The sequence below is a fragment of the Aedes albopictus genome, chromosome 1, assembly GCF_035046485.1.
Source record: "Aedes albopictus strain Foshan chromosome 1, AalbF5, whole genome shotgun sequence".
NCBI lineage: Eukaryota > Metazoa > Arthropoda > Insecta > Diptera > Culicidae > Aedes > Aedes albopictus.
The window spans coordinates 214,313,521-214,385,609 of record NC_085136.1 but is presented as its reverse complement, the minus strand read 5'-3'; positions in this window follow the sequence as shown (position 1 = coordinate 214,385,609).

Here is a 72,089-nt window from a genome sequence, read left to right as displayed (position 1 = left end):
TATGCCTGCTGTATAAGAATGCAAGATCTAGTCGTAATCTATCATCTATGTAAAAAAATTTAGAGGATGAGCAACAGTTTTATGCATAATAACCAAAAAATGGGTCAAAACTATCAATGTCGCTTACGTCACTTTGCAGAATTACGGCAGTGCAGCTCTCCATCCTCGGTCACGCCCAACACTCGCCAGATCACGCTCCACCTGGTCCGCCCATCGTGCTCTCTGCGCTCCACGCCTTCTTGTACCAACCGGATGGTTAGCAAACACCAACTTTGCAGGGTTGTTGTCCGGCATTCTTGCAACATGCCCTTCCCACCGTATCCTTCCGGCTTTGGCCACCTTCTGGATGCTGGGTTCGCCGTAAAGTGCAGCGAGCTCGTGGTTCATCCTTCTCCGCCAAACACCGTTCTCCTGCACACCGCCGAAGATCGTCCTTAGCACCCGTCGCTCGAAAACTCCGAGTGCTTGCAGGTCCTCCTCGAGCATCGTCCATGTCTCGTGTCCGTAGAGAACCACCGGTCTTATTAACGTCTTGTACATGGTACATTTGGTGCGGGGGTGAATCTTTTTTGACCGCAGTTTCTTCTGGAGCCCATAGTAGGCACGACTTCCACTGATGATGCGCCTTCGTATTTCACGGCTCACGTTATTGTCAGCCGTTAGCAAGGAACCGAGGTAGACGAATTCTTCTACCACCTCGAAAGTATCCCCGTCTATCGTAACATTGCTGCCAAGGCTTGTCCTGCCTCGCTCAGTCCCACCTACCAGCATGTACTTTATCTTAGCCGCATTCACCACCAGTCCGACCTTTGCTGCTTCACGTTTCAGGCGGGTGTTCAGTTCTGCCACCGTTCCAAATGTTCTAGCAATAATATCCATGTCATCCGCAAAACAGACAAATTGACCGGATTTCGTGAAGATCGTACCCCGGCTGTTGAGCCCGGCTCGTCGCATAACACCTTCCAGGGCGATGTTGAATAGTAGGCAGGAAAGTCCATCACCTTGTCGTAGTCCCCGTCGGGATTCAAATGAACTGGAAAGTTCACCCGAAATCCTTACGCTGTTCTGCACACCGTCCATCGTTGCTCTTATCAGTCTAGTCAGCTTCCCGGGGAAGCTGTTCTCGTCCATAATTTTCCATAGCTCTGTGCGGTCGATACTGTCGTATGCCGCTTTGAAGTCGATGAACAGGTGATGCGTTGGGACCTGGTATTCACGGCATTTCTGGAGGATTTGCCGTACGGTGAAGATCTGGTTCGTTGTCGACCGGCCGTCGATGAAACCGGCTTGGTAACTTCCCACGAACTCATTTACTTTAGGTGAAAGACGACGGAAGATGATCTGGGATAGCACTTTGTAGGCGGCATTCAAAACTGTGATCGCTCGGAAGTTCTCACACATTAACTTGTCGCCTTTCTTGTGGATGGGACAGATTATCCCTTCCTTCCACTCCTCCGGTAGCTGTTCGGTTTCCCAGATCTTGACTACTAACTGGTGCAGACAGGTGGCCAACTTTTCCGGGCCCATCTTGATGAGTTCTGCTGCGATACCGTCCTTACCAGCCGCTTTGTTGTTTTTCAGCTGGTGGATGGCATCCTTAACTTCCCTCAGCGTGGGAGTTGGTTCGTTCCCGTCCTCTGCTGCACCAACATAGTCATTTCCTCCGCTGCCTTGGTCCTCCGTGCCTACATTCTCTTCGCCATTCAGGTGCTCGTCGAAGTGCTGCTTCCACCTTTCGATCACCTCACTGTGGTATCCTCGGCAACAATCAAACCAAACTCCCGATCGTTTCGCATCACATAACAAAAACATCCTTCTGTCACAAACTTCGTCAACAAACTCCTTGTCCTATTCATTTTCGGCCACCACCGTCCCGACCGACGAATCCCACACCAACGCATTTTCATCTACTTATCTCACTCTCGCACACATTTCATTCTTATTCTTTTCATTCACGCGTTCGCCATATGATCAACGAGCCGACGGTGGACTCGAACCAGCTTTCTTTCCAAGAGCATCAAGCAGGCTATGCGATGTTTTTTTTATCGCATGTAGTACACTGGAACAAAATCGCGCACCAAACTTATCATAGTAAATCAACATAAAGTTTTTTTTTTATTTTCTTCACATAATAATTTAAATTACTTTTATCATACCAGGTATTCACACAAATAAAATATGTCTCAAATTTGGTTAATATACATCTTGTTAATATACAATCTTTACTTACTACATTCGCCCCCTTCTCTATCCTGAAAATTTATTAAAATTTTATTTTACAAACAGTTTAAAACATTTACGTTAACCAGTTATATTTTGTTTATTTTACTCATGCTTTCCTATCTGATCTACAATTAAGGCTTTCAAGCATTTTTGAATAAATCAAAACGTATCCGCGAAATTTGTACTTTGAACACAATTATTGATTTTATCTAACTCCTTTGAGTGGAGTACACTAAATTATATAAAGATTATATGAATACCAATTTAGAGTCGAACCAGTCAAAGGCTGAGGCTTTAATAAAGCTAAATCAATCAATCAATCAATGAGTACGAATTTCTTTTTCAATGCTTGATGTCTTTACCCTACTTCTAATTAGGCTGAAAATCTCACTTGAAAGTGCTCTTTAGAACTTGATACCTGGCTCTTAAGTCGAACATTGAATTAAATCAAGAATTAAATCGTAGACTGAGAAAGCCCAGTCGTTAACCTCCTTCAAAGTTAGTTAAATCTTGACAAAGCTTACTAAGTCGTTTCCAGCTCAATAAAATTTGATCTCAAACACGCTCTCTTGGATTGAGTTTTCCAGACTCGAGCACCACAACCATAGCACATTCAAACGCTTTCTACGACATTCCTCAATCATAGTTACTCCTTCCAGCTATTCATAAAATTTGATCTCAAACACGCGCTCTTGTATTGAGTTTTCCAGACTCAATATATTCAATCGAGCATCACAACTAGAACCATTCAAACGCTTCCTTCGACATTCCTCAATCATAGTTTCTCATTTCCAGCTATTCATAAAATCTTATCTCAAACACGCTCTCTTGGATTAAGTTTTCCAGACTCAATGTGTTCAATCAAGTATCACAACCAGAATATATTCAAATGCATCCTTCGATATTCCTTATCATATTACAATCATCATTCCAACTATTCATAAACGTTGTACTCAATCGTGCTCTTTGTTTGTTTTTTTTTTTCGTAGCTAGAGACCTACTCGCTCTGCAACTTTGGTTTTCAGCAGGAGACCTACCCGCTCTGCTGTTTTTTTTTTTTTGTTTCAGCTGGAGACCTACTCGCTCCATTGTCTTGGTTTGTAGCTAGAGACCTACTCGCTCTGCTACTTTTTTTCCAGCAGGAGACCTACTCGCTCTGCTGTTTCCGATACAATCGAACATAACAACCAGAACACATTCAAACGCTTCCTTCGACATTCCTCATAGTTTCTCATTTCCAGCTATACATACAATTTGACCTCAAACACGCTCTCTTGTATTGAGTTTTCTAGACTCAATGTGTTCAATCGAGCATCACAACCAGAACACATTCAAACGCTTCCTTCGACAATCCTCAATCATAGTTGCTCATTTTCAGCTATTCATAAAAAGCTAATCTCAAACACGCTCTCTTGGATTGAGTTTTCCAGACTCAATGTGTTCAATCGAGCATCACAACTAGAACCATTCAAACGCTTCCTTCGACATTCCTCAATCATAGTTTCTCATTTCCAACTATTCATAAAATTTGACCTCAAACATGCTCTCTTGTATTGAGTTTTCTAGACTCAATGTGTTCAATCGAGCATCACAACCATAGCATATTCAAACGCTTCCTTCGACATTCCTCACTCATAGTTACTCATTTCCAGCTATTCATAAAATTTGATCTCAAACACGCTCTCTTGTATTGAGTTTTCCAGACTCAATATGTTCAATCGAGCATCACAACTAGAACAATTCAAACGCTTTCTTCGGCATTCCTCAATCGTAGTTTCTCATTTCCAGATATTCATAAAATCTAATCTCAAACACGCTCTCTTGGATTGAGTTTTCCAGACTTAATGTGTCCAATCGAGCATCAAAACCAGAATATTGTCAAATGCTTCCTTCGATATTCCTTATCTAATTCCATTCGTCATTCCAACTATTCATACATATCTGATCTCAAACGCGCTCTTTGTTTTTTTTTTCAAGTATCACAACCAGAATATATTCAAATGCATCCTTCGATATTCCTTATCATATTCCAATCATCATTCCAACTATTCATAAACTTTGTATTCAATCGTGCTCTATGTTTTTTTTTTCGTAGCTAGAGACCTACTCGCTCTGCAACTTAGGTTTTCAGCAGGACACCTAATCGCTCCGCTGTGTTCGATTATTCCAGAGACCTACTCGCTCTGCTGTTTTTTTTTGTTTCAGCTGGAGACCTACTCGCTCCATTGTCTTGGTTTGTAGCTAGAGACCTACTCGCTCTGCTACTTTTTTCCAGCAGGAGACCTACTCGCTCTGCTGTTTCCGATACAATCGAACATAACAACCAGAACACATTCAAACGCTTTCTTCGACATTCCTCATAGTTTCTCATTTCCAGCTATTCATACAATTTGACCTCAAACACGCTCTCTTGTATTGAGTTTTCTAGACTCAATGTGTTCAATCGAGCATCACGACCAGAACACATTCAAACGCTTCCTTCGACATTCCTCAATCATAATTGCTCATTTTCAGCTATTCATAAAAATCTAATCTCAAACACGCTCTCTTGGATTGAGTTTTCCAGACTCAATGTGTTCAATCGAGCATCACATCTAGAACCATTTAAACGCTTCCTTCCACATTCCTCAATCATAGTTTCTCATTTCCAACCATTTATAAAATTTGACCTCAAACATGCTCTCTTGTATTGAGTTTTCTAGACTCAATGTGTTCAATCGAGCATCAAAACCAAAATATTGTCAAATGCTTCCTTCGATATTCCTTATCTAATTCCATTCGTCATTCCAACTATTCATATCTGATCTCCAAACGCGCTCTTTGTTTTTTTTTTCAAGTATCACAACCAGAATATATTCAAATGCATCCTTCGATATTCCTTATCATATTCCAATCATCATTCCAACTATTCATAAACTTTGTACTCAATCGTGCTCTTTGTTTGTTTTTTTCGTAGCTAGAGACCTACTCGCTCTGCAACTTTAGTTTTCAGCAGGAGACCTACTCGCTCCGCTGTGTTCGATTATTCCAGAGACCTACAGTGAGGATTCGCTCGTTGGGTCACGACTGCGCTCCGATTAGCGAATCGTGTTCGTTCGTTGGGGCAACTGACAACTGATTAAAATGCTGTAGACACACGCAAGTGACGAGAAATACGTCACGAAACACTCACATACTTGCACAAACGTTCTGTATATATGAGCTGCGATGCGACGGCGGTCAGACGTCAAACTCATTTTGACATCGATTTTGACATTGACAGTGCTTTTTAGTTGGGTTTTGCCCCAACCAGTGAACAGTCAACTATCGAGACAGCCCATCTAACGAGCCGCCAACGAACGAATCGGGACTGTACTCGCTCTGCTGTTTTTTTTTGTTTCAGCTGGAGACCTACTCGCTCCATTGTTTTGGTTTGTAGCTAGAGATCTACTCGCTCTGCTACTTTTTTCCAGCAGGAGACCTACTCGCTCCGCTGTGTTGGATTATCCCAGAGACCTACTCGCTCTGCTGTTTCCGATACAATCGATCATAACAACCAAAACACATTCAAACGCTTCCTTCGACATTCCTCATAGTTTCTCATTTCCAGCTATTCATACAATTTGACCTCAAACACGCTCTCTTGTATTGAGTTTTCTAGACTCAATGTGTTCAATCGAGCATCACAACCAGAACACATTCAAACGCTTCCTTCGACAATCCTCAATCATAGTTGCTCATTTTCAGCTATTCATAAAATCTAATCTCAAACACGCTCTCTTGTATTGAGTTTTCCAGACTCAATATGTTCAATCGAGCACCACAACTAGAACCATCCAAACGCTTCCTTCAACACTCCTCAATCATAGTTTCTCATTTCCAACTATTCATAAAATTTGACCTCAAACACGCTCTCTTGTATTGAGTTTTCTAGACTCAATGTGTTCAATCGAGCATCACAACCAGAACACATTCAAATGCATTCTTCGACATTCCTCAATCATAGTTACTCATTTCCAGATATTCATAAAATCTAATCTCAAACACGCTCTCTTGTATTGAGTTTTCTAGACTCAATGTGTCCAATCGAGCATCAAAACCAGAATATTGTCAAATGCATCCTTCGATATTCATTATCTAATTCCATTCGTCATTCCAACTATTCATATCTGATCTCCAAACGCGCTCTTTGTTTTTTTTTTCGAAGCTAGAGACCTACTCGCTCTGCAACTTTGGTTTTCAGCAGGAGACCTACTTGCTCCGCTGTTTTCGGTCCAATCGAACATCACAACCTGAACACATTCATCATAGTTTCTCATTTCCAGCAATTAATAAAATTTAATCTCAAACACGCTAAGCAGGGAATTTTAAAATCCAACCTCTGCATGTGCAAATGATAGTAAAATCAAAAGTCTGTTCATTTTCATTTACCTCTTATGTAAAGCTATGTAAGCCACTTTACAACTAACGAATCATAATTACCATCTATTTCTCAAACTCCCGCTCCAGGTTGAACCCTCTCTGCAACAGGGATTCTAATTAATCAAACAATATCAACTAAATCAAAGAAGTATCCCACATCTACCAAGCATGACTCCATCATTCGTTGCTCTCCATGCAATCGACGCAAACAAACACTTACCTTTCCTAATGCACCACGTTGGGAACCGCTCGCTGACGTAGTGTACGGTTTGGGTTAAACATGCACAAGGAGGGTTTAACAAATTAAACTGCAATCCATAATTTAATAAAAACCTAAGTGGCCCAAACGTAGTACAAATTTCAAAATTCGGTAAAAATGGCCTATATATAAAGAAAAAAATCTTTCGAACTGAAAATGAAAATATTCCTCACTCTATTCACACAATGAGCCAAGCAATGAGCACTTAATTCATATCTACAATTTTGGCTCATATATCATCTCGAATAACTTCTTAATGGAACACCAATACTCACCGCTTCACAGCACAATTCAATTATGAAATAGAATCTCTATTATCACTCTTTATCGCCTTGTTATCTTTCCACATCAGATACACACTTGTCCTGAATTCCAGTACATGAACACACTAATTGGAAATTCTTGTTCCCGCTGCAGTGTCCGTACGCATATTTCGGAACAGTCTAACAAACCGTTTCGCTCATAGCCCTGCATGAATGTACGGGGTGTATTATCCTCCTGATTTTCACCGACACCAAATACAGCAAGAATTTGTAAAACTTTCACCAAGACTTTCACTTTCCCTGCTTCCTAATACTCATACCGATTCCTTCTATCGACATTTTTATTCCGTATCACTTGCTAAAATTTATATTACAACACTATTAAAACACACGCAAAATCCACCGGCTGCGCCATGTGGTATCCTCGGCAACAATCAAACCAAACTCCCGATCGTTTCGCATCACATAACAAAAACATCCTTCTGTCACAAACTTCGTTAACAAACTCCTTGTCCTATAGGGCACTGCACTGTTTTGATTTTGTATGGGATTTTGACGTTTCGTGGCCTTGTTGTTTACAAAATTTCTGTAAGAGTGAAAGAGAAGGAGATAATTTCATGCACTGCCCTATTCATTTTCGGCCACCACCGTCCCGACCGACGAATCCCACACCAACGCACTTTCATCTACTTATCTCACTCTCGTACACATTTCATTCTTATTCTTTTCATTCACGCGTTCGCCATATGATCAACGAGCCGACGGTGGACTCGAACCAGCTTTCTTTCCAAGAGCATCAAGCAGGCTATGCGATGTTTTTTATCGCATGTAGTACACTGGAACAAAATCGCGCACCAAACTTATCATAGTAAATCAACATAAAGTTTTTTTTTTTTATTTTCTTCCCATAATAATTTAAATTACTTTTATCATACCAGGTATTCACACAAATAAAATATGTCTCAAATTTGGTTAATATACATCTTGTTAACATACAATCTTTTACTTACTACACTCACGTTTGTCCGTCAGGAGGCTCCCTTCCTTATCCCTGCATATTCCGGCTTGCGGCACGTAGCCTTTGCGGGATGCGTTGAGCTTCTGGTAGAACTTGCGTGTTTCCTGTGAACGGCACAGCAGTTCCATTTCCTCGCACTCCGCTTCTTCCAGGCGGCGCTTTTTCTCCCGGAAGAGACGGGTCTGCTGCTTCCGCTTCTGTCTGTATCGCTCCACATTCTGTCGGGTTCCATGCTGCAGCATTACCGCCCGCGCTGCATCCTTCTCCTCCAGAACCGCTCTACACTCCTCGTCGAACCAATCATTTCGTCGACTCCGTTCTACGTACCCGATAGTGCTCTCGGCTGCGTTGTTGATGGCTGCTTTCACTGTACTCCAGCAGTCCTCTAGAGGGGCCACATCGAGCACACCCTCGTCCGGCAACGCTGCCTCGAGATTCTGCGCGTATGCGGTGGCGACATCCGGTTGCTTCAGTCGCTCTAGATCGTACCGGGGCGGCCGCCAGTAATGTACATTGTTAATAACGGAGAGTTTTGGGCGCAGTTTAACCATCACCAGGTAGTGATCGGAGTCGATATTAGCGCCACGATAGGTCCTGACGTCGATAATGTCGAAGAAGTGCCGTCCATCAATCAGAACGTGGTCGATTTGCGATTCCGTTTGTTGTGGTGATCTCCAGGTGTAACGATACGGGAGGCTGTGCTGGAAGAAGGTGCTACGAATGGCCATGTTCTTGGAGGCGGCGAAATCGATGAGGCGTAGGCCATTTTCGTTCGTCAGCTGGTGGGCGCTGAACTTTCCAATCGTCGGTCTGAATTCCTCCTCCTGGCCTACCTGAGCGTTTAGATCCCCTATGATGATCTTGACGTCGTGGTTTGGGCAGCGGTCGTACTCGCGTTCGAGCTGCGTGTAAAATGTGTCTTTGTCATCATCAGTGCTTCCGGAGTGAGGGCTGTGCACGTTTATTATGCTAATGTTGAAGAATCGGCCCTTGATCCTCAACCTGCACATTCTTTCGTCGATCGGCCACCAACCGATCACGCGCCTCTGCATGTCGCCCATCACTATAAAAGCTGTTCCCAGCTCACGTGTGTTGCCGCAACTCTGGTAGATGGTATGATTACCTCTAAACGTTCGCACCATAGATCCTGTCCAACACACCTGCTGCAGCGCTACGATTCCGAACCCGCGGTCCTTCAGTATATCGGCGAGTATGCGGGTGCTCCCGATGAAGTTAAGAGATCTGCAGTTCCACGTACCGAGCTTCCAATCGCAAGTGCCTTTTCGTCGCTGTGGTCGTCGCCATTGGTATCGGTTCGCATTCTTCTCTTGTTGATTTTCCGGTGCTAGTCTTTTTTACGGCTGGCTCGCAGGGCCTGACACCAACCCACTAACCCAGGGAGCTGGGCTTACCTTCCCGGAAGCTACGGGTTCTGCATTGGCATTTCCTCCAACTACAGTGCTAAATAGCTAGGTTCGAGCGCCAGTCTTCGCCTGGGTTGGTGTTTTTAATGGGCGCCCAGGAGGGTATCGCGTTACTTGGGCGGTGGCTTCTATATTCGTCTGTTTTCCACTATAACTCAGCCAATTTTGAACCAATTGACTTGAAATGTTGTACACGGGTAGATACTATACCTATCTCACCACATTCCAAAAGTTGTGTCAATTGGTTCAAATTTGACTGAGTTATAGTGGCAAACAGACGAATATAGAAGCCACCGCCCAAGTAGCGCGATTCCCGAGATAATATTTTACCTGAGCTTCCACCCCCAGAACCATCACACCTCCACTTGAAAACAAGTGAAAAATTACCTTGCTGTTGCATGTATGGTTAAATACATTCAGCAACTGCTGTAGACATACGTTGGTTTAACCCGTTCAACCGTATGATCGATAAGATTCTGTAGCGGAACATTTACACAAGACGGTCGAATAGACATATCTGAAGAATAATAAAAAAAAAACAATGAATCCAGTAAAGAATATTTAAAAAATTTAAAACAGTTCAATATCTTACCTCTTGGATAAGCGCTCTTATTATCGTGCACTTCGTTATAGGTTGGAAATATATCATATCCAATTTTCATCGTCGTGTTCCTGACGTTTTGGCCACACACAGCGTAACAAAAATTAACTTTTGGTCTGTCTCAAGGGCAAACTTATGTGTCTCCGAAGGATTTTGGGCCGCTGAATCCGAATCCGGGCTCAGATTTGCTCCAACACGTCACAATTTTGAGCTATACCTCAATTTATAGGGCAAAATATGCGATTTCAGGCTTTTTTGACTGCAAGCCATTAAGCAAGGAAATATTTTTTTAAGCAATCAAAAGGCTAGTTGGTCAATTAACATCTAAATTAACGACTCATGTAAAATACTTCATTTTACCAAATCGAATTTGATAGTTTTAAGCGATTTATGTTAGGTACGATGTTTCCCATACAAGTCACCCTCCAAAAGTTGCATGTAAGTTTTCATACTAACATAAAATGCTTAAATCTATCAAATTTGATTAGGTAAAACGAAATATTTTACATGAGTCGTTAATTTAGATGTTCATTGACCAATTAACCTTTTGATTGCTTAAAAAATATATTTTCAAGCTTAATGGGTTGCAGTAAAAAAGCCCAAAATCGCGTATTTTGCCCTATAAATTGAGGTATAGCTCAAAATTGTGACGTGTTAGAGCAAATCTGAGCCCGGATTCGGAATCAGCAGCCCAAAATCCTTCGGAGACACATAAGTTTGCTCTTGAGACAAAAAAATGTTGCGCTATAATTGTTCCATGAATCAACAGTTAATGTTTTTATAATTATTGTAATGGGAATCAGGAGCCTTCGCATTGTTTGGAGTTTGACAATAAACTTCAAAACAATCGACAATGATTACACGCTTTACACCGAAATGTTTTGCGAGAACAGTCGACAGATGCCAAGCAGCGATTAATTTGTCCGTGAGTTCGATTGCCCAAATACAACATTCGTATACAATACATTGGGTACGGTGAAAGTATTTGGACACTGTATTTATACAAACATTGTAATCGTACGATAAGCTAGTAAGTCTGTTGTTGAGTATTTCGACTTTCGAAATACCTTACATCGTAACATTCAATGAGCACTCCAGGCATCAAAATATGTTTTATTGAGCACTGATACCCTGCTAATACCAGTGTAACAGTTACACTTGTTGTCTATAATGATGCTCCGAAGCCGAAAGATTTCAGTGTAATATCGTAGGAATGTTTCTTGTTGGTAAACAGGTCCTGAAAAATAATTTAGCCCATAAGCATACACGGAACTACAAATCAACCCAAATTTAAGTTCTTTTGACGCAATCCCGCACCTCCGTGGAATTACTCATGTTCGCACACAAACTAAGTGCGAAAAGTGTATTGAAGCTCCATCTGCATGTCATCGATACCCAACTCACAGTATCAATATCCAGCATGGCTCCATCTGGAAAGTTGCGTTCCGATCTTCCGCCAACCGAAGAAAGATGGAGAAACCCATGATATAAATAGCAGGCTGTCTCCATCATCTCTCATTTCCACCAAATTTGGAACCAGCGATACACCGCCATCATCAACAGGGTGACCATAAGATATCCTAAAGGAGGACATGTCCTCCTTTTTGATCAAAAATCAAATGTCCTCCTTTCCCTCGGAAATGTCCTCCTTTTTAACTTTTTTTGAAATTATGATAATCAATCATCTGGGAAACCTCCAGAAGTTGGAATAGAGTGCAGTCAAAGTATCCCAAGTTCTACATTCCAGGACTGTAAGACTACGAGACTATAAGATGGTTTTAAAGCAGCTATGAATTTGTTTATGATTTGTTCTAGATTGCTTACTTGTTATTCAACGTTTGCTGCTACAATTCGACTGTTATACAGCGGAAAACAAATAATTGGGTAGTTGAACGATTTAAATAAATGTTGGGAGGAATGGCGTTCTTTGGAAGAATAACTCAAAAACGGGTTCTTAAGCTTTCATCCGGCGTTTCGGTCGCTATATTGCGCCTTGTTCTGGGAATTAACTATGCTCCGTTTTTTCGTCCGTATGATCCCACAGCATAGGCCACATTTGTCCCAGACGTAACGTATCGTCTGCCGCCAGAGGCGGATGGAATACCCGAAAAATATCCGAAAAACTATCCGGGTCGCAGAACAACGATGCAGTTTCCCGTTTTGGCGCCACTTTTACACAGAAAGACTGAACGCCATTACTCCCAACATAATCATCAACAGTCGAAATTCTAAAAATGATTGAAATAAAGCTATTTTCCCTCTTTTCGTAATTCGAAGATATTATTTTTATGAAAATAACACAATTTTATTGCGCTCCTATATTTTTGTTTTGCTTTCTAATAAGTACATACACAGTTAAAATTTTCATTTATCTATCATTACTCAATAAAATAGAATGACAGCTCGAGTAAAAACATGCAGAATTTTAATGCATTTTAAAAATAGTTGCAGTAGGTTTACTAGAAATGATGTCACTTGAGATTTCAATTAATTTTCTGACCCGACCGATTCAGCTTATTGAATAATCTGGATACTCTTGAAGAAATGCTAGTCAGTTAAATTATATTATAAGCATTATAAGTCGAATACAAAAAAAGTGACTGTTTGATGGTAAATATGTTTTGTATTTACTGCTGCTTTAATAAGTGTCCTCCTTTTTATACAAATGTCCTCCTTTTTCATCCAAATTTGGTCTAAATGTCCTCCTTCGCTTGTTTTCCATATGATCACCCTAATCAACACCGATCGAGCGAAGTGGTGAAACGAAGGATAGTGAATTAATTTGAATTTATATGTAGAATTGTAGTTTAAAATAAAGTTGTGAACTAGTAGTTTAGTATGAAGAAATAAAGCGATTGTGGACTATTTGGATCTAACTGTGATATTCGTGTTTGTTGCCTGGACAGTACGTGAAGAATTCTGTACTATTAAAGTACGTGTTGTGTCCCCGTTGTGGTCCGTGGTGAAATTAAAATCGAGCACAGATTTGCTGTTTTCACTGAGATATCGAACATTGTTTTTTTGGTCCTTCGAACCTTTCGAACTTTTCGCACTTAGTTTGTGTGCGAACAACTCAAATTTGCGTCAAACCGCGATAGTGGTCACTAAGTAGTTCTCATTTGATCGCGGCAAAAATTTTCACCCAGTGGTAAGTTATTTTCACCCAGCGGAGGCTTTATTTGACGCAAATTTGGGTTTAGTCAAGATAACCCAAATTTGGCAACTTCCACGGAGCAGCACGCATGTGTCGGTACTTCTCTCTTCGTTTTTGACAACATTCGTGTGGGGCGAGGGGGAAAACAACCCAATGCTGAGTAAAAACTAAAAGCTGTTTAGCCAAATTTAAGTTTTTCAAACTTATTCCCTGGGTTAAAATATTGTTCAGTGTACCTACCTGACAAGTGTAGAATGGGCTCATTGTTAAAATACATGTATTTGTGCACTCAGTTATCCACTCTGACACTGACACTGAAGAAGATTACAAGGGGCTGTCCATTAATTACGTAAGGGAAATTTTACGATTTTTCGACACCCCCACCCATTTTTTGTATGAGAACTCAAATATTTTTGTATGGCGCGTAAGATTTCTCAAACCCCCCCTCCCCCCATAAACCCTTACGTAATTAATGGACAGCCCCCAAGTGGTAGTCGAAATACGCGTATCTGTCAAAGGATAAGCAATTAGGGCGGAATTAAGAGGTACAAAACTGATAACACTTCTCAGATAACACTCATTCCAAGTATTTTCCTGGACGATCCGTAGAACTATTCACGAACCAATCTCTGAATAAAGTCTCAGCATAATTGCTTGAAGATTTTTTTTATTGAATTTTCTTAATTTAAACGACAATGTAAAACTGTGATTCAAAATCCATAATATGCATAATATCATGTTCCTAACATAATTCAAATCTTATGAAAATCGTCTAACTTAAATTGGAATTCGTACCTGATTGTACTCCACAATCCTTCGAAGCATTCGATTTCAGAGATGTGTTTGGCGGGAATTCTTCGGCAAGTTGAATCGGTGTTGCTCAACGAGTTGGTAGGTAGTTAATATCGTGCTCTTCTGTATCCGTATCCGGTTCATCCGGCAACATTTCCATGTTCGTGATGAAGTTGATTTCCGTGTCCTTCTTTGAACGTTCCACAGGAAGCAGATCGGAAATCAGTTTTAAAGAAACGCTCAAATTTGAAGGTGATTGAGTGAAGAGTGATGATTCAGATCCAGATGAGACATCTGACGCATCTTCTTCAGTCTGCGCTGATTCTGGCAACGTCAGTATTGGTACCAAGCCAATGTTACTGGTGTTCGTTATATTCGTGCAGATTCACCTGCCATTTTGCACCACTGGGAATGAGATTTCGATTTCAACAAAGAATTTATTAACCTACGTGAAACGAAGTACTAGCTGCACACATGTTTGCTTCTCCACCGACACTCGCTGTACACTTTGAACACCTGCATGCATTTCTTCATCCGCTTGTTGTTCAACTGATGCGGTGCTGATCTTTTCTGATCGATAGAAAAGTGAAAAAAAAGTACGTTTGTTAGCCGGTTTTTCGGCGGAACACAGTTTGAAGAAACTATTTTTCGCTACATGTCGGTCGCACATGTAACCTTGTAGCTCAGGGATTGGAGTGGTAAGGGATCTTCAGGGTCGTAATTGTGATTTTGAGCTGTTTCTCGGAATGGCTATCGGTTGGGGGCACTGGTGTAAGCAAGAGTATTGGTTTTTATGATGGCCAATAGAGGGAACACACACACAGAAATTAATGAAGTAATGACACAAAGATGATACCGTACAAGATCGAAAGATAAATTTCACTCAATGCGGGAATACTAGGACGTCGAGGCTTGATGGTTGCTTTTCAACCCGGAACAACGAACAAATAAAAAAAGTAGTGGAAAAACAATTAAACAGACTTTTACTCTTTAACTTGGTATTAAGCAATTTTCGTACTACAATTTACAAATTTATTATAAGAGACGAATGCCGAGTACGGTAAAGTCTCTCTAAACAAAAAAAAAAATTATTATTGTGACGTCACATGTTTCTGGTGGGTTTTACTTGCCGTTTTTCGGTTGTTTTTACACGGTTCGGGAACTGCTGGTGCTGGTAGATGGTGGACTGGCTTGTCGTGAATGGACGAGCGGGTGATCAGTCCGCTCATTGTTTGATTATGCTTCGGGATTCGGTAGACCGGCGTCGGACTCAGGCATCCTCCGACCTGTCTGACCTGACACCAAGATGGCGGGTTGGAGATGTCGACGGCCTATTGTGGTCGTCGCAATGGCGGGTTTTGCTGGCCGGATTTCACAACGGACGCGCACTAGGGAACCAGATGGCTCGTGATTCCGTGTTTCTGGCAGAGAAAGGCCACAAAATAAAAAGAAAAGGCCCAATATCTGGACCTAACCACCAGATATTAGCATTCTGAACGTTCACAAAACTAACCGCACCAAATCTTCATCTTCATAATTTTTGAACTTAATTACCTTTTCTTGTGGATATTTTACTTAAATTGGTTGTTCTTCGTACATTAACTGTTTGTTTTGCATGAAACTATAACAATTTTAACAATTAGATTAAGGAAACATTTAACATTATAACTCACTAACCCAACGTAGTTATTAAACAAACACTGGCTTTTAACGTACTAACAGTTATTCTTAATACACTTTTCGATATTGTGCATGAAATACTAACAACTAACAAAAAGAGAAAAAACACTAATTAATAAATTCTTCCACTAACATGAGGTTTTAACAATTACACTAACCTCAATTTCTACTAACAAACTACACACGCGCGCACTACTATTACGTTCCAGCATTTGCCGCAAAAAGAAAACGATTGCTTCGATGCTTGGCGTTTTTATAGGCGACGGTAGAAACATTTTACATTTTTTTAATATCAAACATTTATGTTTTTAATTTTTGTGTCACACCCTATTCCATTAACGAGATGCGCACCATCTATCGGAGAGAACAAAAAGGGCGAGGTAATGTTTTGCCCCGATCTTCTAACTGCCAGACCTCAGTGACACTCGCAACATGACAGCTCTGCTTATGAGAGCGCGACATACTCATACGCTCACACGCTTACCATGAGTGCCACAGACCCGAAGTTTAATGGGGAATATTTACCAGGGGCGTATTGAGGGGGAATCTAGGAAAGGAAATTGGGAAAATTTATAATTGTGGTGGAGCCACAAGACTACCTTGGAACCAACGGTTACACACAGCTGATCAGATAGCCAAACCACCAATGATTGTCAAAAATGGACTCCGTTCATCAATATGAACAAAATGATTTATTCGTGGCGTCATCTTGCAAAACGTCCCTAATTCAAATCGCACTGCTCTTCATTGCGACCGAGAATGAAGTATCTTAGAACGGTTGGGCTATAGGTTCATTCTCCGACGACAAACAGAGCTCTCGAACGATGAAATGTGTTCATCATTGAATATCATACCCATGCCGAGTGAAATTCACCGTACCTTTGCCTGTTCGATCGCTGCTCAGCAACACTGGAACATCTCGTATGTCCACTTGTTATCACTTCCAGAATAACTTTCAATCTTTGAATTAGCCGAATTAGCCTGTTATCTTTGATGATGTTTCCGGATCGTTGAAGAAACTCCTGGCAGTATTACCATCATTTGTTGAACCAAATCCAGGTTTTGGTATATCCACGAGGAGTCCGATTTCGGTTTTGAATGCTTCTTGTATTTTTCGTTTAGAATTGTCCACACTTGCCTTATCTGCTTCAGTTCTGGCTTGCCACTTCTTAATGTCCAATTTATACGAAATATGCAGCAGTGATTCGAAACACCGGATTCTACCATGTAGAGGTGATAAACCGAATCGCAATGTAAATATCCGGATGAGGAGCTTTGCTAGTAGATACATATGTCATTGAACTCCTTTGGAGTCTTACCACAAATGTAGCACCTCATTGAAGATTTTGTAGATGTTGCCGCGTTGCAAACTTTCCCATCCACCATCGTGAGGAGAAGCTTATGGGTTCTTTTCAAAATTTCGGAGTCCTTAATCGTAACTTCTGTTTTTGAAGATCCTTTACTTAAATCTCGATGTAGGCAATAATCTCCTCTGTTGTTATCTCTGCCGTTTCTCGAACAAACCGGATCCTTATTGGGCGACAGTATCTAGGCGACACAGGAGTAGGGTTTTGCCAAACCACTTTTTCACAACCATTACAACTTGCTATCAATCTTATGGGAACCAAGCAGCTTTGGAAAATATTCGAGTCATCGTCGTCTTCGTTAGCAAATGTTTGTTTGTATTGAGACTGTTGAGATCTATCACACCCTAATTTTGTTACAAGTACAAGACTTTTCTTGTGTTCATCTGACATTCCCTGCAGAACATCTGCCAAATACAGGCACAAGCTAGAGATAGTATGGTCCAGCAGGTCTTGTAGTCGGATCTCAGCATATGTTTCACTAACGGAAATACTTTCTTCCCTGGGATAACAATCAGCTTTTGCCTTTTTAGAGTGGAATACGACGGATAGATGTCCGTATTAGCAGCCTGTAGAACCTCCCATTGCTTGCGAGATAAATTTGCTTCTACAAAAATAGCCAACGCTTCCGAGCTACTGTGTTGACAGAAAGAAAGACGTTCTTTTCCAAGTTTTATTTCTTTCCGAAGCACTTTGGCTGCGGAAGAGTTTGCAGTAACTTGTTTAATAAAACTCGATGCAGCTGCATTACCCGAAGCCCGTTGGCTCATTTGTGCAGCAAACGTTTGTTCCTCGACCGAGTTATTCTCCCGCAATTGTCGCGTTCTGCGTCGTTTACTGATGTTGCTCAAGTTTTTGAATATGGACATGGGTCGACCGACTTTTGAGGAGGTTCTTTTAGACCAAGATGGCAATCTGATGGAGAAGTTTAACCAACGTTTCTGCATGTTTATAAGAACCATTCTCTTATAGCTAGCGGCTTTCCGTTTTTGCTTGAAGTCATTTTTAAAGTGCCATAGTTTTTGTTTCAGCAACCCCTCCGTATCCACAGGACAATTCAAAATAACGCAAAGTTTTGCATCCAAATACTTGAATTTTTCCTCAATGGACTTTTCAGGACATTCGTCCATCAATTGGCAGAGGTGCATTCTTGTAACCAGGGCAACATCTCTGCCAGAAACTGAAAAAATAATTAAATATCAAAATTATCTTGATTTTTTCAAAGTAGTATCGTAATCCGGGGTCAAATTGGTCACTTTAAAACAACTTTTGTTGATAACATTAAAGGAAATTCAAATATTGCCAAAATTATTTCTGTAAAATCAGTACCCAGTGGATCTCCATGGAACAATGTGACAGAATTTTGTTCAACAAATTTGAACTTTATGTTAAATAACTCCAAAAATCAAAAAATTGAAAATACCGCTTGGGGGCGAAATTGATCAGCATAAAATTAGGCATCGGTTAGAAAAAGAAATTGACTTTTCCACTTAATGTTGCTCTTATGAACCCGAATAACGCGTGAAAACTCTTACAACTAATGAATTTCACACTTAAAATGCAGAATTTAATTTTGAAATTTCCCGCCAAACTCCTAAACGTAGGCAAATTCCTTTGAAATTAGTGATAATTACCGTAATCCGGGGTAACATTGATCAGAATGATGATGATTAACCTGGGCTTGTTAGGGGAATATCTGTAAATAAAAGAAAATCGGGTTAAGTACGGTTCCTTTGAATTCCACTAAGAATTTGCATCCTTTGACAGATACGTATTTCGACCTCAACTGTAAGGTCGTCTTCAGTGTCTTGTACTTGAGTCGAGTCAAGTACAAGACACTGAAGACGACCTTACAGTTGAGGTCGAAATACGTATCTGTCAAAGGATGCAAATTCTTAGTGGAATTCAAAGGAACCGTACTTAACCCGATTTTCTTTTATTTATTGATCAGAATTTTCGATCTTTCTTGAATAATTCTCTTGTTAAAGCAAATGTTACATGTTTTATATTATTAAAACAAGTACTGGCCCTCTGATTATGTGTTGAGCTACTCGAAAAAGTATTGTTAAACTTTTAAACATGTTTAAATAGACTTTTTAAACTAATTTTTGATTTTATTGATTTGGGGTAACATTGATCATGTCAGTGATCAATGTTCGTTTGTGTTGAAAATACCCTTACTTACTAATGTCGGGGTCGCTGATTTCGAATATGTTGTTCAAATTCTTACAAGTTATGTACTTTTTGAGTTATTTTAAGAATAAAATCCTCCAAACCGCGAATAACGCCTAAATGTAGGCAATGGCTTAAGGATTTGATAGGCTACATTTAAGGTGACTTGGTGCATCACAGAATTTTCATAGGAATCATTGACTTTTTAATTTTCAATGATTGTTTGCCTCGCGTTTTTGAAGTGATAAAAAACGGGCAATTCTGCAGTCACGCAGCTGAAAAAGTATCATCACACTCACCACGAGTGAGCATATGGGATGATTCATTTTCATCCAAATTTGCGCTTTGGTAACTGAGTTTTATCACTTTGAAATTTCGAGCGAGATTTCAATGATGCTGATGACGCACTACGCGTCGTTAATAAAATGTATATTTCACTAAAAAAGAGCATTTTCATAAAAGTTTCATTCATGAAATCCAACTCTAGGATGTCATATTGAAGTAATACAGTGATTTTGAACCTCATATTGTATCTAGTATTCATGCCATGCATGAATGTTTGACCATGTATCTCATTGCGTTACGAAACACAATTATGGAAAAACCGATTTATTTCAATGTTTATGAATTTAAAATTTCCAGAATTACATGTCATTTAATAGCTAAATAATATCAGATTACGATATACCATTCCATAACAGAAACTGATTCAATGTAAAACGGTTGTTTGATCATTTCATCAGGTACCGACCAAGCCGGTCAATGTTACCCCGCTGGTCAATGATACCCCGTTTTACGGTACCACAATAAGAGACTATTTCATTAAAAAATAAACTTTTTAACATATTCATGTTTAGAATAGCTACATAACTTCCCAACCAAGGCTCCACAAAAATGCTAAAATAGAAAATTTACGGGAATGTCCTAGTGGCAATCAATTGTTTAGTAGAAATTGTAGTGTCCGTACTACTATTATGAATATTGTGTGCATAAATCTTAGAGTGCTTGCTGTCACCTACTCGAAGTGGATATATATGTAAATAAAGAAGTCAGTTCTATTCAGACCAACGTCGAGTGTACACGTCTCTCTGTGATGCATCCGAAAGCCACCTTCCGACACTACATTTGGCTTCGAGGATGAAATTTTTTTTGACTTTGTGATGCAATCGTACCGACTTGTTTATTAATTTCGCGTTGCAATAGAGGATAGTCGATGAAAAGACGAATGAATGCAGGCGGTCGAGTGTTCAGTTCAGCGGTTGTGATTTTGTGAAATTGCAAAGCAACAATGGCGGTGTTTGTGGGAGAGTAGAGAAAACGCGAGCAATCATGGCAAGAAACAGTGCAAGAAAAACGATGAGAGAGTGATGTGTGTGCGAGGCTGCTCAGCTTGTTTACCGTCAGCTGCGGTCGATTTGGTTGGTGTGCAAGGATACTGTTCCGGCTGCTGCTAGTGTAAAGTTCTTACGGAGTTTGGGAAGTGTGATATGACAGCATTAGACTAGAAATAATGGTTGAATGACACCGATTTATTGTTCTTAGCATTATATATATCTAAACTAACTATCTACCTGCATTATCTATCTCTTCCGCCTCGGCCGTATATGACGCCCTTAGGCACCAGACCGGTTTCATTGCCCTCATTACTAGTTTGTTCTAATTATGGGATGACACTTTCCCTAACAGCACCTTGCGCACATGGAAGTGAACGCAATCCGGTATTGCTAAATGCGGAATTGTAGATCAAGAGAAGGTCGTGTGACAACGTCTTGCCACATTACTATCCCCCCAAAGAAAAGTTTTCGTTATGCAAATCCGTTATTTGGATAATGACAACTTTTATGGTCGTAGGTATAATAGTTTGATTATTGTTTTTTTTTTTTTTGAAGTTTACATATTTATTTAGTGTTTACTCTTTTTCTATATAAACTATACTTAAAATCTAGCCTCTCCTATTATTTTTGAAATCCTAGGTGGCCTCGTTTTTGTTAGCGTATTTATATTTGAAACTGTGCTCGTACTTGCCTCTTGCGAACATTCCTCCACATCTCTGTCCGTGAATACTACAGTCAATGCCTGATTCTCTTGGGTAGAGTCATTTCCTCCCCCTACAAATTTAAGTTTTAAACAGCTATAGAGTTTAAAACTTAAAATACCAGAAATTATAAGGCCAACCGTTATTATGATTGCCTTCCATACCGAGAATGAGTTCTTCTCCAGTTCAATATTCAATAATTGAACTTTATTCGCATTCATATTTTTTAAATCAACCATTTCATGAAACTATTGTTTGTTGTTGGAATTACTAATGATTTTATTTTCAACCGTGTCTGGAATCTTATCATCAATCAATCTTGTCCTTTCTGGCTGAAAATCAAAATCAAGTTTGAAAGGTTCCACTTGAATAAATGTTTTACTACTAGGGTAGTAATGTAGAAGAATTTCGTTTGTTTTGATTAAACATGGCTGTGTAATGTTTATTCTGCCAACCATGTTAATTTCTAAATATTGAACTTTCTGATTTTAAACCACAGAAAGCTTAGTTCGATTGGGAACGGCATAGATCCATGAATTAGGATCAACCAACTGTACCCAGAATTGATGTTTTAAATTCAGAGGTTGTACTTTACAAAAAAGGTTTGGATTGTTATTTAAAAATGTTCTTACATAACAATTTTCTGACATCGTTAAATTTTCTAGAATATGGAATGATTCACACATTCTAAAATTTTGCAAAGAAATACACTCCTTATATTCTCCATATGATATACTCATTCCTATATCTGAGTTATTAGCTTTTAGTAGCACATCATTCTTTACAGATGCTATGTGCATTATTCCATCATTCAATATAGGCACACTTGTACCTTTATATGCCTCGTATTTTAATTTATTACATAGTGGAACGTTTACATTTACTCTAATGAGACATCCATTCAGGATTGAACTCATTTTTGTTAATGGGTAAAGTTGCATAATATGCTCAAAATTCAATTCTACTGGAAATTCTAACCCAGTAGGCAGTTGATTTTGAACAGATCTTAAATCTTTTAAAAACTGAATGGGGCCATATACTTCTGAAGATAGTGCCATGTCTTCTGTTTTTAATAATTGCAAAAATGTTGATCGTTTTTGTAATAAATGGCCTAAGAAAAGTTCCATTTCTCCTAATAGTTCCAAAAACTGGTTGCGTACTGCGCTTTTCGTTTTGTCTTCTTTTGCCTTTTTATTATAAAAATCTATTACTTTCCTAAATGATTCCACTTCTGTTTTTAAATTTGTCATAGTTTCATTTGTTACTTCGAAAATAGAATCAATTGCTATCGTCTGTTTTTCAATTTGTTTTTCCAATTGATCTTCATTATTTTTCAGATTAGAAAGATCGTGGTCCACTCTCTCACGATCTGAGTTGCTCATTGTTCCGAATAGCATTTTTTCCAAATCACCAATGCCATCGATGAATCCCCTTTTAGATCTTCTCAAAGGCTCAATGAGAGTTTTATGGGGACATCTTGAATAGATGATTCCACGAATCTCTGTAAGATCCCCTAAAGCGTTGTTAATGTTTTTAGCCAGACGATGGCAATCTAATTCGAAATCTGTATGCAAATTCAAACAGGCTTTTGTTAATATACTGGAATAATTTTGTACTTGTGTGATTTCGTATTCTAAATCGCCAAGGTTGTAGGAAGATTGGAAGTTCCAGCTCCCCATCACCAGCCTAACATCCTTTAGTTGTTCAAATATGATACCGTGCTCGTATAATGGTATGTTCACGACTGGTACTTCAGCTATAGTCGAAGTGATGCAGAAAAGCATAAGACCAAGCATCATTCTGCAACAAAAAACAAAAAAAATACAAGAATATTAGATTATTCATGAAAGCGTTTTAGGCGATCATTATGAACAACTAGTTTTTTATTAGTACCTCTTAACAAAATGGTACATGTTTGTGGTGAATTTATAGCAACCACTTCATGGGGACCATTATAAAGTCCTTGAAGTTTTCTTCCCGTCCCTGTAGTGACGTTTTCGAGAAGAACTTTGTCGCCCCACATTGGTAACCAATCATTAGCTTTCTCGTCGTATTTTTCTTTTCTAGCATATTTATTGGAAATCAAGCTCTCTTTGGCAGACTTCTGTATGATTTCCAGATTTCGCCTTAAATCTGACAAGTAAGAAAAATAGGTAGAATCATCTTTATAAGCAGAACAGATTGAAGAAGGTAATTCAGCTTTGTAACCAAACATAAGTTCGTGAGGGGAGAATCCTGTTGATGAGTGAGTGGTTGTATTATACGTGAAAGCAAAATACTGAATATATTCATCCCAATCATTAAGGTTTTCGCAAACATACGATCTCATGTATTCTTTGAGAGTTCTGTGGCACCGTTCCAGTGCTCCATTACTCTGAGGGTGGTATGCTGTCGTCTGAATTTGTTCAACGTGCAAAAGTTTACAAAGTGTTTGAAATAGTTTACTAACAAAATTAGTACCGCGATCTGTTACTAATTCTTTAGGTACACCATAGATACAAATAGCACATACCAAAAAAGCTTTACAGGTGGTTTCTGCTGTTGCTTCAGGAATGGCCTTTGCAATGAATAATTTCGTTAAGCCATCTTGTATGGTTAATACATAACTATTGTTATTTTTAGAAGTTGGCAAAGGTCCTACAATATCTAAAAATATTTTTTCAAATGGTTTAGAAGACGTGGTTGTAATTTTTAAAGGAATCTTGTTTTTAGTTAAAATTTTATTTTTCTGGCATTCGAGACATTTTTCTATAAAATTCTTTACATCACGTTTCATATTTTTCCACGCATATCGCTCGGAAATTCGCTTTAAAGTTCGATTCAGACCTTCATGACCACCAAGTGGACTCTGATGGAATTCCTTGAGAACGGTTTCAATTTCATTTTCTGATTTTAATTTCAATATTGAATAGTTTGAACAGCAAAGTTTGCAATTCATGTTAGAAAATATATGACTTATTATTTGTTTCAACTTATGCCAATTTACTATATCTTTCGGCAATAATAAAAACTTGAAGTTTATTGTTTTATTTGTTGCTTCTTTTATGTTTGCTTTAAACAACATAATATTTTTGTATAATTTGTGTAAACATAACTTATGTGTATAATGGTCTTTACAAATTATGAAGTGTTCATTTGAGTTTGTAATAAACCCATGGTCCTCGATTTTTCTTAATTCAAATAGTTCCTTTTGGAATTCGTACTTGGTGTTTGGATCAAGTATTTTTGGAACTATGTAAACGTTAATGCAATTTTTATGTTGTTCTATTTTTTCATGCATGTTCTTATTTTGATTGGGGCCCTTCAATAGCTCAAAGCTTCCATAGTCCTGTGCTATTCCGCTTGTGTTTTTATCCGTTTTTGGATCAGTATGTTGATTATTTCTAGCTAGGTTCTGTGCCTGTTGCCGAGTAATAACATTTATTCGTTTTGAGATATTTGCTTTGTGCGTTTTTATCTCGTTGTTTAATTGAGCTGTAACCTGATCTGCAGTATCTAAATTACAAAGCTCTATGCGACTTAATGCGTCAGCGACGACATTGTTTTTTCCAGGTGTATATATTACCTTGAAGTCGTATTCCTCTAATAAGATCCTCCATCTCATTAATCGATCAGATGCGTCTGAGATGTTGAAAAGGTAAACTAATGGTTTATGATCAGAGTGTATCAAGAACTCTTGACCGAAAACGTATGGCTTGAAATGTTTGATAGCCCAAACAATTGCGAGTAATTCGCGTTCTACAGTAGAATACCGCCGTTCAGCAGGATTCAAAATCCTACTAGCATAAGCTATTGGTAAATTATTCCCTTCATTAGAGAGAACTGCTCCTACCGCAACATTGCTAGCATCAGTTGTTATGATGAACTTTTTAGTAAAATCTGGATACTGTAAAAAAGGCGATTGCACCAGCAACGATTTCAACTCATTGAAAGATTGCTGACACTTTTGACTCCATACGAAACGTTCCCTTTTCCTCAATAGTCTGTTAATTGGTTCCGCCAGATTTGCTAAATTTGGTATGAATTTTCCGATAATAGCTCAGCAGACCTAAAAACATTTTAACTTCCTTTGCGCTTGTTGGCGTTGGAAAGTTTTTAACGGCACATATTTTCGATTCATCGGGCATTATTCCGTGAGATATTACCTTGTGCCCTAAGAATATAATTTCTTTTTGTAGGAAATTACATTTACTTGGTTGTAACTTTAAATTATATTTTCGAAGTCTGTCCAAAATTTCGCATAGTTTTTGATTATGTGACTTCAAATTGTCTCCATATACTACTATGTCGTCCATATAAATAAAACATTTTATTCCTTGTAATCCTGTTAATACAGTATTCATTAATCTTTGAAATGTAGCTGGAGCATTTTTGAGACCAAAAGGCATACAAACGTATTCATAATGCCCATATGGCGTAGAAAATGCAGTCTTAGCAGCATCTTGTGGATCCAACTTAATTTGGTGAAAACCACTTGCTAAGTCCAAATTAGAAAAGTACCTGGCCTTTCCCAATTGATCTAGTATATCTGAAATCAATGGCAAAGGATAAGCATCACTTATTGTTACGTCATTGATTTTTCTAAAATCCACTACTACACGCCATTTCTTTTCTCCGTTTATCCCAGGTTTCTTAGGAACTACAAGTAGAGGCGAATTCCAAGGAGATTTACTCTCCTTAATAACATCATTCTCTAATAGCTTTTTTATTTCCCCATCGATTACTTCTTTGTGAACCCTTGGTAATCGATATTGTCTAGTAAATATTGGTTTCTCACTTGAAGTATTTATTTTATGAGGTGTTGCATTTGTGCTTGTCAGTTTATCACCTTCCACAAAAAATACGTCATGATATTTTTCGATGATATTTATAATTGAAGTTTTTTCTTCATCATATAAATGCTGAAGATTAACGTCCTCTTTAATTTTGGTAACTCTTTCTATGTTATTTTCCAATGAGAGTATTGAATAATTTTTCAAAGGTTCAAAATGAATAGAGTTTAAGTCAACTTCTACTTCATCGTGAGTTCCATTAACCTTCCGTAACTCGCGCGGTTGACTACCTGCGTCAGCACCACGCTAATGCTGAGTACAAAAAGCGAGATTTTTTCATCGTGTTGTACAAAATACAACAGCGCGATTGCTCGAGGGTTAAGAATAGGAACATATGCAAAATTATTATTGGGTCTTACCAAACAATTTCCAATATACACAGATTTGTTTGACAGCTGTTTCGAGTGGCAAATTAAATCTTCCCTTGTCTGAATATAAATCTTTTTAATGATCTCTGCTCGAGGAGGTATTTTAACAATGTTTTGATATTGCATTGTTTTTGTATCCAATGTGTGACTTTTTTCGAAAATTTTGAAACAATTAGTTTTAAAATCAATTGTACATGGGTGGTTCCTGAAAAAATCCATCCCTAAAATACCATCACATGGTATTGGAAAATCATTTTCCACTAAAGAAATATCAAATTGTATATCAGAATGTCCGAAACAGAATGTCGTTTCTATGACTCCTAATGTTCTGACTACATCTGAGGTTACGCCAGATACTTCAATTATGCAATTTTTATCAATGTGAACATTGACATCAAATTTAATCAATTTCATTATACTCACTTCAGCACCTGGATCTAATAAGAATGTTAATGGTTTTTCAGAAATATTAGTTTTTAAGGCAACCAGTGCTCTATTAGTGAATTTAACTTTTTCGAACGGGATTACTATATCCCTAACGATTTCATTAATTCGATGTCCTGAAGATCCGGACCGTGTTTCGGTTTGACTACCCCGTTTTTTGAATCTAAAATATTGATTCGATATTTTTGCTTCTTACGGCATTCGGACTCAAAATGTCCTTTTATGCCGCAAAAGTAGCACTTAACAGTTTTTGCTTGCAAAGAAGGTTCGGTCTTAATGACAGCTTTATTGAAAATTTGGTTTTTGTTATTTTTGCTATAGTTTGTATCGCTGTTTGTATTAATATATGGTCTGATGTTTGATTGAGGTTTAGCTTGGAATGAATTATACTGCTTAGAATTTTCCATTTTAAAATTAGGATATCTAACACTGTTTTTGTAATTAGATTCGAGCGTTGCCGCGTAATCAGCAGCTTTCGTCAATTCTGTCAAATTATTAGATTTTACAATATTTCTAACATCGCTAACTCTCAAACCATTAATAAAATATTCCAGTATAACTTTGTGGTATATATATTCCACCGGTTCGAGAGTTTTGCAAGTTAACGTAGAGTTTTTCAAAAGTGCTTCTGTGATTAGGCTTATTCTTTCTTGCAAAAGAATAGCCCTGTCTCCATATGCTCTCGCATCTTCAAACTCTTTTTGTCTCAAATTCCCTGCATCTCGTATGAGCACACTGAGGGGAGTATCCTCGCCATACTTTCGAGATAATACAGTTGATATTTCATTGAAAGTTGTACAGTTTCTGCACAAAGTAAAAGCTTCACTGTTAAGCTTTTGCTTTATGACTCTTACTAGTCCTGCATCATCTTCATTTTCTTGCAAATCATTATGCAATTCATCACATATTGCAATGAATTGTGCAAAATTTCTCTTCCCATCAAATTTAGGAATAGTTTCTCTTGCTTCCTTAGCATCGAATACCATGCTTACTGAAGAAGTAGAAACAAATGAGTCGGATGATGATGAAGATGTGCGTTCAATATTTTCGTTATTAACGATTTCGGAGTTGGAATAAATGATCCTTCCCCTGAGTGATCGCACGATTGACATAAGATTCACAAAAAAAGATTTATGGTACAAGTTCAGTTAGTTTTTTTTTTCAAAAATAAAGGGAACACTAATAGCTTACTTCACAAAAAAAAGCTCAAGAACAAGGAAAAAAAAATATTGTTGTTTTATAAAAAATATAAAACAAATTACAAAAATACATCTGATTTAAAATGATCCTCGTTAAAAAAGTTACAATTGCTTTTACGTCTTAAGACGGGTCTTCAACTTATACTCTAATCTATTCACCTGCTATTTCTGTTTGGATCTTGGGCTTCCTTTCTCCGATGAACCGGTTGTTGTTGTTGTTGTTGTTGTTGTTTGTAGACAGACGTGACTGCTCAAGCGTTTATTCTATAATTTCTTTATTTGTGTTTTTCTTCGGTCGTTGTTCCGCGGTGAACAGTAAAAGATTTTGAGGGCACAAATCTCTTCGAAAACAAAACCAGCGCACCTGAGCTTCCTATTTAATGCTTATTACAAATGAATAAGAACCGAATAATTAAATGCACTGTTGTTCGAAACTTGTTTCTTGTGGGTCTGGAGTTCTGATGCACTGTTGAAACGGAATTTCAAGACGTCTGTCTGTCTTTAATATTTTCACTAATTCCTTTTCTCGAGATTCTGTTCGTTTTTTTTTTTTCAACCGCGCGAAATACGTTCATTGACATACGTAGTGGACGCGTATTTTCTATGCACCGATACATGGACTTTTTGAAATTCACAACGTTTAACCGCTGCCACCACTGTAAAGTTCTTACGGAGTTTGGGAAGTGTGATATGACCACCGACGAACCGACGTGACAGTGGTGAATCAAAAGTGTCCCCCCCAAATTTAACGGTCGACCACCAAAGCGAGCGATCGCTTCTGTCAAATCAGCGCAGACGCGAACCGTTTCCTATATGAATACACGGGGGTTCGGTGTCGAGCTATCAAACCATCGCGGGCCGTTATAGAGGTGGCGATAGTGTTCGCTTATTTTTCATCATGGCGTCGCGGACAACAAATTTGAATTTATTTGTTCTAGCTGTCACGTCGGTTCGTCGGTGATATGACAGCATTAGAGCATGAGCATGAGCATGAGCATAGATGACCGCACAATTCGTAGTTGCTACTCCGTGATTGACCAGAACAATCGAAATTGCACAAGGAACCAATGAATAGGGCTTAGGACTAGCTTACTATTCTCAATGTACACAGGTCGAGAGCTCTCAACTTTAAAAGGGTCAATAACGGCGCCGGCCACGTCCTTACGGTCATCGAGGATGAGAGGGAATGTTAGTAAGACAAACGTTGTTATAAAGACCGCGAATCGCTGCATCTCCACGTTTGTCTCAGGAAGGATTTTTTTTGTTAGTAGGGTAAGGTACATTGTCAGTCCGGGAGTCACCTATGGTTGGTGATATGATTTGACAATGGATCAATATACACAAACCGCCGTTAACAACCGACCACTTTTCAACGCAAAAACTAGCCAAAAAGAAAATTCTATCGCGCGTCTCCACTCCACTAGGGAGCAGAAATCTTTAGTCTATCCCACACAGAAATACACTGAACGCTACTCACTTGTCGGTGCTCGGATTTTTTTCGACCGGCGCGCCCGAACTAACACTTTTCACTCTTTTGTGTAAATGCAAAAAATGAAAGAAAATATTTATTATCAACTTAAAGTGTATTGGGAACTAGCGCGACGGGAAGCAAAAAATTCGGAACCGATTCGATCCACGACCACGACGCGTTCACCGCACACTCACCGCCGTCGAAATGCTCGCTTCGGAATACAAAATAGAAAAGGAAAAAAAATCGAACCACCGAAGCAAACGCGCGCGAACTGGCACCCGGACGAAATTCTATAGCACACTGATGCACGCTGGGTCCGCCACCGTCGAAATGCTCACTTCGGAATAGAAAATGAAAAAAAATCGAACCACCGAGACAAACGCTCGCGAACTGGCACCCGGACAAAATTCTATAGCACACTCCACAGCAAATATAACCCGAAAATTTAGAGTAAAAACTACGAACACACGTGCGCGCGGCCCAACTATCGCCCTCTCCGGCTTCCCATCCACCACACACTCCGTCGGTGATATGACAGCATTAGACTAGAAATAATGGTTGAATGACACCGATTTATTGTTCTTAGCATTATATATATCTAAACTAACTATCTACCTGCATTATCTATCTCTTCCGCCTCGGCCGTATATGACGCCCTTAGGCACCAGACCGGTTTCATTGCCCTCATTACTAGTTTGTTCTAATTATGGGATGACACTTTCCCTAACAGCACCTTGCGCACATGGAAGTGAACGCAATCCGGTATTGCTAAATGCGGAATTGTAGATCAAGAGAAGGTCGTGTGACAACGTCTTGCCACACTAGTGATGGTGGTGATAGTAATTGTTTTGGTTATGATTGCTTTGTGATCTAGTGGGCGGAAAAGGATAAAGAAATATTATTTTGGGTTTCATAGATGGGGGAGTGAGGGCAGGCATGGGGCACTGCATTGTTTTGATTTAGTATGGGGTTTTGACGTTTTTTGGCCTTGTTGTTTGCATAATTTCTGTAAGAGTGAAAGAGAATAAGAGAATTTCATGCAGTTCCCTATATACGGATAGCGATTGCTGTGTGCACGATGAGGCGAGAGTATCCAAAATTTACGCTTCATGCCTTTTTTTGGTTTGTATTGAAAGTGTTTCCCAATGTGTTGTGCATTGCGGAATATATTTGTTTGTGGAATGGATGATTTAAACTAACTTTTCGGGCACTTGCCGCGCCAAAAGAAAATAGGCTCAACCATAATTGAACACACCATAATTGGATACACCAGGCGAAGTATTGAGTCAACGACCAACTGTAAGTAAATATTTTGTTGATAATAATTACGAATGAAGTCACGTTACTTGAAGGTATACGCGTTTCTTTTATTAATAGAGGTTTATCTTGAGTTGCGTTTGATTTATTTTTTGAGAAGTGGTGTGTGAAGGGGGTACAAAATGTTGCACACTATTGCAACAGTAGTTCACATTTCTATTTTTATACCAGGTACCAGGTTCACTACTTGAGTGCATTGGAGACAGAAATGTGAATGGATGCAGTGAAATGGGTCGAGCACCGGATTCACTGCTGATGAAAAAGTTGATGATTCTAGATTGGTTGATTAAAACAAGTGAAATGGGTTGTATACCTGATTCATTATAATTAGGTGCATTGTATGAGATGAAAACAAATGCGGTGAAATGAGTCGAGTACTGGATTCACTGGTAGTTAAAAAAACAATTGTTGAGAGGAGTTTGTTACTGGGATATATTTAGAAATAGACGAAGTGTATAAGAGACTCAAATATAAAATAATACAGTGAAATGGGTCGAGTACCGGATTCACCGATGATTCTAGGTTTTGGTAGTGGAGCTGATACTTCTAGATTGGTTGATTGAACGAAGTGAAATGGGTTGTATACCGGATTCACTTAGGGTAAAACGGTATAATGCGCCCCAACGGGGCAAAATGCCTTCCTTCATTTTCTTGCGATTCAAGCGCTTTTCGCATGCGTGATTGATTAGAAATCTTAAATATTGAAGAAAAATTGCCATCAAGCTGTTCCGTTAGTTGATTGGTACAGAAAAGCCATAAAAATATCAAAAAGTCTGAAATCGATTTTGGCGTAATATTTTACCTCTTGTAAGCTGGCTTCATTGTAAACAAAGCAAGTTCTGTTCGCTTGTATTATTTTGCAACTTGTATGCATTTAAACACTCGTAAAAAGACCCTCAAAGGAAAAGCATGTGGTAGAATTATCCCCTGGTACACTTTTATCACGGGGCTTGACGTTTTTATTTTGATGGGGCGTATTGTCCTGTTTGTTTTGAAAAGGCAAATTGTGAAACGTTTTCGAAAAACGTTTCAAAGTGTCCATAGTCGCCCCTCCAGAGGCAAAGTTCGCATGCAACACTTCACTGACTTTAGGAGCAACGATTTGCAGTGGACAATAGATGGAATAAGGTGCCAGTTAAAGATATATTGCCATTTCTGCCTAAGGGGGGCATATTATACCTGTTTACCCTATTAGGCGCATTATTTCCATAGGGTTTTGGTTCCCTTATTAAGCATGTGGCTCCCATTTTCATCTTACGAAAAACAAAGGATTGAAGCGCTGTTTGTTTTGTTTCTTATTTTTGTTTTTTGTTAGAAGTGAGCAACCTTGAAAACAAAGAGAACGGAATCAATCGATGCCGTAATCGCTTGTTTTCGAATAGGATGACTATGGGAGCGTGAGATAACTGATGGCCCACATACCCTACATGGTGAAATGAGTCGAGAACTGGATTCACCGGCAGTCTTAAAAAAAAGTTATTGAAGAGGAGTGTTGGATTAATACTGGGATGCATTGTAAATCAGAGGATCCGCAAGCGGCAGGGTAGGTCTACTGCTCATCTTTTGCGAGTGTGTTAGTGTCGACCTGGGGCCTGGTCGAGTCCTGCTTGGAGGTCGGTTTGTGTTGCCGATTGGGATGGCCCGCCATTGTGTTGTTTGGGAAAGCCCGCTCGATACATGTTGGGTTAGTTTGTTGGAGTTTGACGTGCCTGCACCCTCCCTGTTGTAAATAGCCGAATAGGATATGAAATAGTGAAAATAGTGAAATGGGTCGTATACTGAACGCACATTTTGAATGGTTTAAACTGAAATAAAAATAAAAACAGTGAAATGGGGTCGAGAACCGGATTCACTGGTGATTCTAGATGGATTTATTGCAAAGCTAGTAATTCTAGAATAAATTGATTAACAATGTGAAAGAAATTGAATATCGGATTCATTAACAAATGCATTGGATGTGATGAAAATAAATGCGTTGGAATGAGTCGTGTACTAGATTCACTAAGTCTACAAGAGTTCAATAAGAGGGGGGGGAGGTGAATAGTTACTGGACATAAAAATAATGCATTCAAATTGCAACAGCGAATACAGAGTAGTGCGCTGGATTTCCTGAAGATTGCCTTAAAAAACATGGGACTGTTTGAACCGCTCAGGAAGACAATTGTATGTAGCAGATAGAATCAACAATATTTTGATTATTTATTTACTGAAGTAATCGTAGAAGTTGTTAGTAAAACTGAGTTTTTGAATTGTAGTGATTTCGAAAACAAAGACTCCGCTATTGAATCCTTGGCGTAATTCGTCTTGAAAATGTCTTTGGACCTGATCTGTCAAATATTATTCGAATGTGGATTGACGCCAACATGGATTGACTCATGTGTAGTTTGAAAAATTGTGATGGTCGGCTTTTCAGTTTGAGAGTGGATGATGTTAAATATGGTTTTGTTGTAGGACTTTGATGCCCGTAGCGAATTAGAACAGCTTTATTTTATTCTTTTTTTTTAGTTCAAAATATCTTAGAAGTGAGAGATTTAATTTGCGGCACGCCAGAAATATATTCTTCAATCAGAAAAGACTTGCACTTATTACAATTGGTTTAGTCGGCCTGAGCATAGGTGATATGGAGATATAAGCTCTAAAGGGCGTTTCATGGAATGAAACGTAAAAGAAGAGATCTAGTGACGAAGCAGTTGCCGAGGCTTCCACGAAACGGGCTTCTAAGAAGTGTGCATTTAAATCATGAGGAGGAGAATCATAAAGGATGTCAAAGAGGATATCTGTGTTTTAAGGAAGGTTTTCTAATAGTTAGTTATGTTAGTTATAAGTGATTAAGTATTAAGCATTTGTCATTGAGCTGTGTATTTTACTTTTTGACAGTAATCTATATATCTATTATATCTATAAAAATGAATTTCTGTCTGTCTGTCTGTCTGTCTGTCTGACCGCTATGGATTCGGAAACTACTGAACCGATCGGCTTCAAATTTTGTATGCAGGTAGGTTTGAGACCAGGGAAGGTTCTTAGCCTGGTGTGAGACCTCTACGGTCTTTGAAACGGGGGGCTCCCATACAGATGACTTCGCGGGGGACGTCCCTATGGAGCTGCATGTCAAAAAACACAGTAGGCAGGTAGTAGTAGTAGTACTACTACGACGTTTGCCGGGACAGCTAGTTATAAATATAAATGTTGATAGAGTATTAAAACCCATAAGCAAATAGCGAAGAAGGTTAAGTGCTGCATTTAACGCGATTTCTGGTTGTGTTTTGTAATGGTCATAAGTCAGTTGGAATAAAATCAGTCTTCAATGTAAATATTATTCAAAACTAAGAAGGGTTGGTCTACGTATTCTGACCCTGGGATGTGAGCTTAGCGGACATTACACGAAGTGGTTGAAGAAGCGATGAAGCATTGACCGAGTCTTCTATGAAACGGAGGTAATCAAATTTGGGAGTACCAGCTAATGCGGTTCTTGCTGATGTTTTTTGGAATCCGAATTTAGTTTAAGCCATACCAATAGATCATAAAACAAATAATAAAAATAAATACCCCATGTTCACATATACAGACTGAAGGTAAGACAGGTGGTTTCAACAGTATACGTAGGGGTCAAAGTCGATTCAGATTGATTTCAGTTCTTTTAACACATCGAGTCTAGAGTTTTTATTTACATGCCCGTAGAAAAATTGTGAACTCCTAACAGCAAAAACACCATCAATTTCTGTCACAGCTGAAAATGAAGTAATCAATGTTACAATATATATTTATAATTACGATTTAAACGTATGCATTTGTTTGTGTAATCAGGCCGATGCTATTGAATGTGAGTTTATTTGATATACGATTGATGTTGTGATGTTAACTGATGAAGCTAGTGCGAAAACTATTGCGAATGGGGTATATGTAGAGTCAGGAAAATACGGAGTATGTATTTCGAGTGGAGCGATCCTTGTTCCTCCTGGACTGTGGTACTTACAAGGCGAAAAGAATCTCAAGGCTGTAAATATCTCAATTGAAAATCATAAAATAGGGATGAGTTTGACGTTTTAGGAAATTCAAACTTGAGTAGAGTATACAGCAGACAGTAATATCCTTGCAGATGTTATGAATCAATCAGGCAATTGAGTTCGATAACAACGACGTACTGACTATATTCTGCGAAACACAGGACAGTTTATTTCACAATTATCAATGCCTAAACAACAAACGACAGGTTTTAACATTGTGACATCAGTCGAGTTATGTCAAACACACAAGGCTACGGTGGCGCTATCTGTTCATTTCACAGCGACCGTTTTAGTTATTTTAATGTTCCATTGGAGCAAAACTGTAAATTTTGTTTAAACGGATTTTGACAGGAAAAGCTCTATAATAATTTATGTAACAGGGAGATAGAACAATTGAATCGTTTTATAGGTTGGCAATTCAAAGTATGACGCTGAAGGCTCAAATTTCAGTTGGAAATTAGTAGTGATCCATCAACGATTATCAAGCATTGCGCTCTCCTCATGCATAATGTGACCAAGTATGAGAAGATTAGCCGTGAAGTAATATCATATCGTTCTTCTACCGGAAGGTGTTGCGTACCATCTACGGTGGAGTGCATATGGAAGACGGGACTTGTAGAATGCTGAGAGAACCAACTATCGTCCACACCGTGAAAATAGGAAGGATACGGTGGGCGGGTCACGTCATCAGGATTTCGGATAGCAATCCGACCAAAATGGTTCTCGATAGTCGTCCGACCGGTACAAAAAGACGTGGTGCGCAGCGTGCTAGGTAGGTCGATCAAGCGGAGGACGATCTGCGGACCCTACGCAGAGTGCGGAACTGGAGACAAACAGCCATGGACCGAGTGCAATGGAGACGGCTACTATTTACAGCAGATGTCACCCCGGCCTTAGCCTGACCGATGATGATGATGATGATGAAGTAATACCAAATACGATCGGGACGGGAAATTCGGTTGTCAAATAGAAAAAGTGGAAGAAAATATGCACTATCAACTGTTGGAAGATGACGAATTGGATGAGGAACTAGATGCAGTTATGGAAAAGATGGAAAACTTAATGCGCATAGTTAACAATGAGCAGAGGACGTTACAAGCTTAACAGACTTAATCGATTGAGAGGAGTCAGTAGATGTATACCGTATAGCATAAAGTAGATTAGAACAGCATGCAAGATTACGAAGAACCATCAAGCAATTATAGCATTCAAGTGATTACAATGTAAAAATTTAAAAGAAAATTTTATATGTATACAAAGAACTTATATGTGGGTCCTAAATGTGGAGAAATGATTCGAAGGACGAATAGCATTGATTTTAAATGAATAACTCTAAACAATGTAAAGAAAGGGAGGAATGTAGTGTCCGCACTACTATTATGAATATTGTGTGCATAAATCTTATAGTGCTTGCTGTCACCTACTCGTAGTGGATATACATGTAAATAAAGAAGTCAGCTCTATTCAGACCAACGTCGAGTGTACACGTCTCTCTGTGATGCATCCGAAAGCCACCTTCCGACACTACAGAAATGATTTCGGCAAAGTGAGAAATACATTGCAAATTCCTCAAAAAATAAGGCAAAACTAACTTTTATCTAAAAAAATAAAAGTCTACACTCTTCTCTAGACATATCCGGACTAGATGAGGTAAGAAGTTTAAGATCATTAGGACGCTTAATAGTTCCTAGTACAGAATTACAATGTAGTACCCGAATGATCAATTTCACCCCGCTGATCAATTGAAATCGGAAACATCCGGAAGGTTTTCTTTCTTGTTTTGAAAGAGGAACAATAGTTCTTTTATTTACTTAAAACCGATTTTCCGAAAATAGCCGGAAAATTAACTTATTTCATTATGAATGCACGGTAATAGATTCCATCAAATATTATTTTCATTATGTTTCATATCTCGTATGGATAACACAACATGATTTTTTTTAGGTTTTTAATAAACAGAATAACAAAACTAACCTTCTTTAACGAACTGCATCGTTGATTTGACTGAAAATCAGTTTTACTCACTTCGAACGGTCTAACTTACACGCGCTGTGAGTTTATTTCCGGAATAGCGAATAAGCCGCTTGGCTTCTTCTTCTTCTTTTTTCTGGCCAACTAGCACCGTTCGGCGCCAGTTGTGTTTTAACGTCGGCTGGGTCTAGGAGCTAAGCCTTAAATTCCGACGCCCCAGGGAGACAGCCACCACACCTGAGGGACCCTACATATCGAACCCATCAACACATGGGCCGGGACCTACGGCTTTACTTCCTATCCGAGGGAAGGCGTGATCACGGATTTTATGTCTCAGAAAATCCCATCGGCGTCGACGGGAATTGAACCCCGACCGACTGGGGTGAGAGGCAACCACGCTTACCACTACACCACCGACGCCGACTAAAACGGCTTAAATGCAGCCTCTTTAAGCCTCCCGTGATGAGAGTAAACAAAACATTCGGACACGGCTTAGCTGTCAAACGACCACAAGCAAACCACACTGGACCAAAACGAAACGGAAAACCCAATTTATTCATTAAGAGTTTTTCCACTTATGATCAGGTTTTGATCTGATTATTTACTCCAATGTGTGTCGTAGCGTTTGTAAAAACTTTCGTGATTTGTACTTTTATAGCATAATGCGCTTGGCGCGTATCTACTTTCTGGCGAAATACAGTCACACAGCAAATTTGTCGCCATGCAGATGTTGGCGCGATTTTTAATAATAGTCATTTATTTCAATAGTGGGACTTTTGAAAAGCGGCACAGTTTCTTAGCGCAACGATTGCTTCAAATCGATCATTTCGCTACGAGTATGGCTGGCAAGCAGAAGTGCGCGAGTTGAGTCTAATTCAATCTAAAGTTTCAGTTGAGTTGAGTTTGAGTTGAAGTTGATTTAGTTAATTACGGTGTAAATTGAATTTGTAGTAGAAGTGGACCGAGGTCCCATATTTCGCGGTTTCTGCTGATTTTTATTAAATTCGTACGGCTGGTTTTTGTGAATTACATTCGGCGGCCGTCATCGCCGAATCGGGAACCTTCTGGTGAAGTGAACGCCATTTCCGTCTGGATCTTAGCGACCCGTGTGCCCAGCAAAGGCCCGCCTCCAGAAGGCAGTCAAACGGAGGCGCGAGTGAAGTCGCTCTTCCATCCAGTAGCGAGGTTCTCCCGTCGGTCGCCTAATACCGAAGGTAAGATCCCGTCCGTCAATCCCCGTGGACCGGAGTACGAGAGGCGATTCCTTGAAGCGTGTCGTCAATAGCACGCCGCGAATCCGATCCAAATCCGGAAAATAGGAAACGTACCATTGTAGGGCCCATATAGCCGAGGCGGTAAACGCACGGGTATTCAGCATGACCATGCTGAGGGTGACGCGTTCGATTCCCGGTCGGTCCAGGATCTTTTCGTAAAGGAAATTTACTTGACTTCCTTGGGCATAAAGTATCTTCGTGCCTGCCACACGATATACGCATGCAAAATGATCATTGGCAGAGGAAGCTGTCAGTTAATAACTGTGGAAGTGCTCATAGAACACTAAGCTGAGATGCAGGCTTTGTCCCAATGAGGACGTTACGCCAAGAAGAGAGAGAGACCTCCCGAGTACAAGCGGCATCCGCCGTGTCCCTCTCGAGTGAAACGAATCGGAAGCTTCCAACCAGCCGCCACTCCCTCCGCACCGGTAATTCGACCATACTGCGCACGGGTCCTTCGTCATCGCTGCGCGCCAAATCGCAGCACGGTCACGTTAGCGAACACCATTGTTGACCGCCATCTCCGAACGTCGAAGTTGTCGCCATCGTCGAACTACGTCCCCCGTCACCGAGCATCGTATCGTCGAAAAACCTGCGCAGGTACGTGAAGAGCTTTTTTATACATGGCCATGTTTACTCTTTTCCATCCCGTACGAATACCTTCCATCCAACACGAATGAATTCCTTAAAATAAATTGTAGAAAGTTTGAAATTTCGTTTAGTTCCGTTACGTTTCACATCGCTTAGTTGAATAAACATACTCACTACCTTACGTTACGTTTTTGTCCCGTTACTTCGCTCAGATGAGTAAGAATCCCTTCGGTTTTCCCTAAGTATCTTTTAGCCTGTGAAAGAGTTGGAGTTAAATTTGCATTCGAAGAAATTGTTGGTTCTTTTGGGGTATCCAGATTATTTCATAAACGGAATCTCCGTCCAAAAAATAGTCGAAATCCAAAATTGCATTATTTTTGGTGCCCGGGAACTATTTTTAAAATGCATTTAAAGTTTGTATGGAGAAAATTTTTTGTTCGGGGTGAACTGTCATTTTATCTACTGAACTGTCATTCTATCCACGGAAATTAAAACTGTTTTGTAAATTCAACCATCAAAACAAAGAAATTGGAACGCAATAAAATCACGTTATGCTCAGAATGAGCTCTTTCGATTAGGCTATAGAAAATACCAATATTTTATTCACTGAACAACCCAATTCTGCCGTTTACCAAGAACCGTTCAAAACCGTCTCTGAGTGAAATAGTCTCACTTTGAGAGTGGCGCTTAAGCCACCTTGCTTTAACCAAATCCTCAAGAATAGTTTGTGAACGGTTACAATTGTAGAGGTGAACGAGTCAAAGCCAGTTGACTTTTCATATAAGGAATTACTAATTCCTTTTTTATTCTTTAAACATACGATTGTATTTTCTATCGCTGCATGAAAACTACTTGAGCTATCTGTACTTTTTTACAAACTTGTTTTATTTACTTTGTTTTTGCTGCTTTCGTGGCCACCTCAAATGACTTTTACCCTTTTTGCTGATTCATGAACCATTCCTAAATGACCAGTAGTACCTAACCCAGCAATTGAGAAAATAACCGTAACCATTACGAACTGACGCTTTTTCTCCCACTGGGATCTCCGCAATCTAGAAAAGCGAACTGGTCATTCTGCCACATCATCAACGCCACCTCTCGCACTGATGGACACTTTCGTTTTGTTTCTACACTTGATACCCACCCACGTTCCGGTGCTGATATCCATTCTTTATTGACAACCATAACCGCACTTGTCCTGACGGCGAATGTGTATGTGCCCTCCCACCGTGACAGCATCAACCGGAGAGCAAAACTTTGCGGGAAACTTGTGTGTCATGAAGGGATCATATCTTGGACATTACGATGACCATCAAGTCCGTATACCGAATCGCTACCGATTCGACGACCACTTGATTCGACCTGCCCGGCTTCCTCACGCATCCTTCGGCGGTCCAGGGACGGCACACTGCAAGCAAGCAGAAATGTGGCTATAGGACCCATCGGAGTTGGTCTCTTTGTTTTAGCTGGGTGTCGTTTTCTCAACTGATTTCTCCTTGCCCAACCGAGAAGGCAACCAACTGCGACGGTAAATTGTGCCATAAACAATCAGTTTATTGATTTTGTTCAAGTGACTCTTTCAGTTTGGTCCGTCGTCGCGTCGTCGTAGCTTCAGCTTCTATTGCTGCTGTGTGTCGCTCGTTTCGTTGATTGCTGTGAACTTTCTGCGTTGCTCTCGATAGGTATTTACCCGAAGAAGTTTGGTCAATGAATTTAGCTTAGTGTCTCAGAAGACGTGCTCAATGATGTGTGCTAGTTTATGATATTATAAGAATCAAAATAAAATCTACTTTGGCGACTACTTTTACCCGCAATCAAAGATACGCGCGAGACTGTCGCCTAAGGAAACAAACCTGTTTTAAAACTTTCCATCACAGGGCTCTTTGATAATTCTAGAAAAAGGGTCGCCACATGGCCGTGTGATGTGATGACTGCTGCGACTGCACGTGCTTTTTGCACCGCGATTGAATTTCGATCATCACATAAGGCCTTGGAAAGTAGTCGCCACAATTGTGATTTTCATGCAACGCACAATACTTGGTTGCGATTCTCGGCATGTGAGATGGAAGTCTTTAGGAAAAATGTTGCTTCTGTTTTGTTTTCATCCCACCAGAAGTCAATTTGCCGATTAGTTTGTTTGTTTGAGTTCGACACGCATTGTTTACATTCATCACTGTTCGCCAATGTACTGTAAAGGGTGGAGTACATTCCCGAATTAAATCCGTTGCAAAACAAAAAAAAACTACAAACTTGTTTTTCATCTCCCATCGAGCATTCACCGAACAAATGACAAATGTGATTTCCACAATATCAACCAACATACATTAAAATTAAATAAATACTTTTACAATACTTTAACCTCCTCTTCAGATAGCAAAGTTTTTGTTTTCAAATGGAAATGAAAAAACCGATGGGAAATAGAACATGCAACCAAGCCAAGTGTATTTTTTTTGCATACCACAAGAAGCTTTGAAGGTAGAAAATGTTGGAACTGTAGAAATAGTAAAATACTTTTTCTCAGCTGGTTGTAATCACATAGACGCGAGTGATCTATTGTTTGCTTCCCGCGTGAAGTGAACAATGGCGAGACTGTTTTCTTGTTCGGACATGTCCGTTGTGCTAAATATTGAGCGATCAATTGACGCGAGTGATCTTTTGTTTGCTTCCCGCGTGAAGCGAACAATGGCGACATCGTGAGATTGTTCGGACTCGTCGGTTGTGGTAAATATTGAGCGATCACTTGACGTTAGTGATCTTTTGTTTGCCTCCCGCGTGAAGCGAACAATGGCGAGATTGTGTGCTGGTTCGGACACGTCGGCTGTGGTAAACACTGAGCGATCACTCCCCGCGAGTGTTCGATTGTCTGCTTCCCGCGTGAAGCGAACAATGACGAGATTGTGTACTTGTTCGGACATGTCGGTTGTGGTTAATATTGAGCGATCACTTGACGTGAGTGATCTATTGTTTGCTTCCCGCGTGAAGCGAACAATGACGAGACTGTGTGCTTGTTCGGACACGTCGGTTGAGGTAAATATTGAGCGATCACTTGACGCGAGTGGTCTATTGTTTGCTTCCCGCGTGAAGCGAACAATGGCGACATCGTGAGATTGTTCGGACTCGTCGGTTGTGGTAAATATTGAGCGATCACTTGACGTTAGTGATCTTTTGTTTGCCTCCCGCGTGAAGCGAACAATTGCGAGATTGTGTGCTTGTTCGGACACGTCGGTTGTGGTAAACACTGAGCGATCACTCCCCGCGAGTGTTCGATTGTCTGCTCTCCGCGTGAAGCGAACAATGGCGAAACTGTGTGGTTGTTCGGACACGTCGGTTGCGGTTAATATGGAGCGATCACTTGACGTGAGTGATCTATTGTTTGCTTCCCGCGTGAAGCGAACAAGGGCGAGACTGTGTGTTTGTTCGGACACGTCGTTTGTGTTAAATATTGAGCGATCACTTGACGCGAGTGATCTTTTGTTTGTTTCCCGCGTGAAGCGAACAATGGCGAGATCGGGTGCTTATTCGGATACGTCGGTTGTGGTAAATATTGAGCGATCACTTGACGTGAGTGATCTATTGTTTGCCTCCCGCGTGAAGCGAACAATGGCGACATCGTGAGCTTCCTCGGACACGTCGGCTGTGGTAAATATTGAGCGATCACTCAACGCGAGTGTTCGATTGTCCGCTTTCCGCGTAAAGCGAACAATGTCACGGCGGCCGGCATGGCGAACAAACATCAAAAGGTCATATTACTTATCAAAGTGAATCCTGACCCAACGATACCTTCCCTAATAACAAACACTCCTTCCTGCAGCCTTTGGTGGAGTCGCAGCGGTAAACGCGGTCCTTCACTTAACAAAGGTTGGTACTAATATTCCTTTCCTCTCCCAACCTGACTGCAAGGACGTGGCCGGCGCCGTTATTGTACTGTAAAAGAGAATCTCTGAAGCGTGCACAGTGAGAATGTTGACCACTCCCAGTCAATTATTCAGTTGATTCATTGCGCAACTGTCATTGGTTCGGGTCAATCACGGAGTAGCAACCATAGATATGTGCAGTCAGTCTAAGCTAAGCTAAGCTAAGCTAAGCTGGTTGTAATCACATAGAAGAGGAGCACACATTCTAAAGTGAAGATATTACTTTTCTACTGAAAACTTTTTATATGATAGTGTATGTAGTAAGCAGAACATTTTGGTATAGCCACCACCCATATTGTGAGAGACACGAATAAGAAAACTTCTGTTCCTACAGTTGGGTTGATCCTTCCATGAAACAACTTCTTGCTTGATTTGTGTAATAAACAGAGATCTATCCTGGTTCCTTTCAGTTGCCCATGCATTCCACAACGTGTTTTTAATCCGTAGTCTAATATCATCTCCTGGTATCTTGTTGGAGAGTGTCCGGCTGTGCCGGCCTATGCTGGCAGGGCCGTCGGCACGCTCGTTGCCCGGTGTACCGCAGTGGCCAGGAGTCCACATGAGGGTTACTGATGTGTCTACCTTGTTTTGGACGGCCTGGATTGAAGGATGTTTGATAGTGCTGGATCTGACTGGCACTGACTATGGCACTGCCAGACTCAGTCGGGGAACGGGTTGTTAATCCCTTGTGCGTTCCACTAACAGAAAGAGTATTCGAGTGCCGGAGGTTGTCCGCCAGTTCCGGTTGGGGTGTAGCTTCCGCACTGACGGTGTCCCGGCTATTCGAAGTCTCCTGTAATTGTTCTTTCTGATAAGATGAGTGTGTCGGTTGCTCAATCGACTCCCTACTGTTTTGATCATCGTTGTGTGTTTCGTCTGGAGTTAACATAAAGAGGAACAAGATATCGGTGTGGTATTGCATATCGTATTGGGAGGACTGAGCAGCTCCAAAAGTTTATTGTTTGTTGGTTTCTTTTGCCTGTCGAGCCTTGCTGGACCGCATTTGGTGAACTTGACGATGACGATTGAGTTAGGTACCGTGATTTCGGATGAAATTGATCGACGAGAGGGTAATTTTTATTAGTTAAAAATAATGCTTTAAACTTTAAACATCTGGCTAAAGAATTATTGAATGATGAGTTTACATGTTTTACAGCAATTTAGTCACATATTTCTGTATTTAATTACTTAAGTATATAATTATTTAAGTATTTAATTATTTTCGAAAACTGCGTTTTAAGCTAACTTCAAATACGCTTTCAAACTTTTGTTACCGTGGATGTATCGCACATGTGATGAATATTTGAATTAATGTTTCTAACTGCCAAGTATTCGCTAAACACGATTTCGTCATCAAAAATTCTATAAATATTCAAATTTATACATAAAATTTCACTTTCCGAGAAGTAACTATTCATTTGTTAGACGAAGCGGACAGGTACGCAGCGGATAATGCGTGGAAACGCGAAAACACTACCGGGAAACTCGGAAAAATACCGCGGGAGAAAAACTCAAGTGTTCCGTCGTCAAGCGATAAACATTTATTCCACAGTAAACATACATACAAGATCTTTGGTATACAACTGTTGTCATTGTCTTGGTAACGTGCACAAAACGGACTGTCAAAAACATGCACAACAGGGGTGTCGGCATTTAGGTCGACACTAGGGGGTTCGGCAATCAGGTCGAATACCGGACGACCGTTGCATTTTCTCCAACACTCCTCCTCAACGGTTGGCCTTACCTTTGCTGAACCCCGCAGAACCCCAACTATCCACCAAATCAAAGTCGCTTCACTTTTCCGGACGTGCTAGTCACGGTGATGTCTGTCTTTGGCAAAGTATCACTGTCAATACTTTTCACTTCTTCACCGTTCCGACTCCAGCACATCCTACATCGCAATTCCGGAAACACTTCCTACGACTCCTCCTCAACCGGACTGGATCCTCCGCAAACTAACACATTGCGTCATAGAATACATCATTGTCTTCATCCGGATCATTCACAGCTACGCTTTCACTCGGCTTCACAGTCACAGCCGATCCTTTCCGCGTTACAGCCACCTCCTTCGGGCGGCTAGCTTCTTCACAAGTTTCACTCACTAGTATCGAGGCTCGGTGTGCAAATTTCCGGCGTCGCCGATGGTTTCCGTTGCTCCTTCCAACTACTTTCAGCGCATGCTCGGCCGTCCTCAGTTGGTACAAACTACCTCGGCGATCTCCCTTCACAGCCACTTCACCGGCTGCATTCACAATGTCACAATTGTTCTTCCGGAACACCACATGGAAACCCTTCGACGTCAGCACTTTCACGGAAATCAGCCCACTCTTCAGCGACGGGACGTACAACACCTTCTGCAGGGTCACATCAACCGCGCCTCCGCACCCGTTCACGCCAGTTAGCTTCACGGTTCCGTTTCCGGCTGTCTTCACCGATTTCCCATCCGCCAGAATCACTTCACTAGTATTTCTGTCATCAATAGTCTCAAAGCATCGCTTGTCGTTACACATGTGAGCACTTGCACCGCTGTCCACAATCCATCCGCTCGACCGGACACCATTTGCCAGAAACAAAACGGCACTTCTGTCCTTCACTGCGGCTTGCTTCGCGGTCGACGGCTCGCTCTTCTGCTTCTTCTCACTTTCTTGATCGCACTTCCTTTGCAACACCGGACAATCTCGCTTCAGATGACCCTTAATTTTGCAATAAAAACATCTCCTCCTGGGAGAATCACGAATGCTGAAACTTTTCAGCGCCTTCAGTTCACAGGAATGTTCACTTTTCACAGATCGCTCCTTCCGACGTTCAAACTCGTCGAGAAGCTTTGATTTCACTAACACGACCGTTAGATCTGCATCCGGCCTGCTTTCGAGAGCAGTAACCAGTCCCGAGTACGAATCCGGGAGGCTCCGCAAAATCATTGCCACCTTCAAGGAATCATCCAGCTTCTGTCCGGCCTGCGTCAGTCTATCAAACAGTTCTTCCACTTCAAACAAATGGCACTCAAGGTCACCATCTTCCAGAAGATTCACACTACACAACCGCTTCAACAAGGAGACCCGGGAAGTAACCGTCACTTTTTCGTGGTACTGCTTTAGATTGTTCCAAAAGTCCTTTGCACTAGCAGCCGCACGAATCAACCCGTACTGGTTTTCTGCAATACACAACCCCATCGTCGCGCGGGCCTTTTTGTCATCTTTTCCCCACTGGCCGGGGTTCACAGCTTCTTGCTTCGGGGTATCAATCACATACCACAGTTCTTCCCTTGTTAACAGCATCTCCATTCTGAATTTCCAAGTTTGCCAGTTACGGTTGTTCAACTGGACAAACTTGCTCAGCGCCTCCATCGCTGCTGGCTGTTCAGAATTTTCACAAGCGCTACACAAACGACCGACACTTTTAACCACTTTTTCCGTTCCGATCAAACCGTTTTTCGCGCAACTCTCACTGGGCACATTACCTGTTAGACGAAGCGGACAGGTACGCAGCGGATAATGCGTGGAAACGCGAAAACACTACCGGGAAACTCGGAAAAATACCGCGGGAGAAAAACTCAAGTGTTCCGTCGTCAAGCGATAAACATTTATTCCACAGTAAACATACATACAAGATCTTTGGTATACAACTGTTGTCATTGTCTTGGTAACGTGCACAAAACGGACTGTCAAAAACATGCACAACAGGGGTGTCGGCAATTAGGTCGACACTAGGGGGTTCGGCAATCAGGTCGAATACCGGACGACCGTTGCATTTTCTCCAACATCATTTAGCATGGAAATTGCATACTTTCAGGTTTTTTTTAAACCTGACTGAGTTAATTAAAAAAATACATTACATTTATTTGTTCAACATCATTAAGACAAGACATAATCAACAATATTACGCCACAATACTCGGTTCGTGGCTGCCGCTCTCCATCCTCGGTCGCGCCCGATGCTCGCCAAGTCACGCTCCACCTGGTCCGCCCATCGTGCTCTCTGCGCTCCACGCCTTCTTGTGCCTACCGGATCAGTTGCAAACACCAGCTTTGCAGGGTTGTTGTCCGGCATTCTTGCAACATGCCCTGCCCACCGTATCCTTCCGGCTTTGGCCACCTTCTGGATGCTGGGTTCGCCGTAAAGTGCAGCGAGCTCGTGGTTCATCCTTCTCTGCCACACACCATTCTCCTGCACACCGCCGAAGATCCTCCTTAGCACGCGTCGCTCGAAAACTCCGAGTGCTTGTAGGTCCTCCTCGAGCATAGTCCATGTCTCGTGCCCGTAGAGGATTACCGGTCTTATTAGCGTTTTGTACATGGTGCATTTGGTGCGTGGGTGAATCTTTTTCGACCGCAGTTTCTTCTGGAGCCCGTAGTAGGCCCGACTTCCGCTGATGATGCGCCTCCGAATTTCACGGCTCACGTTGTTGTCAGCCGTCAGTAAGGATCCGAGGTAGACGAATTCCTCCACCACCTCGAAAGTATCCCCGTCTATCGTAACATTCCTACCCAGACGGATCCGGTCGTTTTCGGTTCCGCCTACCAGCATGTACTTTGTTTTTGAGGCATTCACCACCAGTCCGATCTTTGCTGCTTCGCGTTTCAGGCGGGTGTACAGTTCTGCCACCGTTCCAAATGTTCTAGCTATAATGTCCATGTCGTCCGCAAAGCACACAAATTGACCGGATTTTGTGAAAATCGTTCCCCGGCTGTTGAGCCCGGCTCGTCGCATCACACCTTCCAGAGCGATGTTGAAGAGTAGACATGAGAGTCCGTCACCTTGTCGCAGTCCCCGGCGAGATTCGAATGAACTGGATAGTTCACCCGAAACCCTTACGCAGTTTTGCACACCGTCCATCGTTGCTTTAATCAGTCTAGTCAGCTACCCAGGAAAGCCGTTTTCGTCCATGATTCTCCATAGCTCTGCGTGGTCGATACTGTCGTATGCCGCTTTGAAGTCGATGAACAGGTGATGCGTTGGGACCTGGTATTCACGGCATTTCTGGAGGATTTGCCGTACGGTAAAGATCTGGTCCGTTGTCGACCGGCCGGCGATGAAACCGGCTTGATAACTTCCCACGAACTCATTTATTTTAGGTGACAGATGACGGAAGATGATCTGGGATAGCACTTTGTAGGCAGCATTCAAAATAGTGATCGCCCTGAAGTTCTCACATTCCAAATGGTCGCCTTTCTTGTGAATGGGGCAGATTACCCCTACCTTCCACTCCCCCGGTAGCTGTTCGGTTTCCCAGATCCTGACTATCATCCGATGCAGACAGGTGGCCAACTTTTCTGGGCCCATCTTGATGAGTTCAGCTGCGATACCATCCTTACCAGCTGCTTTGTTGGTTTTGAGCTGGTGAATGGCATCCTTAACTTCCCTCAGCGTGGGAGTTGGTTCATTTCCGTCCTCCGCTGCACTGGCGTCGTCGTTTCTTCCGTTGCCGTGGGCTCCCGTGCCTACGTTCTCCACGCCGTTCAGGTGCTGATCGAAGTGCTGCTTCCACCTTTCGATCACCTCACGTCCGTCCGTCAAGAGGCCTCCGTCTTTATCCCTGCATATAATTAAAAAAATAGATAACTTGTAAAAGTTTTGCGTAGCTTTTCGCATTCTGGGGTGGGTAATTCAGGTGGAAACATATTTTCAGCACTAACAAATGAATTTCATTTACTGATAAATTTCACCCCGAAAGCAAAAATATTGATTTTTCATTTCAAATGATATTTATTGCAATAAAATGATTTGCAGTTAAAGTTCCAACATGGTAGACTGATGGCAACCGTGGTCGTACTTGTTTTATAGCAATGAGTTTGACCCAGACGCGCCAACTTGGTCAAATTAGTTTTGTTAGTGTTAAAATGTTTCTTAAAAATTATATTTAGTGCTACTATGTACAACTTAACCTAAAAGTGAAAACAAGTAAGAACTGAAATTAGAAACGAACAAGAAAAAGGCATAGGCGCCAACTTCAACAAATTATTGGGGTGGGTGGGGGTGGTGGGCAAAAATTCCCACAGGACAGAAATTATAGTAGTCAGAGGGTCAGAGGGAAGGATGGGACAGGAGTTTGTTGTTGATGTGAGTGACGTTAGGGTGGTCGATTTATAGGGTATTTATGTTTCTTAAGATAAATGGATCGATGTCAATGTCACATAAGAGTAGAATAAATATTTTAATTTAAACATTTTTTTCAGTTTTAAACATGTTTATTTAACATTTTTATATGTTTTGTTTCTCTTATTTTCATTCAAATTCAAGTTCAACCATAACTCTTACATGTAAAATGTGCTCCTTCTCTGATCGTTTCGGGAAATAAAATCGTTCACGACTTCATCAATGTTTAACTCCTTTGCCGTATCTTTGTGGAAATGTAGAACGGATACGGAATTCAGACGTTGTTGCCCCATTGTAGAACGCAAGTATATTTTTAGTCTCCGCAGTCCAGAAAATGATCGCTCTGCAGTGCATGATGTGATTGGTAGTGTGATGAACAAGTTCAGAAACTTAACGAATTCTGGAAGAAGGTCTATCAAATGCGGCTGTCCCTTCAAGTAATCAACGATGTCCGTGATACTCTCCACGGGTTTGTTCGCCTCTTTCATAATTTGCAGAAACATTTCTCGTTGCAAACAAACCCGTTCTGGTTCGATGTCACTTTCGTAGAAACTTGTGATTTCCTCTTTGTGGGTATCATCTCCTAGCAGAAACTGCTCAATTTTCGTTGCTAAATTGAATGACTCAGTTTCGAAGCGTGTGTTAAGCGATTCAAGGATCCTATCGATGATTTCCACGTATTGCGATTCGTAAATCTCCTCAATTGAGCGTGAAATTTCCGGTTGGTCAACAGACTGAAAACGTTTTGGAACCTTCCTCTTTCTGGCGAGCCTTGGTTCACCAACCTCGGCAGGTTTACCCGATGCTGCCTTCTCCCATAACTTAGAAAAATCATTTTTGCTGAAGTTAAGGCTTGCTTTCAGAGTTTGAATCATTCTTTGTCCCTCTTCCAATCTCAGAGATTTCTTCTGCAATGCCGTGTTCACCGTATCCACGTAGCTAAAAAGCTTCACCAGTACCACGAGTGTGAAATAAAAATCAAACTTCTGCATCATTTTCGCAAACCCAGAGGCCTTCGCACCAGCATCGGAAGAATCATTCTCAGCCAAATCCGTAAAGAAATCAACCAATGTAGAGTAGTTTGAGAATAACGACGACATCGACACATACTTTACAGTCCATCTTGTTGGGCATAGAGGACGCAGATTAGTGGAATCATCTGATTCCATGGTTTGGAAAATGGCCAGTCGTTTCGGAGAGTCCCTGACAAAATTAATCATGTCCTTAACCATATTTAAAGCATCTCTGCAAACCGGATTTAATTTTATCGCGTCTTGTGCAACCAAGTTCAACGAATGTACCCAACAGTGAACAAATAAAACCCGTTTCTCTTCACCAAGAATTTTGGCCTGAACACCTTGCTTGCCTCCAGCCATGTTTCTAGCACCATCATAGCATTGCCCTCTGCAGTTCGACAAGGACAAATTGAACCGAGTGAACGCATCATTAAACAGCGTTGCGGATGTTGTTGATTCCACCTGGTAGAAGCCGAGGAAAAATTCTTCAGCCTCCAACGAGGTCCGAATGAATCTAATGCAAAACGCAAACTGCTCCTTTCTAGATATGTCTGCCGTCTCATCACAAACTATAGCAAAAAAAAACTAGCCTTCCGGATCACGTCGAGCAGTTTTCGAAGCACGGTGTGGCTAAGAAGATCTAGAATTTCGTTCTGAATTCCATTGCTGCAGTAGGTGTATGATTCACGTTTTAACCAAGATTTAAACTCCTCTGCATCCTTACCACGCAGTTGCAACAAATTTGTAAAATTACTTGCGTCATCGTTGTGACCCCGAATCGCTAGACCTTGACACGCCAAATACAGAACGAAAAAAATCTTTTTCAAGCATGTTCGGTTTGGTATCATTTCCTTCTTTCGCTGGTCAGAGAGCTGTGCACTGACGTCAACAGATGACTTCAATGCGTGCATCTTCACCACTGCCTCCCGGTGGCACATTGACTTCTCATGCAGTCCTGGGGATGACCCAGCCTCGGGCTGAATTTCCCCATAATAAAAAGTCAATTAAAAAAAAATAAAATTCTCATGCAGTTTAAACTTTTCAATAGCCTTTTTCCAATTTTTGAAACCAGTTTCAATAAAAATGGTTTCCTTTTTGGTGGAAAACGGTAAGCCCATCGTATGAAAGATTTCCCGGCATGTCGAACATAGCACTGCGTCGTTTGTTTTTTCATACGAAATCCACGGGAAGCTGGTCGTCCAACCTTGTAGAAACCGGCGCTTTGTACTTACAGTTTGACTTGCAGTAGCAGTCGATGATCCTTCCACAAGGTCCGCAACAGATAAGGAATCCTTGTCGAAACTCGGATCACCAGGGATTTGTCCCACAGACGATTTTTGTGCAGGATTCACAAGGCAGGAAGAGTCTGAGCGGCAGTCGGCGGCAGAGGCGGTGCTGGATTTTTTCGCTGGTAATTTGACTACGAACTTGTCCATTCCGTCAAACTGTCTGAGCCGCACCTGGCTGATAAATGCATTGAAAAATAATTTATGTAATTCAGTATCATAATTTATTTTTTATATAACTCATTTTGGTATCATAATGGTCAACTTTTCCGAACTGATTCATAATGCAACTGAAATGAGTTGCATAATAAAAAATAGTTGCATAATTTTCATAATGCAACTCATTTGAGTTGCATTATGAACGTTATGCAACTCATATGAGTTGCATTATGAAAAAATCATTGCATAAAATTTTGTATGGAACTCGTTGCAAAACTCGATTTTTTCAGCACTCTTCGTATTTATCCAACTCGGCAAGCCTCGTTGTGTAAATGTACGACTCGTGCTGAAAAAATCAACTTTTTGTAACTCGTTACATAAATAACTATCAATCTCTTCCTGGCGCATTTTTGAACAAACTATACTTACGCTAATTGGTTTTATTTTCATATAATTCTTCCGGTACTACCAAAACCTCAACAGTCAACTGCATACAATTTTGCGTTCACGTTCAATGATAAAGCGAGCGAAAAAATAAAGGCAGCAACAGTCATCGAAAAAAAGCTTTCAACTACGCCTATCACACGCCTGCACAGTGCACATCTTGTTTGTCTTGTCTCAATATTCCTTAGCACGCTGTAAAATATTTTTTATCGTGCATAAGCTTTCATTGAACAGCGCATAAAATAAAAGCACAAAGAAAAGCACATTCAAAGCACGCTTAAAAACTATCACTCCTTACTACGAGAGAACACTGCGCGCTGTTGGGGTTTCTTCAAGTAGTGTTTCATTAAAATACATAGGTTTGAGGTAGATAAAATACAAGCAGGTGAAATTTAGTTTTTGACGTGTTCCTTAGCAAATAATGGTATCGCGTGTCGGTGAAAATTAAGCTAAATTATTGGGGGGAGCGAAACGATACTTTGCCCCTCTCGCAAAATATTGGGGGGGCAAAAAGTGCTTCGCCCCCCTAAGTTGGCGCCTATGGTTTGACCATATCGATAACTATTCAATAATTAGTCGCCTAAAAGTGTGAAAAATGATCAATTTCACCCAAAATCACGGTACCAGCATTTTTTTGCCTTTTTCCTTTTTTTAAAATTCTTCGAGGCGTTTTCAGATCCACTATTGGTCCTAATGGTTTAAACCTTCTCGTTCACGACAAATGAAGAAGCCGGTATTTCATCAAAAGAAGCAGAAGAATTTCTAACCCTTCTGGAGTTTCACCACTATCTACTGCAGGATTTCACTTCCTTCCGGTGTTTATTTCTCTGGATAGCAGCTCTTCCATCATAAACTTATCTTTCTTTCGCAAATCTTGCTACAGTTTTTTGACAGTCGTAGTAAGATTAGTTACCTGCCTGATTAAATCTTCAATAGTGCCGTGTTCGCGCACTGCGTCGAAACAACAGTGATTGGCACCTCGATTTTGAAGTGCGAGTTCCATTTCAGAAATTAGTGTCTTTCACCTTCGCTTTCTTTAATTCACATTTGTAAGGTTCTTCTACTGATGGCATTGATTTTATATGACCCAGTCACCCCCAAAATGAAATGTGTGTACCTACTAGCTCGATCATATAAGTTTTTCATACAAAACCATGAAAACTCGTGTTCCTTTTCAAAACAATTACTCAAAGCACCTTGAAAACAGCAATTCATTACATATCCGGTGTTCAGCTGTTTTCTGCAGGATATTTTAAAATAGCGATTTTGTACAGTACGCCTTACAATACAATTCACATCACTTTTTCTTAGTGGAAAATCAACTAAATGTGATTTTTTTTTCTACGGCGAATGGTCAACGCCAGTTATATTCGCCATAAATTATCCACTTCGGACAATCACTTTAATAAATGTAAATTTTTTGAGCGAAACATCTTTCCTGATTTTGGACGTAAGTCACCCACCTGGCACAATGTTACCCCGGCTGACGGTATTATAGTAGATTACTTACGCAAAGACACAGCCGCTGCTGGTGGGACTCCGCTCGTTGAAATTAATCGACCTGTATGAAATCGGATTGGACGACAGTATCGTGTTGAGGAACATTTTTCATTCCGCCAGTAGATTGTTACATCCTACTATATTTTACCAATCTCAATGGTACAAACGCTGACATAAACATATTTGTGACATCCTAAATTGCTGAACTTTTGTTTGTATTCTGCTTGATTTGATTCGTTCATACTCCATTAACGGATTAGTACCATTTTCAATGGTATTGCATGCTCTTTACTCATGAAGCATTCTCCGTTACTCTCTACAGCAATCAATAGGTTGTATGATTGAACAGTGTTAAATTTTACGGAATGTAATCGCTGCAACACGTCTGACTCCAATTAACCTTCACATACCCGACCCCTCAACATCTCATTTTCAAAATGCTGGCATTTCTTCAATTTTCATTCATTTTTTTAAGTCGCCCTCAATCGATTGTAAATTGGTGCAAGTTTATTACACCAAAGTGGCCATGCAATATCCGGAACCATTCCGGAGATATTCCGGATTGTACTGGGGTCATGGAGGGTGCCGAAATGGCTAAAAATGATTACTTCGTGTGTTATTATGTTTGAACCTTCGTTTTGAGCGAAATTTTCATTGCGTACAATAAAACACAACTGCTACAATCAGATTTGAATAAGTTAACCCATCCGGATCACCGTCACAGGTTCCGCCAGGGGCCTCATTGGGGACACTTCTGGTTTTCATCCAAAACATGTCGTGCGACGTATCAAACTTCATGATTTCAAATGACTTAGTCAAAAACGATATCCTGAAGCCTGTATCAACTAACACGGCCACCCTGGAACATCTAGCATAGGTCCCACGGGGTTGACATCTGGCACATTTCTGGTTTGCAACTAAAACATGCAGTGCGACGTATCAAACTTCGTGATTTCAGGAGAATGGGGCAGTCAAAATTGACTGAAGTATGTAGCAACTGACATGGCTGCTCCGGAACATCTGAAACAGGTTCCGCGGGGGCCTCTCAAACACAATAACACACGAAATAATCACTTTTAGCCATTTGGCAAAACAGACACCTCCCCCACCCTCTGACCCCAGTACAATACGGAATACCTCCGGAATGGTTCCATATATTACATGACCACTCGAGTGTGGTAAACTTGCACCAATTTATGATCGATTAAGGACGGCTTCATAAAAATCGAATGAAAATTGACGAAAATTTTCACAATGAGTTGTCGGGGGTCGGGTATGTGAAGGTTAATATAGATTGAACACACGTTTTATCAATGCCTCTTATTTTGGATAACAATTCATCACTGACAGTATAAGTGATTGCACGAACTCTGTCATACATACGGAAATTTTGGAAGATGGGTTTTCTTGTTCCGAAAACTACAATTTAGTTTGCTGCACAGTTAGGGGAGCATAATGAACACACAGGGCGAAATGGACACCCCTGTTTTTTGCCGAAACTGTCGACTTTTGTGTTAAACTTTCATAAGTGCATAAGTGTAAAAGAACAAGTCATTGTTCTATTTTGGAAGTACCATTTATATTCCTTCAAAATAACAAAAATATTTGAATTGAAATATGTTTTTCATATGGTGGAATTCTTATAATTTCGAAGTAGCGAGTGTTTGAATGTGTCTTTTATGGTGGACAAGTGAATTGTTACCTTATCTACATGTACATATACGCAGATTTAGCAATGTATAGTATTTTAGTTTTGATCAGAATTTACTCAAAATAGCAATTTTAATGTTGCAGTCGATTCGGGGCGAAAAAAACACTGACAATTACGAATGGAAGTACGCCCATTGCATACTGTTAGTTGTTTTAGAGAGTTTGGAAAAAAATCAATCTGGTTATTGATGCCTAAAGCTTATTTAATTAACTTTGATGTTATGTAAACTTGTCTAAGATGGGAGTATTGTATCTGTGCTATTGATCTCCACAGGCAAATTACTTAACTGGTCGATGTAAACAAAGAATTAGCATAATGATCAACCATTACTCCATTTTACCCCGCTGTTTAACTTCTCCCCAGGCAACATGTGCCATATTCAAAATGCTTAGTAAACTGGTAATTCTCCACGCAAAAGTAAAATTGTAGTTCATAATACAATGTTTTTGTTTAATGAATTACTTTTTACCTATTAACTGGCAAAATACATGGTCACTCATATTCGCATTTTCAAAACGTTTCTTCCCATACTGCAGTCACGTTCTGTCCGGCACTAAAAAAGGGTCATTAATCGGTTGCTTGACTGCTCGTCGGACCGTGTGACTTCAAGCGAGAAAACAAGCTCAATTCACTCTGAAGTCGCAGCCCCAGTTGCCCAGTGGTCGTTAAATTTGCAGAAACCCAATTTTCCTTGGTAAAACAGAATTCCGAGCCCTTCTTTTGAGAATGTCTTGCGAAATGCAAAAACCACATAATTAACCCCTCTCCATTGGCAAATGCTGCTGGTTGCGGCTGTATGGTTGTAGGTGGCTGTTTCGAGCGGAAAATGGAAGGGCTTTGCTTCTCTTCAATTTATGTTTGCCTCTCAAGAGGACGCCGCCGGCGGAAAAACCGTTCTCCACGTTAATTGCCAGAGTGGGCAACTCAAATTTGCACCCCACGTAGTTCTTGTTTGATGTCTTTCGAGGTTGGTACCGACATAGCTTTGGACAGAAAACGTTAAAAGATTGCATGAAGAAAGTGGGCAGCGGATAATCTATTTGTGTACCGAAATGTGCGCGAAAATCTGAATGATGTCGTCAAGTGTAATTTGCGAAATTAAATACCCACCGTCGCGTCGTCGTCGTCGTCGTCAGCTCAGCCGTCATCGTCGTAATTACAATTTTCATTTCACGATTTGCAGGTTCTTCGACCTGGATGACTGTGGAGCCCTCACTCTCTTAGGTTCGGTGTGAGGGTATGCGATAATCATTAAAGAAACTGTTCCATGTTTAAATCTGATCATCTTTCGTCGTCAGCTAGGTACCTAAAATGAATGGGTTCATGGGAAGCGACCTAGCTGGCATAATCAACAACCGATCAATATCAGACCAGATCCTCACTCGTCACCGTACGGCAAACCCTCCAGAAATGCAATGGATACCAGGTTCCAACAAATTACCTGTTATTGACTTCAAGACGACATGCGACCATATCGACCATGCAGAGCTACGGATCATGCCAGCACCTCAGTTTTGTCATGAACCACAACTACGATCAAGTTGGCAGCAATCTTCGATCGTAGACCTTAAACGTAATGTCGTCAGCGAAGCCAACGGTTGTCACTCCCACCGGGAACTTAAACCTCAATACCTTGTCGTACATGACATTCCATAACACCGGACTCAGGATGGAACCTTGCGGGACTCCTGAGGTTATGTGAAACCACTTCCGACCCACCTCTGTGTCGTAAACTAGCACTCGATTCTGGATGTAACTTCCGAGAACCTTGTACCCCAGACGCAGGAGCGCTATCTAGGGTGTCTTTGTAAACAACATGACGTCTACGGTCGAGCTCTCCTTCCGGATGCCGAACTGGTTGCTCGAGAGACCATTCACCCCCCTTAGTGTGCCTCAGCATTCTGTTGAGAATAATCTTCTCGAGCACCTTCCCCGCCGTGTGAATCCCGCCGAAGGGGTCTCCGGGTGGTTTCCCCGACTTTGGCAATAGAAGCAGGCTCTGCCGCTTCCTAACTTATGAGAAAACTCCCTCATCCAGGCATCTCTGCAGAGCAGACCTGAACATCTCGGGAGCCTCTGCAATACCTACTTTTAAGGCCAGGTTCGGAACTCCGTCCGGACCTGAGGCTTTACCTACGCTAAAAGACTTTGCTATCCCCGCAATTTCCTCATCGGTGACCCTCTCCTCATCCTTTCGGTCCTACGAAATGAGGCCAAGGACTAGGATCAAGACGCGAAAAAATCCTCTTGATGACCCCCTCTGGAGACTGCTCTGTAGGAGCCATTACACCTCTTTCTTGGACATCACGATGCTCTCAGACATCATCCCATGGGTTCGCATTGGCACTCTGACAGAGACCCTCAACCTCAAAGCAGGCCTTTTTATTTGCCCTTATTTCAGTCTTTAACGCGACTTTGATAGCGGCGAACACCACCCGCTGATCGTTTCGCTCTTCTTCAGTTTGTGCTCGCTACATTCGCCGCCAAACCCGTTGACAGGCACGGCGCAGTTCCGCAATCACTTGAGTGCACCAGTAAGCCGGTGGCTTCCCATTTCTAGGGTGGACTTATCTAGCTGCTACCAGCTCATCGCCGTCTAAACCGACTAGTTTTTGCTCACGGCGGAGCACCTCCCTAGATACCCTTTCGTCGAAGTAGGATGTCTTCCACCTGCGAGTGCTTGGCCTTGGCCTAGCCGCCTCTTCCTCTGCCCGCGGTCTGCTGTTGTTGTAGTCGATACTGTAGCGAATCACCAGGTGATCGCTGTGAGTGTAGCTATCGTCAGTTGTTAGACCAGGACTACAAAAAGTAATGTCAATAATCGACTCCGCACCGTTCCGGATAAAGGTACTCTTGGTTCCGACATTTGCCAGGCCGACATTTAGTATTGCCAGTGTCTCTAGCAGAATCTGACCTCCCTGGTTGTGAAACGGCTTCCCCATTCCACGGCCCAGGCATTAAAGTCACTTGCTATTATCACCGGCTTTCGCCCTGTTAGCACGGTCGTCATACAGTTCAGCATCTGCGTGAACTGCTCGATCAGCCTCCATGAAGGCGCATAACAGCTACAGACCTCGTTCACTTTTGCGACCACGAAGGCCTCATAGATAGTAGATACCAACTCCTGGACGGTATCGCCACCATTTTCTATACCCATCCGCGATCCAATTGCCGTTGCCGCGGTACTCGGTATGGGTCCGCTATGATGGCGATATCCGCCCCCACTCAGAAACCGCCTGACATAGCGTTTGCTGAGCTGCGTCGCATTGGTTCAGGTTCAGCTGCGTTACCTGCACTGTGATTAGTGAGCGTAGCAGCGGCTCTTCTGAAGGCCAGGCACCTTGGATCACCCGTAGGATGCCTGTTGTTCACGGATTTTCCGGTACAAATTAGACAAACGGGTGAACTCGTGCAGCTTTGAGCCTTATGGCCTTCGGTACCGCATCTCTTACACAGTTTGCTCCTGTCAAGGCATTTGCAGTCCCATGACTTGTTGCCGTAACATTGTGTCCTGGTTTCAGACACCTGAAACAAACCTCCGGTGGCTCGTGGAATGACAAACGACATGCACACCAGCCTACCTTGAGTATCTCTTCTTTTACGTCCGCCACAGGTAGCTGAGCCCTGAAGCTGTTCCCAAGGAATCCTTCAGAAATCTTTCTAAGGATTCATTCAGGGCTTTCACCAGGATTTCCTCCAAGGATATCTCCTAAAATTCCTCCTGCAATCTCTCCAGATTCTTCGAGGAATTCTATCAGATATTACTTCAGAGATTCCTCCATAAATTCCTCTGGGAATTCTTCCAACGATTCCTCTATAAAATCCTCCAGGATTTCTTCCATGCATTTCTTCAGAGATTCTAAGGCTAGAAATTTCTCCAGAAATTCCTCAAGCGATTCTACCAGGCATTTCTTCAGGCATTCCTCCAGAGATACCTTTAAGAACTTTTTCGTGAAATTCTGCACAGATTCCTCCAGCAAATTCTGGTAGTTTTCCAAGGAAGCCTCCATAAATTTCTGTAAGGATTCATCCATAAATATCTCCAAGGATTTCTCTAGGACGTTCTCCAACGATTTCTGTAAGGATCTTCAGGAATTTTCACAGGGGATTTTCCTGAAGCGAACAATTTCCTGGATTAATTTTCTAAAAAATCCCTGAAGGACGTCCTGGAAAATTTTTTGGTAGATACCTGGAAGATTGCTTGGGAATTTTCCAGTACGATTTTCTGGATGCATCCGTGAAGAATTTCCTCAAAAGAATTCTTGGAGGAATTCCTAAGGGAATTTCTAAAGGATACCTAGTAGAATTCCTCCAGTGGTTCTTCCAGAAATTCCTCCTCGAATTCCTCTAGGGTTTTCTCATGGGAGCCCTCCAGAAATGCCTCCAAGTATCCTTCCAAGAATTCCATGGGAGATTTCTCCAGAAATTTCTTCAGGGATTCTTGCATGTAGGTCTCCAAGGATAGCTTCAGGAATTTCTTCAAGGGTTCCTCCTGGGATTCCTCAGAAAATTCTCCTGGTACTCATGGAGCAATTGCCGAAGGTATTTCTGCATGAATTCCTCGAGGAACTTCTGGGAACAATTCCTTGAGAAAATCCTGGAGCACTTCTCGTAGGTTTTTTTGAAAATGTTTCCGGAGGAACTCCTGGAGAAATTCCTGGCGGAAATCCTGGAGGAACTCCTGGAGAAATTCTCAAAGGAATTCCTGGAGGAAATCCCTGAGGAATTCCTGGCGAAATTTCTAGGGACATTCCTGGAGGAAATCCCGGAGTAATTTCTGGTGAAACTTCTGGAGGAATTCCTTGAGGAACTCCTGGATAAGCTTCTGGAGGGTTTTGTTGGAGAAGCTTTTGGAGGAATTTCTGGAGGAATTAATGGAGGAACTCCTTTAGAAATTCTCAGTAGCACTGCTGAGGGAATTTCCAGAGAAACTCCAGGGAAAATTCTAGGAGAAACTCCTGGTGAAATTCGCGGAGGAACGGATGAAAGAGTTCCTCCAAAAATCGCTCCAGGAGTTCCTTCTGGAATAGCTTCAGGAGTTCTTCTAGGAATTTCTTTAGGAGTTCTTCAGGGAACTCCTCCAGGAGTTCCTCCGGGAATTCCTCCGCGAGTTCTTCCGGAAACACCTCCAGGAGTTCTTCGGAAATATCTCCAGGAGTTCTTCTTTGAATTCCTGGAGGAACTCTTGGAGGAATTTACAAAGAAATTTCTTGAGAAATTGCTGGAAGAACTACTGGAGTAATTCCCGGAGGAATCCCTGGAGGATTTTCTGAGGAACTCCTAGAGGAATTCCTGAGAATTTCTGAGAGAACTACTGGAGGCACTCCAGGGTAATTCCTCCAGGAATTGCTTCAGGGATTCCTCCAGGGGTTTCTCCACGAATTTCTCCAGCGATGTTCCCAGAGGTTCAACCAGGGAATCGTCCAAAAATTCATTCCTGGGGTTCTTCCAGAAAATGCTCCTGGAATTTCCCAAGGGATTTTTTTTTCAGAAATTTCTCCAGTAATTCCTCCCAGAAATGTGCTGGCGATTTTTCCAGGAATTCTTCAAGGAATTGCTTCAAGAATTCATCTAAGGAATTTCTCAAGGAATCTCTCCAGGAATTCCCGCTGGGTCTCAACGCAAGGATTTTTTTTTTTAAGTTTCTCCCCAGGCATTCCTCTACGATTCTCAATAACCGTAGAGCTCGGTAATTCAATGTTTTCTTTCCGAATGTTTTACAGATTTTCGGTACTTGGTAAGAATGAAAAGTGCAGTCTTTGGTTTAGTTGTTTTTATTTATCAGGCTTTTTGAAAGATTTTGATATTTTTGTAATCAAATTTCGTTTTTGCCTGGTAGCCGTTTATTTATAACATGAGCGCGAAGGGAGTTTCCACTCGTTGGACAACGTCAGCAACTGGGGAGGCTGGAACGGAATTTTAGCTTTTAAGTGACCGATGTCGCCGAATGTATGAATATACTTACTTGATTCCAGCAATTACGATGCTCCGCTGATGATTGTCACGTTTATCAGGTCATTATTTATTAAAATGTCGAGATATTTTAGAGGACACTGTAACCACCGACGAAGTGGTGATTCAAAACTGTCCCACCCCCAAATTTAACGGTCGACCAGCGAACCGAGCGAACGCTTCTGTCAAATCAGCGCAGACACGAACCTCTTCCTATATGAATACACGGGGGTTTGGAATCATGCTATCAAAACAACGCGAGCCGTTATAGAGGAGGCGGTAGTGTTCGGCCGGCTATTTTTCATCATGGCGTCGGGGACAACATATTTGAATTTATTTGTTCTAGCTGTCACGTCGGTTCGTCGGTGCTGTAACTTCAAACTTCTGGATCCAATCCGAAAAAAAACTTAATCTATCACAAGTTTGACATTTCGCGACTGTTGCTCTTTGTTTTACGGCATTTCGGTAAAGCAGGGTGCGATTTACAAACTTTTCGGTAGTACAGTATAAGACGAAAGATCGATTTTACAGTACCTACCTACTGTAAATTGTATGACAGATGACAGGGATGGGATCATTCATTTGCAATCACTTACATTCACTTGCTGCTATCTCGCTTCAGAAACATCGTAGCAAAAATCAGTGTATGGAACACTTTTTTATTTTTGTTTTACCTGAAACTTTGTAGATTAATACATATACTAGCGAAGCATCAATAATTAAGTCGACAGAAGACAACAAACGCAACTCTCCACGGCGTCAATGTAATTTACATTCACGGCGTGGAGAGTTGCATTCACCACTCGCTCACGACTTTGGTATGCGTGTGCGACCCTAATGTTATTCGGAAAACTTTTAGATAAAACTACAATGTTAAATTCATCCATACATTGTTTTTTGATGGCATGCTTCTGAACTGAGACAGTAGCAAGTGAATGTAACTTTTGAAACTACATAATGTTCTGCCCGACAACAGCTCAGCAGCGCGAGACTCGGACGTAGTCACAGGGTCGGCGCGCTACCGGGCAACCGGAGGGGCTTCGCGGATCTATTAGGGCGCTCAAAGATCCAAATAAACTACACTAAAGCGGTTCGAAATTACGGTGTATTCAGTTGTCTGTTTCTGTTGTTCTGTAGTCTGTCACTGGTTCACGGCACGTACCTTAGCTGACTGCAAACCTGCGAGCGCTCGCGGCGGGACCTCTGTTCCAGCGATGGCTGGCTGGACTCGATGCCGTCCTGTGACAAGATGGCGCAACAGCTGCCGACGATCTGCGACGTCTGGAACGTACAATGGCGCTTGGAGAATGACTGGAATGGCGGTGTGTGGAGATGGTTCCGGACTACAGGCGCTTCCTTCATGCTTAGTTAGTCGACGACGGCAAGGCCGCCCTTTGTCGGACCGAGAAGGGAATCTTTCCTTGATATTTAGGGCTTTTGCCCGAGAGCTTTGTCCTCCTTGGTGGTTATGGCCGAAGCCAGAGGACCAATGGTAATCCTTTAGTTTTAGATTTGGGCCCTTACGGAAACCCAAACCGTTGCGTGCACTGGCGGTACTCGGACACACCAATGGGAAGGCTGGTTTTTAAAGAAACCGAAAAAAAGGTCCTATTGAAGGACATTCCAGGGTCAGTTAAGATCCATCAGGATTTTCGAGGGCTTAGTTACCTGAATGCTGGTTAACTCTGGCACACTTCACTTCTGGCACAATCAACTGTTTCGAACACTCCACAATTACTTTAGTTAACACATCCGATCTACACGCTCGCCTGTTTCAAAGTGGACGATGGCCGCCCACTGAAAGTTCTTTGAACCCTTCAGCCATCTCCTAAGTTCCATGACGTCATCATCAATGACTTGGTTCACGCCATGTTTAGCTGTAGATTTAGGTTGCAGCCCAGTGGTTTTCTAATCGCTGAAGTTTGGTAACGTATCTGAACCTTCGACTAACATGACGCAAATTTAAAAAACTGATATGAACCTTGTAACAACGGTTACACTTTTCAAAAATGAATGATCCCATCCCTGACAGATGATGCTGTCACAATATCAAATTACAAACGTATCGGAAACACTCCGCGAGTTCCTCCAGAAACACCTCCAGGAGTTCTTCCGGAAACACCTGCAGGAGTTCTTCCGTGAGTTCCTGGAGGAACTCTTGGAGGAATTAACAGAGAAATTTCTTGAAAAAATGCTGGAGGAACTTCTGGATTAATTCCCGGAGGAACTCTTGGAGGATTTCCTTGAATAACTCCTGTAAGAATTCCTGGAGGAAATCCTGAGAATTTCTGGGAGAACCACTGGAGGAACTCCGGGGACAATTCCTTGAAAAACTTCTGCAGCAAATCCCAGTAAACTCCTGATGATATTCCTGGGGGAACTCCTTGAGTAATTCCTGGAGGAACTCCTGGAAGAATTAGCGGAGGAATTTCTCGAGAAAATGCTGGATCAATTCCCTGAGAAACTCTTGCAGCAATTTTCGGAGGAATTCCTGAAAGTATTCCGGAGGAACTCCTGGAGATATTCGCGGGGGAGCTTCTCGGAGTGTTCCCGGAAGAACTTTTGGAGGTATTCCCGGAGGAGCTCCTGGAGGTATTCCCGGAGAAAATTCAGGAGGAATTCCTGGAGAACCTGCTGGAGGAACTCCTGGAGATATTCCTGGAGGAACTCCTGGAGGGATTTCCTGAGGAATCCCTCAGAAGAACTGCTGGATCAATTCCTGGAGGAACTTCTGCAGCAATCCTCGGACAAAGTCCTGCAGCAATTCCCGGAAGAACCTTGGAGCAATTCCTGGAGGAACTGTTGGATAAATTTCCAGAGGAACTCCTGAAGCAATTCTCGAATGAACTCCTGGACATTTCATGATGAAACTACTAGAGCAATTCCCGGAGAAGCTTATGTAGCTCCTGGTGGAATTCCTAAAAGAACTTCTATAGCAGCTCCCGGAGGATCTCTCAAAGAAATTCACGTGATAACTCTTAGAGGAATTTCCGAAGAAACTCCTGAAGCGATTCCCAGGGGGAGCTCCCAAAAAAAAATCCGTAGGAACCCAGGACAAATTTTCGGAGAATCTCCTGGAAAAATTCCTGAAGGAATTTCCGGACAACTCCTAGAGAAATTTGGAATAGAACTACTAGGAGGCATTCATTCCCCCCCCTAGAGGAGTTCTCGATAGACAGGTACGGCGCAGGCTCCGTTAACGATCGAGCATATTTTCCAATGCAATGTTCGTGTCAACGAGCCTAAAAGCATGCATATCGCATACCCTTATCCCTGTGCATTGAGCGCAGTCATTATCACCTACTTTGATTTGTTTTATTTTTGTTCTCATTATTTTCTGGCTCTCTCGGGGTAGCATGGAACAAACATGTCGGCCGAATCGACGACGGATGGCAAGTAAGAAAGAAAGAAAAAAAAATAGCGAAACAAAGCCCCAGCGAAAGCTTTGCCACGCCACGCCACGGTGCTATTTTGTCTGGTGGAATTTTATTTTGATTCCTTTGTCAAATCCGGCTCAAGGGGGTATTTTCGGTGGTGCTTTGCTTGCTCCTGGAAAATCCGTGAAGAAAGTAATTAAAGGAATGGGATGGCTGCATCCTCGAGGGGCTACTTCGGGGTGGGATTATATGCTAGGGCGAGTGTTTTTCTGTGTTTTGGGATTAGGTTTATATTTTGAAGATGCACATTGAGTGGGTGGATCACGTGTCTTACAGTTTCTTGAATCAATTTGGTGTAAACAACGTCGATTTAAGCGACTGCTAAATCATGTCGTCCTATTGAAATTGCCTCAAAGGTCTTTTGAGCTGTTGGAAGTTTTCCGAATGAATTTAAATAATGTAACTCTCCGAATTCTTCCCGGCAGCTCCCATAATTCACAATCCTTCACCACCCTAGGAAATTCCACTCGAAAGCATGAAAACAGCGCATACAGGTGGGTGATTTTCAATTGCGCTGCACCAGCGCCGAAAAATAAAAAGTTAAAAATTTCGACGCCGTCGGATTTTCCCAGCCAGAAGTAATTTCATCCCCTGTCACCAACGCCCGACAAAAAAGGAACACGTCAACGATGGATGTATTCCTCCCACAATGGCTGTATGCTGCCACTTTTCTTTCCCGTTTATGAATATTTTCGTGCAGCCTTTCCAAGGAACCGGTCCAGCTCGAAGCAGAGCGGGAAACACTTACTGTACCGTGTGTTGGAGGTAAACTGATCCGTGCGCTGCGCCTGCCAACGGGCTAGACCGCCAGCTAAGAGGTGTGTGCTTGGCTGGTATAGTGCAGTCTGGATACTGTTGTCCGTTTGACTTCAGCTAGATTGAGGCGGCACATCCCTAGCGTATGTGTTCAACAAGGAGTTGCGGCTAAAACAGCGTCTGTTCTGGGATCCGGAAGCTGAGTAAGCCATGCTATATCGTGACAGCTATACCTAAGGTGACAGCCCCGTCAGCGTCTTAGGGTGCTGTTATAGTTACGCGTGAGAGTGCGCGTGTGCGAAGCCGTAAAAAAGAATATCAACAACAGCAAATCCACGAAAATCCTTTGGACGCGCACTCCCATTCTCACTTTGAAGCGGTACTATGTCGGCGCCGTTATAGTGTTTTTTTTTCCTGTGTTGGGGACATGATACCACTGCGACCATTTATTTGATCTATTGTGGTGTGATCCTCTTTGTTTTTGCCGTACTGGAAGTGTTGGTCCCTATTTAGAAGGGATTATCCTCCCAGTAGTTGGCGTGTGTCCCAATCAGGTACTATATTTCTAATGAAATTCAGCACCCTTTTGGGATTGCAGACCCATATTTCCCACGGTGCCAACAGGCCCTTATCAAGGTATTGGCAGCGCTTACGATAAAGCACAGCACATTCGCACAGTAAATGCTCAGAGCTTTCGCTCTCTAATTTGCAAAACCGGCACTTATCATCTTGCACTCTCCCAATTGTTTTGAGGTGAGATTTACAAGGACAGTGACCTGTAATTAACCCAGTAAAAGTACTTAAATCATGTTTATTCAGGTTTATTAACCTTAATGTTCTATTAGCATCCGGAAATATGAATCGTTTCGATTGACGACAATCCGGTGTACCAGCCCAGGTAAGTTTCACTTTTTCCCTTTCTAAGTTCTTTATTTCCATTTTAAGGGCACAAGGGGCTATTCCGAAGAATGGCTCGGGCCCAGTAAACTGAGTGGATGACCCAATTTTTGCTAACTGATCAGCTTTTTCATTTCCTTCTATTCCGCAATGACCAGGAACCCAATAAAGATTGACCTTATTGCGACAGGACAATTGCTGCAGCAGCTTGGTACTTTCCCACACTAGACTTGACGTATATACTTTGGACTTCAACGCATTTAGCGCTGCTTTACTATCTGAACAAATACAAATGTTTGCATTTCTGTAGCGCCTTTTGAGACAGATGTCGGCACATTCCAAAATTGCATAAATTTCAGCTTGGAAAACTGTTGGCCAGGTTCTCAATGGTAATGACAGATTAACTCCAGGGCCAAATACTCCCGCCCCTACCATGTTATCCTGTTTTGACCCATCTGTGAAGAAAATTGTAGAGCCAGGTCGAAAGTGTGGTTCTCCTATTTCCCAATCCTGACGAGTCACATCAGGAACATAGAATAGATCATCGAAAAAGTTACGTTTCAACATATAATCTGCATTCATTGAGTATATTGGATTTATTTTGAAAGTTTTTAATATGCTCATATGTCCCTTTAGATCACTTTCAGTGAATCTACAGGACCTTCTTAGCCTCAGAGCACTTTTAACCGCATCCATTTGTATATACTCATGTAATTGAGGAAGATTTAACATAGCGTCTAAAGCTTTAGATGGAGTGCTACGCATTGCCCCACATAGTGAAGCAGTAGCAAGTCTTTGAAGCTTGTTCAACTTTGTTTGAGTAGTGGCTTGTTTGGTTTTTTCCCACCAAATAATAGATGCATACGAAATAATCGGTTTCACAATGGCCGTATAAATCCAAAGTATCATCTTTGGTTTTAACCCCCATTTTCTACCAAAAGTTCTCTTGCAGCCCCAGAAAGCATTTCTTGCTTTATCTAACTGTTGTTCAACATGTTTGTTCCAACAAAGCTTGCTATCTAAAATTACTCCTAAGTATTTAACCTCCGTAGCAAGAGACAGCATAGTATCTCCTAATTTTAGCTCTGTCATAGACATTTTGCGTCGTCTAGTAAATGATTGTTGTTTTTGTAGGATTGATATTTAGCCCCTCATTTTTACACCACGTCAAAGTATAATTCAACGCTGCTTGCATTCGATCACAAATAATCTTATCAAATTTTCCACGGACAATAATGATAATATCATCCGCAAATCCAATTACTTCGAACCCTTGATGCTGTAGTTTTACAAGAAGATCATCAACAACTAGAGACCAGAGGAGGGGATAGATTACTCCCCCTTGGGGACAGCCCTGAACAGCTGTTACCTTTACAACTGTATCTCCAAGATGTGCTGATATTTCTCTTTTTGCCAGCATCTCTTCTATCCAGTCAATAATACTTTGGGAGAACCCATGATTTCTCATTGCAGTTTTCATTGATGCAAAACTTGCATTGTCGAATGCTCCTTCTACATCCAAAAATGCTGCCAAGAGTATTTCCTTCGTGTCGAAGGTTTTTTCAACCTTAGTAACCAATGAATGAAGAGCCGATATTGTCGATTTGCCAGTTTGATAGGCGAATTGAGCTCTAGTTAAAGGTTTGTCCTTGAGTATCTCCACTTTAATGTACTCATCTATAAGTTTTTCCATTAGTTTTAAGAAAACAGATGTAAGACTAATTGGCCGAAATGATTTTGGCGACGATTTGTCTTTTTTGTCATTCTTAGGTATAAATACAACTCGAACTTGTCTCCATTTTGTAGGAATATACCTTAAGAGGAAGCTGCCTTTAAACAGCTTCATTAAAATTGGAATTATCTTTACCTTGCTCTTTTGCAGATGTACAGGAAAAATTCCGTCTAAACCAGGAGATTTGAAGGGATCAAAAGAATCTAATGCCCATTCAATTCTAGTATATGTAAATATATGATTTGCTAGATCTGTGGCCTCCGAATCGGACATTCCTGTTCCGTTTGGTAAGCTACAAAAAGTGTTATTTTGATCTCTGGTTTGAACAGAGAGTGTAGGAAGAGATCCTGGAAAATGAGTTTTCATCATTAATTCCAGTGTTTCCTTTGAATTTACAGTGAAAGAACCATCTTTCTTTTTGAGTGTTCCAAGACCATTGGTATGATCTTTAGAGAGCGCTTTTTGAAGTCTTGCCGTTTCAGGAGTACTTTCTATGCCTTCACACATATGTCTCCAATTTTTCCGCTTTGATCTTCTTATTTCTATATTGTAGTTGGTTAGCGCCTTTCTGTACATGGACCAATCAGAAATACGTTTAGCTCGATTGAATTGTTTCCGAACATTTTTTCTAAGTTTTTCGAGTCTATCATTCCACCAGGGAACATCTCTAGTGGTAGAGCGCACCTTTGCTGGACAGCTTTCGCTGTAAGCCTCTGTTATTAATGCAGTTAAGCAGTCTGCTGCTTTTTCAAGTTCATAAGATGTATCAATGTTGAAAGAAGTTAATTCATTTTGACGTTGTAATCGAGTACTGTAAAGTTCCCAATCTGTTTTTCGGGGATCTCTAAACGTTTCCCTTTGTAAATGCCTTGCACCGAATTCGAATAGAATTTGTCTATGATCTGACATGGATATTTCATCAGATACTTGCCATTTTTCTATACTGTTCGATAGTTTTGAATTGCAGAGAGTTAAATCTAATACTTCTTCTCTTATAGCATTAATAAATGTAGGAGAATTACCCCTGTTACAAATGTCAATATTGTTTTGAGATATGAAATCAAAAAGAGACTCACCTCTACTGTTGATTCCTGTACTGTTCCATATAGTGTGAGGGGCGTTCGCATCACAGCCGATGATGAACCCTTTGTTTTGTTTCCTGCAATGGGCCACGAACGCTGCAACTTCCGGAGGAGGTACATCTTCAACATCGCCAGGAAAATAAGCGGACGCTACATAAATTAATGTTTTTCCTTTCGCAGTTGGTACCTCTAGTGAAATTGCAGCAATGTCCCTTCCGATGAATTCTGTAATAGGTGTATATTTGACATTGCTGTTTACAAGAATTGCAGCTCTTGGAGTGAGCTGATTATCATCGTAAACTAACTTACATCCTGTTGTTTGTATTCCTAATATTTTACGGTTTCTTGTCCATGGCTCTTGTAAAAGCGCCACATCAATTTTGCCCTTTATAAACGTTTTACTTAAGATTGCTGAAGCTGCCTTTGCGTGATGAAGGTTTTCTTGAATAAACTTTATGCTTCTTTGAGTCATTGAGCTATTTGTTTGTTTGTTTTAATGGTCCACAGGCAGTTTTTCCGCCTTTGTTTTGTATTGTGTCTTGCGGGGCAGAATTTGGCGGTATACCAAAGAATCTTCCCCACCCTTAGTAGAGTCCTGGAAAGAATCGATGGACGTTTTGGGGCATTTATCACTCTTATTTTCACTCTTTGAAGAGCTGCAAAATATCTTTGTCGCCATCATTGCTTCCTTGCTTTCGATTCTGCAAGCTGGTTGGTTAGGGTCAGCCATTTCAGAGTCTTCTTCTTTTGTACCTTTTCCATGATCATGTATGGGCTGCACTTCGTTTGCCCTAATAGTTTCTTCGATAGGACCTTCCTCTGCGGCCGTTTGCTCACCTTCAGTGCCCTCTGCCTTCGAATTTCGTTTTCTTAAATAGGCCACTCCAAATTTGTAGTCTATTGTAAACTTGCAGTTTTCCAGAGACTTCAAGGAAACATCATCTACAGTGAAAACGAGTTCCACGTGATGTTGTTTTACCACGTATCTCTTAAGAACCCTCCAAGCATCAACTACAAGGCCTTCATTCTGGCTTTCCACAAAGGTGAGGATTTCGTCGTTTGTATCCTGTTCGCTTCGTGGGAAAAATCCTACTAATACTTCGGGCCTGGGTATATCTTTCTCCTCAACTGCAATAAGGCATGCATTCTCCCAAGGTTGGATTAGGGAAATTTTAGCCTTTAACCAATTGGCTGTGTCTTGATTCTTGCAGATGACGATCATATGCCCTGGTCGGAAAAAAACAGTTGCCAAACTTAGGTTTAACTCGCTCTTTTCTTTGCGCAGCAACATTTTTCAGTATTTCATTTTGTGTCATCGTTAGTTGTTGAGTACTGAGTTCTATATTAGGAAAGCCTTCAGGGAGAATGCCAATTCTAATATAGTTCGTCACCTCTGAGTATAACGGTTTATGAGGTCCACTGCCTACAGCTGTCTCTTTAGGATCTAGCGACAGGTTATCCTTTTTAGCTTGTTCTAGTCGACCTTGAACTGAGGACCTTACTTGATAAGTGTGTCCTCTATCAATCTGACTAGCAAGCCTTTTTGGAGGATTTGTGTCGCTAGAAGTAGATTCGCTCAGGTCAGCGTTCCTGCGACGTTTAATTGGATCGGGCTGAGGAACACGGAAAGGCTTCTCTGCTAAGACTCGGGCCTCATCACGGCTATGCCCGTGATCAACAAGGTACCTAAACCTCTTTTTTGCAGCTCCATTAAGACGTTTCAGCTTCATGTCCTTTGGAACTACCACGGTGGATGGCACATCAGCACCGCTATCATTACTTATGCCATTTTTCGAGCCAGAGGTTGTGGCAGAAGCATCTGGCTTCTTTTCCACTGTATTTTTACGAAGAGGTTCTTCAGCAGAATCCCTCACTATTGATGATGACAATAAAGTGACGTTTATTCCATCGTCGTAATCATCGTCATCTACAAACATATCTTCTCGATCAGGGGAATCAAGAATAGATGAGGAGCAAGAGTTCAAATCCTCTAAAGAATTACTTTGCAGCTGTTCTTCAACGATATCGATTTCTCTATTGACATCCATTCTACGACGTAGTTGAGTTCTTACTGCACCTTTTACACTCACTTCACCTGTTAATCTAATTGATAATTAGTCACTCGCGATTATTGGAAGCGAAATTCACTACTAACTAGCAAAAATAACGGGGGCGATTGAATCTGAATGCAGAAGTATAGCAGGGTTGCCAGAATTTTTGTTATAGTGTTATAGTGTTAGTTGGGACGCTAAACAGAACAGGCACGATGGCCCTCCGACTAGACAGGAGTGTTGGTGTAAGCCCAATAAGCCCTCCGTAAAAATCCCCACTACGATTGGAAATTTGGAACATGGAATTACAAGTCACTTGGTTTCGCAGGGTGTGACAGGAGAACCTACGACGAATTAAATCCCCGCAACTTTGATATTGTGGAGCTGCAGGAGCTTTGTTGGACTGGACATATAGTGTGGAAAGCGGGCATCGAGCGGCTACCTTCTATCAAAGCTGTGGTAGCACCAATGAACTGGGAACAGGATTTATAGCGTTGGGTAAGTTGCGACACGTATGATCGGGTGGCATTCAATCAACGCAAGAATGTGCATGTTGAGAGTTGAGGCCCGTTTTTTCAACTACAGCATCATCAATGTCCACTGCCCACATGATGGGAGGCCTGATGACGAGAAAGAAGCGTTCTACGCGCAGTTCGAGCAAACATACGATAGTTGCTCGCCGCGTGACATGAAAATCGTTGTCGGCGACATGAACGCGCAGGTAGGAAGGGAGGAAATGTACAGACCGGTAAATGGGCGAAACTGCCTGCACGTCGTATCGAATGATAACGGCCAGCGATGCGTAAACTTTGAAGCCTCCCGTGGTATGGTCGTCCGAAGCGCCTTCTTCCCCCCGAAAAGATATCCACAAAGCCACCTGGAGATCGCTTGACCATCAAACAGAAAACCAAATGGTCAACGTTCTAATCGCCGGTAGGTAAATTCTTCTCGGATATTACCAATGTCCGCAGCAGTGCGAATATGAATTCTGATCACTAGTCGAACACTGCGACTCAACATCGAGCGGCAGCAGAACGTATAAGTGACTCAAAACTATGCGCAGCAGTTAACAATCGCCCTACCAACGGAAGATCAGCTTGGCGCAGCTACACTTGAAGATGGCTAGAGGATTTGATTTGAATTTGGATTGGATTGTATTTGGATTTGATATTTGGATTGGATTTGGATTGGCTTTGCATT